This window comes from Momordica charantia, assembly GCF_013281855.1.
Source record: "Momordica charantia cultivar OHB3-1 chromosome 7 unlocalized genomic scaffold, Mcharantia_2.0 BLBB01000007.1, whole genome shotgun sequence".
In the NCBI taxonomy this organism is placed as follows: domain Eukaryota; kingdom Viridiplantae; phylum Streptophyta; class Magnoliopsida; order Cucurbitales; family Cucurbitaceae; genus Momordica; species Momordica charantia.
In genome coordinates this window covers 14,713,965-14,785,749 of record NW_028275165.1, presented here as the reverse complement: position 1 = coordinate 14,785,749, position 71,785 = coordinate 14,713,965, and the positions used below count along the sequence as shown (strand labels likewise).

Genomic DNA, 71,785 nt, shown 5'->3' with positions numbered 1-71,785 from the left:
CCGATCACTTTTTGACTGATTTAAAACAATGCTATTTGGAAAGCAAATTAAAAAATAATATAGGATGCATTGGGGTTTTTTTTTTAATTTTAACGTTTTAAGATATGTGTTTGCTAGTATATTTAAATTTTGTCGTTCAAAGTATTTAGTTGTATATTCATAAACTAGTTAGTTACTAACTAAATATTTAATTATTATTTTACAATGTTGTATATTTATAATATATATATATATATATATATATATAAAATGTTTTACCTTTTTTAGTTTAAAAAAAAAATGAAATAGATTTATAACATGATAAAATATATTTATTAAAGTTATAATTTTATGTTTTAAAATTTCAAATTTAGAATCAGAAAACACTGAAAACCTAAAAATGTTGCTTTCAAAATTTGTATGGTTTAAATCACGGAATTTAAAAACAGTTTTAAAGATAAATCTGCATTTTCACTCCATTCGTTCAGTAAATGTGAAAAAAAAAAAAAGAAAACTTTTGAAATTGTGCACCTTGTCCTCAATTTAGAAATTGCCACGTCATATTGAAAAATGTATACATAAATTATATATATTTACGCGCTTTCACTCCCCAATGTTTGTGATTACATTTCAAATCACTGTAGTCTCTTTTTGAAATACATCATTGTAAAAAAAAAAAAAAAATCCATCACTTTCTGTCTTTTCTCTGTTTTTCAAGTCAATTATAAAAATAATACAAAAGTAAACATGTATTTATATATATATTATTAGTTTTAAAATTCTTCAAAAATAACATATATTGTATTTAGACTGACAAGCCCAATAAGAGCGCACAAATTTTTAAATAATTACAAGCAAGGTTCGAAATGTCAATGTCGATGAAAACATCGAGTCGAGATTTTGATTTTATGGACATATCGATGTTGACGGATATTTCGAGAAAAATCGCGAAAATTGTGGATACTAAAGCAAAATTTTTAAATTAGTAAACAATATTTTAATTGTGTCTTAATTACAGTCTAATTTATCAATTTTAATCATCATATCTAAATATATAAGTAATATACTTATGAAAATGTTGTTGCGATGAAAATTTGAAAACAAAATCATGTATACCTACATGAAAATTATTTGAATTAGTATATTAAAATTTAATGTGACTTGTTTTAGTGATAATTTCTAATTCAATCTAGTCTTGGTGACATAACTGAACAACATAGGTGAAATATAGATTTATATAAATGATGAAATAATCTCAAAAGAGACGACATTTTTTGACATGTTGAATTAGATGGTTTAAATTTTGTGAGGTGTTGTACTAGAAGTTCCTAGTTTTCAAAAATTGTGCAGCTCACCCTTTGACAACCTTCTTATTTTTTGATTTTGAAAACTTCTCAATGGATCTCTAGATCTCCGCTTCTTTTTCCTCTTCCATCAATTCTTTGATCATCATTTTTACCGTTGACTTTCCCCATTTATCATCATTTTCGATCTCAATTTTCCACACTTTCCTGTTCTAAGTAGCATTGATGATTTGGTCACCGTAAATCTGTCAGCACATCATTGGTACTCCTGCCACAATGCTCTCCATTGTGTATTGAAAGTTAAAAATGTCGATTAAAAATGATTTAAAATTAATTAATTTGTGGATTTAACTACTTTTGGAAAAAATGATGGGGTGATAATTTAAAATAAAATAAATCTTCATGGAAATTGAATCTATACTTATGGGGTGATAATTTATTATAGACTAATTCAAATTGTGTAGATGTAGATAAGTCCTTCGGTTTTGTCACTTATTAAACCAATATCTTTGGTCTACTGACAACCTCAATCTCAGCAAACTTTCCTTATTTATTATGTCAAAATGTCTATTGTCATTCAAAAATGAAACATACTTGCAAATCTCAGCAAACTTTCTATGCAAATCTTTCCTTATTTTTGTCAAAAAGTCTGCTGTCATTAAAATTGGGAAATATCCTTGCAAATCTTCACAAACTTTCTTCATTCATGTCAGCATGTCTCCTGTAATTTAAAGGCTGATTTTTTGAATGATCCCAAGTAAATTCATAGCTTAATTCTTCCCAAGTACTTTACCTTAATAGGTCAACTAAACTTAGAAAAAAATTGGTAAGAGTCCATTTCATTCTCCTTAAATTCAATCAACATCTCTTTACATTTGATGTCATAGCTACAAAGTACAGGTAAATTGAGAGAAGGATGATGAGAAACCACCATTTCCTTCTCGTATGTTTCCCTGTTTTAGGCCACATAAACCCTTCTCTTCAACTTGCCCACAGACTCATATCCCTCGGTGCCCACGTCACCTTCGCCACCACCATCGTTGCCAATCGTCGTTACCACAAAACCCACCACGATTTTACCACACCAGGTATTAAACATGATTAAAAACGATCCATAAATCCAATGAGTTATAGTAAATTTAATTCATACATAAGATATTTGACACTCCTCTCGTATTTAACACCAGGCTTGTCTTTCGCCACTTTCTCCGATGGCTTCGACGACGAAACCCTCAAGCTGAGCGCCGACTTTGCCCACTACCTTTCCGAGCTAACCCGTTGCGGCTCCCACTCTCTCATCAATCTCATCACCTCCTCGGCAAACCACGGTCGTCCGATTACTTTTCTCATATACAGCCTCATGTTCAATTGGGCAGCCGATGTTGCTTCCATATTTGACATCCCCTCCGCTCTCTTCTTCGTTCAGCCTGCCACGCTTCTAGCTTTGTACTATTACTACTTCGTGGATGGCTATGAAGATACCATCTCCACCAAATTACTCCAACAAGACCCCTCCTTTTCTCTACAATTATCGGGTTTGCCATTGCTCGCTAGTCGGGATATGCCTTCTTTATTATCTCCTTCCAACCCCAACGCTTTTCTTATCCCTCCAATGAGACAGCAGTTTGAGTTTCTTAGGCGACAGATTCGGCCGAAGGTGCTGGTGAACACGTTCTACGCATTGGAAAGAGAGGCCTTGGGAGCCATTGATGATAAGTTGAAAATGGTGCCAATTGGACCCTTGATTCCATATGATGATCTTTGTCGTTCTCCAATCTCGTCGGAGGATTATTATATCCAATGGTTGAACTCCAAGGCAAATTCGTCGGTGATTTACATATCTTTTGGGTCTATTTGCGTGTTGTCTGATACGCAAGAGGAAGAGATTGTTGGTGCTTTGTTGGAGAGTGGGCACACATTCTTGTGGGTAATAAGATCAATGGATGATGAGGAGGAGAGGATGAAGAAATTGGGGGGGAGAGGGAAGATTGTGAGGTGGTGTGATCAAGTTCAGGTCTTGAGCCACCCTTCGTTGGGTTGTTTTGTGACGCATTGCGGTTGGAATTCGACGATAGAAAGCTTGGTTTATGGGGTGCCAGTGGTTGGTTTTCCGCTGCAGATAGAACAAGCCACGAATGTGAAGCTTGTGGAGGATGTGTGGAGGACGGGAGTAAGGGTGAAGGCCAATGCAGAAGGGATTGTGGAGAGGGGAGAAATTAGGCGTTGTTTGGATATTGTGATGGGGGATACAGATGTAAAAAAGAGAGAAGAAATAAAGGGAAATGTCAAAAAGTGGAAAGAATTGGCTAGGGAGGCTATTGGGGAAGGTGGGTCTTCATATTTGAATCTTGAGTCTTTTGTTAGGGAGATTGATGAAGATAGCTATTAATTGTGTGTTGAGAAAAGCAAATGCAAATGTTTCCACATTTTAAGACTTGTGTTTGGGTGTTAATTTTCAAAGTTAGTAGTTAATAAAGTAGCGAAAGAGTGGAAGTTAAAGGAGAGATTGTAGAGTTTTTGGCTTAATGGATTAGTGGTGTTGATTAGAGATAATTTAAAGGGTGATGGTCTAATTAGTGAGTCAGTGGTCTGAATAAACAGTTATAAACATGTTTCATTACAGTTGAATAAAAGTTCTTCGTACAATTTCACTCTTACTTCTATTCTATTGTATTCAAGGTCTCAAATCACCGAAGCTATCCCTCTTGGGGACAAAAAAAAAAGAATTATCAATTTTCAACAGTGGTGAGGATAAGATTTGATCATCACCGTTAAGGAGTCAAGTAATATTGGTAGTGTTAAAACTAGGTACGATGATTATTATTATTGTTATTATTAAATTCAACTGTTTAGGGATAAATTTCAGTCAATCACAAATTACACATCATTATTTTAAATTAAATAACAAAATTACAATTAGGATCAATTATTAATTGGCATGTATTTTCAAATTAAATTAAAAAATATGAAAATTGACAGATCAAATAAAATCACCTGTCATAAACTGGTCTTATCTTCTTATGCCAAAAAAAAAAAGTGGGCCAAATTAGAGTAAAGTCCAAATTTTAGTAAAGACTACAAATAACGGTCAAAGACTGGATCAACTTTTAAAAATTTAGGATTTAAAATTTTCAATATAATCATATTTACCAAAATTTAGATTTTAAATCTATAAATTTCAAAATCTAGATGAACACATTTTTAATAATTTTTTTAAAAATCTATTTTCAAAATTTGATTTTAAAATATAGGGTATCAATTTTAAAATAGATTTAATATATTTAAATTTAGATATAGTTGATTCCACACATTAAAGACCTCTTGTTTTTTATATTCGTTATAAATTTTAGATGTCTAGGATCAAACATACATACCTAATTGGTTACAAGAGAACTAAGGGTATACTTGTCTAAAAATTAATTCAGTATTTAAAAGAAAAATGTCACTTATCATCCTTGCAATATCTAATATATTTGGTCATTTTTTAAAACGTATTATTTATTTTGACGATTGATGTCGTTGTCCTTAAATTTAATTCATTTTAGTTTATGTACTTTTGAAATATTCATTTTGATCACTATACAAGGTAATTATTTTGCTCCTTATTTTAAAATTTTTTTAATAGAAATTCTTTAATATAAAGTTATAGTTATATTTCCGTGGGTTGAAATTATGATAAGGAAAAATAAAATTAAAGGATTGCTGCTGTCTCCACATGTACTGAATTTTAAATAATGTCATCAGAATTGTTCTGGATCCGAAGCTATTTCGCATATAAAAGAGAAATTAGATCACTTTTCTTGATTCAATTGAAATATTATATTTCCAAAAAGAAAATATATTTAATAATTACAGTGTGGGCCCTGCACATTAAATACCCAATTGTCCATTGTATCACTATCATATTTTTGAAATTTAAGGCTCCAAGACTTTTCTACCTCATTTAGATAAGTCCTTCGTGGTTTTTCTTTATTCCCTCATTTTTCCAAAAAGTGAATTGACAAGAAGAGTCCCTTTTCTCCTTAAATTCTATGAATCTCTCTTTTACATTTCATTTCATAGCTACAAACCTTGTTAAACAAACAGAGGGAAAAAAATCCAATTTAGAGGATGATGAGAAACAAAAACCACCATTTCCTTCTCATATGTTTCCCTTCTCAAGGCTACATAAACCCTTCCCTCCAACTCGCCATCCGCCTCGCAAACCTTGGCGTCGCCGTCACTTTTGCCACCACCGTCACCGCCAGTCGTCGTATGAACAAAACCGAACCGCCACCGTCGCCTTCACCACGTCTCTCCTTTGCCACTTTCTCCGACGGCTTCGACGACGAAACCCTCAAACCCAACGCCAACGACCTCGCCCACTACTTCTCCGAGCTCAACCGGTGCGGTTCCCAATCTATGACCGACCTCATCACCTCCTCCGCACACAACGGTCGTCCGATCACTTTCGTCATCTACAGCCTCCTCCTCAGTTGGGCGGCTGATGTTGCTTCCACGTTCGGAATCGCCTCCTCTCTTTTCTTCGCTCAACCCGCCACAGTTCTAGCTTTGTATTACTATTACTTCCACGGCCATGGTGATGCCATCTCCACACAATTGCTCCAGAAAGACCCCTCCTTTTCCATACAACTACCGGGTCTGCCATCGCTCACTGCTCGGGACTTCCCCTCTTTCTTCTCCCCTTCTGGGCCACTCGCTTTTTTCATCCCTCTAATGAGAGAGCAGCTAGAGTTTCTTGGACGACAGGGTCGGGCAAGAGTACTGGTGAACACGTTCCACACGTTGGAAGGAGAGGCCTTGGGAGCGATCGGTGAGTTGAAAATGGTGGCGGTGGGGCCGTTGATCCAGCGTGGTTCGATCCGGGGTGATCTTTTTCAGGTCACGTCTGAAGATTATATAGAATGGTTGAGCTCTAAGGCGGAGTCGTCGGTGATTTACATATCTTTTGGGTCTATTTGCGTGTTGTCTGATCAACAAGAGGAAGAAATTGTTGGTGCTTTGTTTGAGTGTGGGTACACGTTCTTGTGGGTTATAAGATCCAAGGAGAATGAAGATCAAGAGGAGGAGGATGAGAGGATTATGAAGAAATTTGGAGGGAAAGGGAAGATTGTGAGGTGGTGCGATCAAGTTCAAGTCTTGAGCCACCCTTCTTTGGGTTGTTTTGTGACGCACTGTGGTTGGAATTCGACTTTAGAAAGCTTGGTTTATGGAGTGCTGATGGTTGGTTTTCCACAGCAGGTGGATCAGGCCACGAATGCAAAGCTTGTGGAGGATGTATGGAGGACAGGGGTGAGGGTGAAGCCCAATGCAAAAGGGATTGTGGAGAGGGGAGAAATTAGGCGTTGTTTGGATATTGTTATGGGGGATACAAGTTTGGAAAAGAGAGGAGAGATGGAGAGAAATGTCAAAAAGTGGAAAGAATTGGCTAGAGAAGCTATTGGTGAAGGTGGGTCCTCGGATGTGAATCTTGAGTCTTTTGTTATGGAGATTGATGGAGATGGTTGCATTTAGAAACAATATAAAAAACAATAAAGAAGAAAGAGTTTGTGTAACTAAATTTGTAATAAATTTTAATTTCATATTTTAGATGGTTTGCTTTTAATGTTCATCTGGATAGAAACGTCGAGGTCTCAATTTAATAAAAATATCGATAAAATGTTGATGTTGATGGATATTTCTGGAAAAGTTATAAAATTAAAAATAAAAGTTAAATATTAAATTAATAAATAAATATTTCACCATTTCTAGATAAGTTAAAGATGATTAATATTAATAGTTTACCTATATTAATGACATTTTGTTGATATCTTTTTATATTTTGTCGATTCTTTAATATTATGGAAATGTCAATTTTACACTTCGTGTCAATGTCGAACCCATGGATAGAAATGTCGATGAATATTTAATACCATGGTTTTGAAAAATAAAATAGAATTGAGTTTTTGTTTAAAGAGGGGTGTCTAATCTTTTTCTAAACTTTAAAAACTACCGACAAATTTCTAAACTTTTAATTTTGTGTTTAATAGCTTCTTGAACTTTCAGTTTTGTGTCTATTCGCTTATTTAACTTTAAATTAGGTGTCTCATAGGTTGATCTCTATTGCCTACTCTATTATGGGTGGAATTTTTGTATGAGATTCACCAAAAGTAATACCAAAAGTCTGTAAGTGCACACGCCTCGGCTCCTCGAGGCTTAGAGGGATTCTCTCGGCATTTACGGGCCGAACCGCTTCAGACAGTACTGCCAAGTCTGTCCTCTTCTTAGAGGAAGGGTCAGGCTTCTTCTGAGCACAAAGGAAAGAGGTCTGACGAGGCTTCTTCCCGATCCCTAACTAAACCGATCAACATCCCATCCGAGGACAAGGCTCAACTTGCAATAGTTCTAAATATGGACTTCATGTACCCTTTCAACCTCCGAGGACAAGGCTCAACCTGCGACGGTTCCAAACGGAATCAGCTTTGAAGGCATACAAAAGCAGCTCAGCTCGAATTCTGAGGAGGAACGAAGGAGCTTTCCTTGAAAAGCCCGGAGACTACGTCTAGAGCCTGATCGACCAACTGGTTCAGCTCCACTTCACAGCGTGCCACACAGGGACGATTGTCAGCTAAGAGCTGACAACTAGGAAGGTCAGCTTTACACGGGAGCGTAAGGCAACAAAAACCATCAAAGAGTTGAGGGTTGAACTAGCAAAGGCCCACACTAATATCAAGGAACTTACAAAATCGACCTTTTCACTAGAAAACTTTATGAGCCAAGCTAGGCTTGACGTAAGGGCTGTTGAGCTAAGGGCCAAGGAGGCCGAGGAAAGCTGGCCAAAGAGATCAAATAGTGCGTTGCTGAAAAGTCTACATCATAAGCTAAGTGTGTCAGCTATAATGAGCTCGAATCAGTTATCAAAGAGCTTCCTGAGTTTGACGACCTGGTCAGGGACTTGGCTGACCAAGGGTTTTGACATCATTGTGGCAGTGGTGAAGAAAATACCGCCTAACTTGGAGCTTTCCTCGATCTACCAAGCCTTCGATACTAAAATGGAGGAGGAAGAGCAGACTCCAACTGAGTTAGCTACTACCCAAGCTGACCAGAATGAAGCCCATCAGAATGCTTGAAAAAAAATTCATGCGCTTCGACCCCCTACTCTTATAGCTTTCGCCTGAGTCCACACATTTCCCCATTCTTCTTTTTTTTTTTTTTTTGGTTAGGAATGAAATAGCTTGCTTTTTTGGAATTCCGTATACTTGTACTTTTATCGTTTCAAATTGACCTCGATATCTTTGTGTGTTCAATTACTTTTTAACACTCGATTTATGGGGGGGGGGGAATTGATCCGAGTTGAGCTACGCATTAGCATCACCAAAGGCAACCGCATGCTCGGCTCTAATATTGTTCCTCGACCCCATTTGATTGTAGCTCAACCATTTAAGGTAGACTCGAATATCGAAAAAGAGGTCATTTATTGGAAACCCAAAGGTGTTTAAGGCAAGCAAACTTGCCCAACTAAGTTAGATCTCAAGGCCAACAAGAGACTAACGATTAAAACTAACGTATAGCAGAGCCTAAGAGACTTGATTCAAGCCAACGATGACAAAAGGGTATGGGGGCTATGTTGCGTGTCCACAATCGATGTGAATGTAAGTGCAAGTGTTCACTATTCTAGCCGATTGTAGTATAAACAAGGTCGTATCCACAAGGACTAAGGATGTTACTCTAAGCATGTTTTTAAGGATACCAAAAATGCAAATAAAGAATAATGGGTATTTGTATAACTAAACTAAGTAAAATGCTACAAAAATGCATAAATGAAATCCAAGAGAGAAATACTGTAATAACAGATGATGGGGTAAAGAAATGCTTTAGCATCGAATGAGAATGAGGGGTTAACAGATGTGAGGAAATTAGGGAGATTCCTTATGCTTTCACTAAATCCCAACCTCTACTCTAGCATGTAATCGACTGCTATTGCTCAACTCGATGTGGTTCCCTTTTGAGATACCCAAACATGAATATCCACAACTTCCGTTGCTAGATACCCAAGCAATGAAAACGAGTTCTAAGCATGATTAGGGGACCCCATTCCTAAATATTGTTGTCTACGGATTATGCTACAAATTTTTCTATGTGTAAGTATACACAATCATCGCAGCAAGAAATAAAAAGTTTGAATCCACAGAGACTAAATGCCCAAACACCCAATATTCACTTAGGAAATCAATGCAATAAACTAAGTAATTTTTCTTCTGAATAATGGCTAAAATGCATCGAAATAAAAGCTGTTTAAATATATATATTATATCAACCACACGTAAAGTTTTTGCTAGAGTTAACAAACATCTCGCTCGCTAAGTAAGTTCTTATGAAAATAAGAGCGCAAGGGGGAGAGGACGTCGACTCTTTCTGGGCCAGCTTAACTATGCTGCAGCATTAATGGAGTGAATGCAGTGGTCAAACAAACAATATGTTCTTCCAAACACCCCAGATTTTCTACCATTAAAGTTCATAGACAAACAATAATAGCATACATGCACAGTTTTCATGACCAAGTTAGGTGATGCTTATCCCTAAGTCACCACACTCTAAACTCAAGTAGACTCTAGCTCGAGATGAAGTTTTTCGTTCCCTAATACATTTTTCCAAAGGTTGTCAAAGAGATATTTCAACATGGTGATCAAGCACATCGAAAATAGAGTGATACATTAACTTCAACTCAAAACATACTATCATTAATGCAAAACAACAAGGTTACAACCCAAAAAATTAGTGCACAACATCTCCCCCTTACACAAGGTGTTTAGCTAGATAAAGCCATAAGGAGGTTAAAAAATGTAGGAATAAAAACAATACAAAGTTGCTAAAAATGAAGAGAGGGAGCTGAAGATCAGCTCCCAATAAGAGTTCTCGGCCTCTTCTCAGCTGCTGATAACTGTCTTCTTCTCCTCTTGACTTTCTCTAACGGTTGGAGATGTTTTCTTAGAGTGAGGGTTGATTCCTTCAAAAATGAACAATAGAATTGTATTGATGTGTGTGGAGGCTTATCCTCTTGTTGGCATTTATACCTCCTTCCGATTTTAGGGCAACAAAACAAGTCATGTGGGACTCAGCTTTCACTCTCAGGCAAACCTCCAGTTATTGGGGTAAATGACGTTGAGAAGACTTTTCACTGCTAGTTTGCTGCTTTTTGTATCTTTCTGGAACCGATGTTGTAGCATCATTAAAGCTGCAGCAAAATGCTCAAAATCAGATCATTTATACGAGCGCTAACATTACATAGGAGAACATTGATTTATCTTCTAAATTAGGCACACTTATCGAATAAAGGGGCTAGATGAGACTATCTTTAGCTATTTTATGCAACTTTTAGACACAATTAACTCTCTTTAGGAGAGTTATCACACCCCCAAACTTAGCCTATTGCTTGTCCCCAAGCAATACTAACTCTTATCTTCTAAAAGCTAGGAGTTGTTAGCCAAGCGCCCAAACTATTCTCCTTTATGCCTCAAATTCATTACTGTAGTAAGTGTTTCTTAGATTGCTCATGCATTAGCTCACAAAGGAACCAACCAGCTCTTGCACTGGAACTAAGGTGCTTTATTCATATTTGACAATCTTGGCTCACCTTCTCCTTTGACTACTTTCGAAAAATCCCCTCAACCCCCTTTCAAAAGTACCGACTTCCTTCCTACACTGCTGGTCAACTAAAGTCCTCTAAGACAGCTATGGGCTACTAGCCATTCCAAACCTTGCAGCTCTTTGGATACCCTTTTTTTTAAGCTGAAATACAAGGCCAAAAACTTTTCATAGCTTTAAAAGATAGTCTTAGCACAAGGACTACACTGTACATGCTACTGTTACAAATGAAAATCTCTCACCCCCAAACTTAAAAAGAAGCGTCCTCAATGCTTAATTAGAAAATAAGAAAAAGGATCCTCAAAACTTAGATTGAACATAGGAAAGATGAAAATGGCAATTTGAAGAATTTCCTAGTATAAGCGATTCTACAAGGGAGAAATAGGTGCTTGTTTTCTAAGGACACTGGTTAGCTAGCATTGTGCTGGAAAGGATACTCAACATTGAAAATCGGCTTTGGTTAAGATCCTAGAGTGGCCAAGGGATATTTATCAAGGCAATGCCACCAAATACTACTAAAAAAGACACCTTTGAGACAGGGCAACCACTAGAATATCCTTTGATGGGCAGCAAAAGCAATCATCCTATAAATTTCCACAGACCAGCCATTTAGACAGAAAAATCGAAGTAGTTAGATATGCGAGAACTAAACAGCTCCAGCCTCCTATCATTTTCATTCCTTTTCTAAATTCAACAGGCTGACAACCATCTAAATAAAACTGACTGATGGGGAAAAAAAAAGAAAACTAGAACTAAGTTCTAAAACTGCATTAATGAAAACATGGAACATGCAGACAACAGAAAGCAACTACTGAATTGAAAAAAACAGAAAATTAAAATTGACAGGCAAACATGAAATTTTATCAAGAGCCGCCCGCGGCATGAGATGCTCCGACTTCCTCTTCTTCTTCTTCTTTAATAGCTAATTTGTCCTCTAGCAATTTTGAGAAAGGCAGGAAGGGGCAAGAGAAATTATGCATAAGGACTTGAATAACGATGTCTCTCTCTTTGGCATAGCGCAAATAGGCCTGCTGCCTTCACTCTATAGCTGCTACTACTCCTATAATGGAGCTGAGCTGCTGCAACAAGCTTGCCTGCATATTAGAGACTTCCTTGAGCGCAAAGACTATATTTCTTCCTCGCTTGTTGTGATTGACGACCTTTAACCTTTCAATTGCCACCTCGTTGATCACTCCCTTGTCTTTTAGCGTTTGGTCTGTGTCTTCCATCTTGACCCCAAAAGGATACAAATCTCGGTGATCAAATTAGGGAAATATAAGTTGCCCTGCTTCCTCTTTTCAACCCTGCAATCTCTCTCTCAATGAGCTGCCCCACGTCGATGCTAAGCCCTTCCATAATGTAGAGCAGGAGGAGCACCCTTTCCTTCGTGATGGAGGTTGTGTTGTGAGCATTAGATTACTTTTCACCAGGTGATACTAGACATTGGCCTCAGGCTTTAGGTAGGCTGGAAGAAAAGTGCGTGCTCCTCTGGCTGATAGCTGCCATCTTGAGCCCTCTACGCCAATGCATTTGATAGCCATGTTTAGTTGCTCCTCAGATGGACCAGCCATCATCTCATTAAAGGTAGCATGAGAGTAGTTGGGGAGATTGTATACCTCGTCGATCGCTTCTACGATCCAACAGACTTTCTTACCCTTACCATCACCTTGGAAGAGTCACTCGGGTTGAGGTTGGCATAGAATTCTTGGACAATTTGGATGACCGTAGGCTTGGGCTGCGCGCAAAAGGTTTGCCACTCATACTTGTTGATGGTGGCGGAGACAAACAGGGACATGGATGAGTCAGTCGAGAATCCCCTTTCTCCTAGCAGATTGCGCTCCTTGAGGCTTTCAAATCTTTATAATGCTGCAACATCAACAAATAGTAGAAACTCTAAGGGCCCTGCAGCAACCTTTTCTTTTCCTTTTTTCTTGGCTTACATGTCAATCTTTTGTTTTGGCCTCTTCCCTTTGTCAAGCTCAGCGATTGGATAGGGCTTCCTCTTTTTCTGCGATTTTCTTTGGGCACAGGAGCTACTTCTTCCTCTTTGTCCCTTTCTGCCTCGTTTTGCTCTTCTTCAACCAGAACTTCACCTTCACCGTCTTTTTCCTTGTTTGCATCGCCTTCCCCCAAATTATCCTTATCACTGCCCACTTGCTCATTGCGACTGTCGGCTTGGGAAAGCTCTTTCATAAAATCAGCCACCCTGCGCTGGTTTTAGACGAAAGCTCTGGGTCTCCTTCTGCCTCTATAACTGCGGACGGTACTTCTTCGTGCTCAGAATTCTGGCTAGCTGCAGTGGCTTCGCTTTCCTGGACCAGTTGATCTGCCTCGTCTGTTCGAACTGGCAGCTTCTTACTTTTCGCGACTTTCCTTCCTCTTTCGGCTTCCGGCTTCTTTTTAGGCGGGGAAGGGATTTCTTTTTTCTGGGGCGGTGTTTTCAGTAAACGAGTTGGGTTGGGGGGGACTTCTCTAGAACTGGCTCTCGTGACTTTTCCGGCGAAGGGGACGGTGTCAGCTCTTTGGGGGAATGGTTTTCTTACCTTTCTTTGCTTTTGCTTTAACCCGAGGCATGCTGGGCTGGCGCTGCTGACGGATTGTCGATGCTGCAGGGGACCTAGGGCTGAGATAAAGGTAAAGGACAGAGTGACAGGAAGGAACAGGGAGGGAAGGGAAAGAGTGCTATCACAAACTTGGGGTTTCAATCTTGCTGGTGATAGTAATGCTTTTCTCCCAAATTCAACATTCTTAAATAAACGCAGCACAAATCTCCTCATTAATGCTCAGATAAGGCCCAACTACTCCTTTATTCACCTTTCCTTCTTTTTCTTTAAAATTTTGAAACTCCCACCCTTTTTTGCCTTACCTAAGAAACGTCGAAGGAAATCATGTCTTAAAAATAATTCAGTTTTAAAACCTCTAACCCACGATTTTTTTTTCTGACAAATATACTGCTGTGGGCAATGATTGATTTTCTCTTTCCTCCAACTACTCTTCCTCTTTTAATTTCCAACTTTATTTTTCGTAACCCTTGATTTATGCTCCAACATCGACGAGGTTGATCATATTTTTTTTCTTAACTTTATCCATTATGCTCTTGTATTTTTAGCGACTAAATAGTAGAATCTTTCCTCTGCCTTAAACAAAAATCAAACAAAAATTACCTCAAGTCAAACATTCCTACTGCTACTAAGAAATTTTACACCTACTTAATAAGAATTAAACTAAAAGGGAGGGGAGAAACAAATAGTCAAAAATTCTCCCCCTTTTATTATGTTTTGAGAACCCTTTATATTGAGCTCAGCCGGTGGGAATCCATCTTCCTCACCACTTCTCCTCCCCAATAGTGCTGCAATATTTGCCCATTCACTGTGAGTTTCCTTTCTGTGTCTTCTTCTTTGACAGTTACAGCTCCATAAGGGTATACCTTCACCACTGTAAACAGACCTGACCACCTTGATTTTTTAACTTTCCAGGAAACAACTTCAACCTTGAGTTGAATAACAACACCTTCTGTCCTTCCTCAAATGTTCTTTGTTTTATCCTTCTGTCATGCCAAACTTTGGTCTTCTCTTTATTAAGCCTTTGCGTTCTCGTAGGCCTCTCTTCTAAATTCATCCAATTCTAGCAGTTGAAACTTCCTTATTTCCCCAGCTGCTGATAAATCCATATTCAACCTTTTTACAACCGAAAATGCCTTCTGTTCCAATTCAAGTGGAAGATGTCATGCTTTCCCAAGACTAGTTTATATGGAGATGTTCTTATTGGAGTCTTGTAGGTTGTCCTGTATGCCCATAATTGGTAATGGTTGTCGAAACCCTCCAAAATAATTACTGATTTTACTAAATCTAAATTGTAAAAGTTGTGAGATTAGGTCGAATCCCAAGGGAACCAAAAGTGTAATTTTCATCCAATTGTAATCTTGATCATAGGCTTTATACAAAATTGATTTCTTGATTCAAGAACTTAGTCTACTTACTCGGAATAGCCGTGGTAACTTTTAATTCTCCTAATTTAATTAATTCAAGAAAAGTGGATTGGAGCTAGAGTTCCTCGTAAGGCTGGCCATGGTCGAGCTTAGATCATGGCGTCGCACGGTTGAAAAATGTACGACCGTGACACGGGGCAGGAATCCTCTTGCTCGCACTAGGTGGTGAGCGATTCGAGTATGCTCTGCGATTCAACTTTCGGACTTTGAATAATGAGGCCGAGTACAAAGCACTCCTGGCAGGCCTGCGCGTTGGCAAAGAACTGGGGGCCAACCACATTAAGGTCTTTAGTGACTCTCAACTAATTGTAAATCAGATTAAGGAGGAGTACCAAACGAAGGACCCCCGAGTGGAAAAATATCTAAGCAAGGTCAGATCGCACCTCGCCCACTTCGAGACTTACGAGGTGAGTCAAGTTCCAAGATCTGAAAACTCCAATGCGGATGCCTTAGCCAAATTGGCATCAGCATATGAGATCGACCTGGCTAGATCGGTCCCGGTCGAGATCTTGGACAGTCCTTCAATCTTGGAGCCAGACGTGATGTTGGTTGACACTTCATCACCCTCTTGGATGGACCCAATCGTGGAGTTCATCAAAGGAAATCCACCGCGAGAACCGAAGGAGCAAAAGAAGATGGCACGGAGAGCAGCTCGGTTCACACTCCGATAAGGAACGTTGTACTAACGTGGCTTCTCCCTGCCTCTGCTTAAGTGTATTACTCCCGAAGAAGGCCTTTACATTCTTAGAGAAATCCATGAAGGAGTGTGTGGAAACCACTCAGGTGCCAGGTCGTTGTCGGCCAAGGTGGTTCGACAAGGGTACTATTGGCCCACTGTCGAGCAGGATGCAAAGCAATTTGTGAAAACCTGTAACAACTGCCAGCGCTTCGCAAATATTATCCACCAACCTCCCGAACTGCTCACCCCCATCTCGACCGCGTGGCTATTCGCGCAACGGAGAGTAGATATCATAGGTCCTTTTCCTCTAGGAAAAGAGTAAACCAAATTCGTCGTTTTCGCTGTGGACTACTTCACCAAGTGGGCCGAGGCCGAGGCATTGTCCCACATTATCAAGTCCAGAGTCACATCTTTCATATGGTCAAACATCGTATGTCGTTCCGGTATACCAAACACTATTGTGACAGACAACGGAAAGCAGTTCGATAATGCAAAGTTCAAGGACTTTTTGCAGAAAGTTGGGCATAAGCCACCTCAGTTCGTCCCCTGTGCATCCAAAGTCAAATGGGCAGGTAGAGGCGATAAACAAAATCATAAAACGAGGCCTCAAGCTAAGACTGGATTCCAGAAAGGGAAAGTGGGCCGAGGAGCTACCCGAAGTATTATGGTCATATCGGACCACCCCAAGTGAGTCAATTGGTGAAACTCCGTTCTCGCTAGCCTTTGGCTTCGAAGCTGTTGTACCAGTCGAGATCGGCATACTAACAGACAGGGTAGAGCAATACGAGCCAGCGAAGAACGAAGAAGAGCTACTCCTTAACCTAGACTTATTGGAAGAAAGGAGAGAAATGGCTCAGCTACGCTTAGCAGAGTATCATAACAGAATGGCCAGACATTACAATGCCCGAGTTCGACCTCGAAGCTTCCAAGTTGGACATTTGGTCTTAAGGAAAATTCAAAGTCATGTGGGCACCCTTGACCCAAGTTGGGAGGGACCGTTCGAGGTCAAAGGCATAGTCCGACCTGGAACTTATATGCTGGCCGACCTGGAAAGAAGAGTGCTTGCGCATCCATGGAACGCGGAGCACTTGAAGCGCTATTGCCCCTGAAATGTCAAAATAGTCCTAGAAGGGGCTTGTAAAAATTTTCAAGGGGTGGAACTTTTAATAAATGGAGTGATTTAATTTCATAACTCCGAGTTCGATTAGAAATTAAATGGGGGCCACGGACTCCCATAAGAATTAAAATCGGCAAGGGCAAAAATTGATTAGATTCGATCCTCAAAACCCACGGGTTCGAGGTGAACCCACGGGTTCGAGGTGCGATGTCAAAATCAATTAGAACCAAAAATTCAACCCTTTAAACGTTCAAGTTAAAGGTGCGATGTTGAAGGTTCAGGAAATTCGGTCCTCTAAACCTACGGGTTCGAGGTGCGATGCGAATATTAATTATGAACCAAAAATTCAACCCTTTAAACGTTCAAGTTAAAGATACGATGTTGAAGGTTCAGGAAATTGTTGCTTAGTATAATCTTCTGGACTTCTGAGTTCGAGGAGAAATATTAAAGACCAATTAAAGAAACTCAGATTCAAACCTTAAGGGTGCAATGTGAAAAAGTATCTCACGCTCAATCCTTCAAACTTACGAGTTAAGAGGTGCGAGATGGAAATTATTCATAAATCAGTTCCAGCTTACAAAAGCAAGTTTAAAAAGATTAAGGGAAAAGCAGTAAAAGAACAAACAGAAGTGGAGAAAGGCAATTTCATTAATTAAAAAGACAAGAGCCAAGGTTTATATACCTTGCAGCTCTGCCCAAAAAACTTACAAAAGAAATAAAAGAAAAGAGAAGGACAGAAAGCCTTAGCTACTTCCGAGGTGGGAGGACAGCTCGCCCTGGGAGCTCAGAAGGTTGATCTCCTGGGGCCGCCCAGCTGTGAAGGAGCCTCCTCTTGGGTCGTGCCGACCTTAGTAGGCTCCTGACTAGGGGCATCCTCTTCCTCCATGTCGGAGTAGTCAGAGTCCAGCTCCCTAACGTACTTGTCCACCAGGGATTGGGGGCCAGGAGTACCGTTAGGCCCAGAAGCCCAGTTCTCAGAATACCTCTTCTTGAGATCGCTGAGATCGATCTGAAGATGAGGCATGTCGGCAGCAATGCCCTTCATCAGAAACTTGAAGCCAGCATCACTGAAGTCTTTGGCGAACCCGTCGAAGTTTGGGTGTTGCCTGAACGACTCCTCCAGCAGGGCTCCATCTGTAAGGCGCTCCTTCAGGTCTTTGAGCTCAGTCGTAAGGCGCCCAATTGAGGCGTCCTTTTTCTCAAGGACTTGAGCAAGGTCGTCCTTCTCCTTCAAGAGCTGGAATTTCTCCTTCTCCAGCCCCTTGGTGATAGCATGGGCTGCTCGGAGGTGGGCCTTGTGTTTCTCACCTTCCTTCTTCAAGAGATCGGTCTTGGCATCCACCTCGGCCCTTAAAATATCCACCTCACCTTGAGCCTTTAGTAGCTCGCCCTTCAGCGTAGTGGCAGCCTCTAAGGTAGTAGAGGGGTTCTCTCTCTCCTTTGCTGTCAAAGCCTCTCTTCCATCCAGTTCGGCTTTGACCATAACCGCTGAATGAATGGAAGCGATAAACGCCTGCGGAAGTCAAAGAACACGATGGTTAGATCAAGCTGAAAATTGAGAGTAAAAAATGACACAAGAGTAGGTCTTACCTCGGCAGCGTTGTCAATGGTCCTCTGCAGTACGGACCCAGGATCACTCACGAACCTGGATGCTCTCCTCAGACAGCGGTCCAAGCACGTGGCCGAGATGCGGGACACCTGGTCCTTCACCCCGGAGCTCGACGATTCCATCCTGAACCGCATTCTCACATCGAATGTTCCCCCATCCGAGCTTCGGGGTCACCCACCAAATTAGCATGGCTCGTAGGCAGAGTCCCACGAGCCCCAGCCTCCGAGGAGGAGGAAGTCTTCTTCTTCTTTCTTCTTCTCCTCAAAGGAGATTCTCCCCTAACCTCGTTCAGGGGAGATATGTCAAGCGCCTCAGACTCCTCCCTTGGACGCTTCTCACCAGATCGACCCCCAGACAAGTCTAGCTCGATCACGGGGGTGGGGACTGCAGAGGATGGCCCAGAGTTACCCTGAGCCTCAGTCCGTGGCACCGTAGGCGTCACCGGTTCAGTACCCACCACGGTCTTGAGGGCGTGAGCACGGCCCTTGGACTTACGCTACACACTTCCAGTGAACTCGCACACCATTGCTGCAAAATAAACAAGCATAAAGTTAGAGATCAAAGGAAAGTTAATACTGAAGTCGAGACCGAACACGGCTTACCGAGCTTAGAGTTTGGCCTTGAAGCTTCAATTGGTCGGACAAGAGGGTTGTAGTCTAGTAGCCCCGACTCCAAGAGTAGCTTGTCGGTGACCAAGGTTCCGATCTTCCGACCCCTGGGGAAGTGATCCTTGTAGTATTTAAGGGTATCGAAGGTGGCTTGAGCAAGTTCGGGAATCGGTTTGATTGACACTGCATAAGAAAAAAAAAGATTCAAGTTAGACATGAAAAAGGAAGAATAGAAAAATTCAAAGAGGAAAAACGCAACGGCCTCATACCTAGGTTCCCAAACCTAACAGGCACGTCAAAGAAGGGACGACCTGACTCGTCCTTTGCCAGCCATTCACCTGAGGCAAAGAGCAACTTACCTACCCATCCTTTGATGGAGGTTGGCCCCTTGACTATACCACCAGCGCCCTTCCTCGTGCACATATAATACCAACCTGGTTTTTTAGCTATCCTCTTGGCCTCAAAACACCCAAGAAGTTGGTCAACGCTTAGTAGCTCGGCCTCATCCTCGTCCCGAGCTCGCAACCAAAAAAGAATGGAGAAAGCAAAAATGACACCCCACCCATTGGGGGCCAGTTGAGCAGGAGCCAGTCCAGTTCGGTTTAAGAACTCTTGGGCAAAAGGATGAAGGGGAAGTCTGAGGCCGTACTCAAACATCTTTAAATAAAGAGTGACCCATCCCTCTCGAGGATTGTCAGCTCTTTCCCCTTCCTCTGGAATCTTAAGAGGGATATCATTCGGAATTTTAAACCCCCTACGGAGGGGTCCGAGATAGTGTTCGGGCATCTTTGAAGGGTACTCCAGACCCTGGCCCGAAGTGGAGGTATCACTATCCTCTCCATCATCTGAGAACCTAAAGTTCTCAATTTTTTCTAGCTCGGACTCTAACCTACGAGCTAAGACCTCCCCAGAATCGCTTGGTTTGGGGGGTGAACTACTTATAGTCCGACCTACACTACACAGGCTATCACTACTGGAAGGGGAAGACAAGAAAACTACCATGTTTGAAAGAATAGTAAGAGCAAGGAAAAGTGACTGACCTACAGAAAGGGTTCGAGCTGGTTTCAGATCGAACTCTAGAAATTCAGGAAACGTAAGGTTTGACCTGAAGTTTCGGGACCATTTATAACTAATCGGAAAAACCTCTGCGCCGTACACGTGTAATCAACGAGCGGCTAGGATCTTCTCGAGATCTGCAACGACGGAATACTCGAGTGCTCCGACAACCTGGCAGATCGAAACGTCTTCCGCAACGGTCATATTCCCTCTACAAATGAAAAGTCGCCACGTGTCCAGAATGGATTCGAATGAACTTCTCTGTCAGGTCGAGATCGAACCTAACAGAGAGGGGGCCAATGTTTAGGGGTAATACATACCCGGGACATGTGGAGGACCCTTATTGGTGTTTGAAGAAACTGAATAAGAGGGATTGCCAAGGTCTACCTCGGCCCTACCGAGGAGACCGGGTTCGCCCATTATGAAAGAATTGGGTGTCAAGGTTTGACCTGGCTGGGGTCCGACCTGCTCGGAACCCGACAGGTCCGATATGAGAAAAGACATATAACCGCCGGTCGTGCGTAACCATCACCTATAAATAGAGGGCTTCATTTCATGCTCAGGTATCGAATCTCACCTCGAACTAAATACAGAGTCCGATCTATACTGACTTGAGCGTCAGAGTGCTTACCCTCTTATGCAGGTCCACCCTAGTGCTCAGGTCGGAACCGGAGACCGGGTTCGAGCTTGATTCGTGAAGAACCGTTGTGCAAACCCTTGTATAAACAGGGTTCATCCACAGAAGAAATACTGACAGCCAACGAATAATGGGACTGGGAGAATCTGGAATAAGACACATGATTGTGAATCGGATGCCTGGTGAACCATGTAGGCAAGTCATCCCCATTCAAAGAGCACAATGATAGTCTTTGAGATAGGAAGGGGGCTTTGAAGCTCGAATAGATCTTCGTAAATGTGGCTGGCTGGTAGTAGAGCCGGTTGGAATGGATATAGATTGCTCCTATGTAAGAGACTCAGGTACTGATGTTGATGTATTGATAAGCTCAGCAGAAATATCACCATGACTAATATCACCAGCAGTAGGGCCATTAGAAGTATCAACTTTTTGATCACAAGATGGACCAACAGTTGTTGGAGCAATAAGAATATTGTTAATTGTATCATTATGACCATTCATATAAGTATCAGGTCTATCACTTGGGCTGCCATGAGATGCAGCAGTAGTGTTGTTAGTAGTATGAGCAACATCTGTATCAGTCAAAAAATCAGTAGTTAGAGGAAGAACCACATGGGGAAAAGGATCAATTGGTTGAGAAACAAAGGCATCATGAAAGGGAAAACGATTCTCATGAAAGACCACATCACGAGATACATAAAAGCTCTTAGTCTGCAAATCATAAAGCTGATATCCCTTCATTCCAGCCGGATAACCAACAAAGACAGCAGCGGATGAGCGTGGTTCAAACTTTGTTCGATGTGCAGACAATGTAGAAGCAAAACACAATGAACCAAAAACCCGAAGCATTGAATAGTCAGGATCACGGCCATACAAACACTTAAAAGGAGTATGCCAGTGTAAAGTAGGTGAGGGGGTCGAGTTGATTAAAAACACTGCTGTTAAAACACAATCCTCCCAGAAACTAATAGGCACTCTAGACTGAAAATAGAGGGCTCGAGCAACATTAAGAATGTGTTGATGTTACGTTCGACTACGGAATTTTGTTCGGGCCGACCAACACAGGAGAATTGATGAATAACTCCATTGATGAATAACTCCCTTACTCTTAAAAAAAATCTATGAACAAAAGTTCAGGAGCGTTGTCAGAACGAAAGACTTTGATTCGGGTGTTAAATTGGGTCTCAACATATGTGAAAAAGTGAGGCACAATAGAGGCCACATCAGACTTATTGCGCAACAAAAATATCCAAGTAAAACGACTGCAGTCATCTACAATGGTAAGGAAATAACGACAGCCAGTATATGTAGGGTCTAAGGAAATAACGACAGCCAGTATATGTAGGATGAGTATACGGACCCCAGATATCAACATGAATCAAAGCAAAAGGTGCATCAGCCATATTATTATGAGAATCAAAGGATAATCATTTCTGTTTTGCAAGAGGACAGATGGAACATAAATGACTCTTTGCACTAACATCATCAAAAAACAAAGAATGTCACAAAGCATGAATGCGTTTAAAAGATGGATGGCCAAAACGACTATGCCAAACATCAAAAGAAGGTTTATGCACACTGAAAGAAACATGACAATCATGAGAAACAGAATTCACATCACCAGTAGTTGTTCCAAGAAAATATAGCCTATTGCTCATATTACCCTTGCCAATCAGCCTCGAAGTGGACTTGTCTTGAATAAGACAAGAATCATTAGAGAAGATTGCACATAAATGAGGTAAATCCCTGGTCAAAACACTGATCGACAGTAAGCTGTAGCTGAACTGTGGTACGTAAAAAACATTATGTAGAAGAAGATCATCTGATATAGAAACAGAACCACTGAATTCCACTAAAAATCTTAACTGATTCGGTAGACTCACAAACACAGGAGAAATTCGTGATATCGATGTAAACATTGACCGAGTGCAAAATATATGAGCAGAGGCACCCGAGTCAAGAATCCAATTCTTTTGGAAAGGCAGAAAACAATGTAACGTACCGCCATGTAAGAAGTAGATGGATCAACAGCAGTAGCGGACGAAGTCGGCTTAGAGGCGGCCATTTGAGATTGTAACGAACTTATAATTTGTTGATACTGAGTGGTGATATCTGAAGACGGCGAAGTAACCGCTAAAGCTGAGGAATCAATGGATTTTGTCTGTGGACTAGCAGAAGATGACGGCGGCGATCGCTGATTAGAAAATTTATATTCTAGCGGATAGCCGTGTAATTTATAACAGCGTTCAATAGTGTGGCCTCTGTGCAGAATGGCGCTCCTTCCGCATTTTGCTAGAATTCGATGATTTTGTGGTTGATTTACCAGAGCTCGATGGCTGGGGCACAACTAGGGCAAAATTTTGAGTATTCGTATAAGAAGAGCCACCAATGGATCGTTGTTGCTCCTCTTGATTAACCAAAGAGAAAGCTCGGTTAATGGATGGAGGAGGATCCATGAGAAGTAATTGAGCACGAGTATTGGCATAAGACTCATTTAAGCCCATCAAGAAGTTCATAAGATACTCGTATTGCAGAAATTCCGCTACAGATTTAGTGCCACCACATGTACAGCAAGTGCAAACTAGCCTATATTGTTGAAGTTCATCCCAAACAGACTTGAGTTTGGTGAAGTAGTGACTTACAGAATTCTGCTCTTGAGAAATCGTTGCAAGTTGACGCTTCAATTGGAAGATTCGAGGTCCATTACTCTTCAAATGTCTCGAGCCGATTTCGAAAAAAGGATGCTAGCAGAGATCTCCTTAGAGACGGAATTAAGGATCCACGCAATGACAACATTATTATTGGGAATCCATGCACTGAGAAGATCACCAGAAGGTCGAGTAATCGATCCATCAATAAAACCCAACTTGTTCTTGACGGATAGTGCGATTTTCATCGAATGGCTCCAGGACGTATAATTTTCTTCGGTAAGAAGTTGATTAACAAGAACAAGGCCGGTATTATCCGTATGATGCAGATAATAAGGGCTGAAAACAGAATCCGTACCAGGCAGTGAAGCAGATTGCAACATCGATGATGAAGATAATGGTGGAGTAATCGGTGGATCAATCAGTGATGAATCAATCGGAGGATCGTCGACGGGCAAATCATCATTTGGCGGCATGGTGAAAATCAAGAAAGAGTTTCGTACGGAAAAAGTTTTACATCTGATACCATAATAAGACTAAACGTGGACAAATTCTGTTCTCATTGATTTCAAAATGAAACAGTTGCCATATAAATAATACAGATGTCACTTAATTAACGTGACACAAATATCACTAACTACCCAACTATACAACTAACTGATATAATGAACATATTACTTTAATACAACTCAAACTTTTGAAGAATGACCAAGTTCAAAATATAGGAAGATATCTTCTCATTTTAAATACCAAATTACTCCTCCCTAAAATGATTTTAAAATGAAATCCTACCAAATTATTTTTCTTTTTATTTGATAGGAGAGTCGTAACCATATTTTTCTCCCTCGTATTTATAGGATAATTATAATATTTTGCCAACCTATTTTTTAGGATTTTTATACTTCAAAAAATATAGATAAACAATATTCGTTAATTTAAAATCTAAAATAATTATTGAAACCTGGCTAATACAAAATATAATTATAAATAGAGAAATGAACAAATACGATGAACAAACCCTCAAACCCTATAGATAGGAAAATCAAATGTTTGAAATTTATTTTGAGAGAAAAAATAGATGATAGAAGACTAAATTTCTATTTCAAATTAATAATACATTTAAGAAAAAAAAGTGAAGCAAATCTGTATTTTTAAAAGATGAAAAAAGATGAAATTTGTTTTGAGAGAAAAAAAATAGAAGATTGAACGACTAACTTTTTAATCAAAATTAATAATACATTAAAAAAATAGGCAAATTGAACCACTTCCTTCATCGCACATCGTTGCCTAGACAGTCCTTTCATCGGCATCTCTCTCAACCTCCGCTAATACCCACTGTCACGTCTCCCTGGCTCAATTTGTCTCCTTGGCTCAATTTTAATCTCCTCCCTACTTTGATCGTGTCTCCTTGGTGCATCGTTCCTTGTGTAAGTTCTGTTTATATATGTATATATATTTTCAAACAAGTGAGATAGTTACAAAAATCTATGTGATAAAATATAACAACAAAATATGAGAGATAACGGAGTAAAAAAGATAATTTTTTTTTTGAATTTAAGAGAGAGTATAATATTTTGATTTTAAAAATAATAACAAAAGAAGCAGTTGAAACAAATATTTATTTCCGTTGAAACAGTTAAAAGGGTAAAAATTTGTCCAAATAAAATTGTAAAAAAAGATAAAAATGGTAAAATTGTCAAAATCAAACCTATGAAATGAAAAAATACAAATGGATATTTTTTTATTAATAAAAAATCATTCGGCCATTCTTCACAAGGTATAAAACAAGGACCATAAAACTCATAAGTGTGATGGTTGGAAGTTGGGCAAATCCGGCCCAAACTCAAATGACGTCTTATAAAGCATGTCGAACTTGGGCTTGGGCCAAGGTTAGCCTGCTTTTCATGCTTGGGCCGGCCCAATAATGAAGCATCATTCCCATCAATTTCCTGCCATAAACACAAACCAGCGCGGTTTCCCCTTGAGCTTCCCGCCATCTCTCTTTCCCTCTCTTACTCTCATAGACTGTCATCGCCATCGATTCTGTGTTCCCTCAGAAGAATCATCCATGGAATCAGAGCTCGGAGCCAAGACTTCCAAACGCTGCTCCGCCATTAATCAACCTCAAGCTCTACAATCTGGATTTCTCCTCTCACCCCGCAAAAGGCCTAGGAGGCAGCCGCAGCCGTATGAATTTCCTTCCAAAGATGGGGATGGAGTTTCGCGCTTTGTAGCAAAGGATCTACGTATCAAGCGAGTCTTCTCCCGGAATTTACCCGATGGGAGTGGCTCATCGGGAGAGCAGATTAGCGATAAAGAAGGGCTGATAATCGCCAATGGAAGTTGTCCGAATGAAGATGAAGGAGTAGGAAAGATCTCCGAGACTCCCGAGGTACGGAATCTGGATGTTTGCAATTCCAGTGGGTTTGTTGAGCAGAGATTTGACGGGAAGAGTGAGGAATTAGGGCATTCTACTCCTCCTGATGCCGAGATTTTGGCGGTGGCTTCTTCAGATGGATGTCCTCGGTCAAGTAATACTTATGCGAAAGTTGACACTAGAATGTACTCTGTTACTAGAACCGGATCGGTAATTATCTCGATCAAATTGACTTTGATTTCTTGCAAGCTTTCCTGTTGGTTCAGTCTACGATCTCTTAGGATTAGTATCATAAATGAATGGTTGAAGAAAACAAAACTATATATATACTCATGGCGACTGATATGCTTATAGATATTCTCTGTTTTTAGCTGATCTAATTTGGGTCTCGAATTGATGAATTAGGTGCTCAAACCATGCCTTAAACGGAAGCTATTCAAAGCACCTGGCTCCCTTGCCTACAAAAGATTGCTACCATTTTTGCTGGATAGCGATAACTGTAACTTCTATAACTGCTATGTTGTTTACTATTTATCCAGGTTTCTTTTTAGCTCTAACTTAAGTTATATTGTTCGTATACTACAGACACCGTACAAGGCGATCCGTACCCGAAACGCGAGAGCAATTTGGAGAAGAAGCCTAACATTGAATCTAATCTGCCTAATCATGACAAGGAGTTGTGTTTTGTTGATTCAGATACTTGTGTAAAGAAATCGGTTTTTATCTCTGGCATGTCATGTAAGGCTACGAAGCCAAATTTAGCACCTCCAGATAATAGGGATACTAAAAGTTTTCAGAATGGCAATCCTTCTGGAAATCAAAAGTGCAGTGATTCAAACAATGAGCTGAATTTAGTGAAAGGGGATTCTGGTTTGAAAAAGGATGATGCGGTCTGTGCCTCTTCTCATGACAAAGTGCTGACAGAGAATGGAGGGCTCACAAAGCATCACATAGAGCATGTTTCTTATAATGAGCAATCTAAAACCTCCAGATTGGAGAGGATTGATGGTGGGAATTCTTTTATATCTTCAAATGTTTCATCAGAAGTAGAAAACTCCAAGTTAGATGATTCAAAGAAGTTGAGTAACAACGTTTCTGAGGATATAGAAAAAGAGGATTATGTGAACAAAGAACTCCAGATGTCATCATTGGATGCCAACATCTCTTGTTACCCAATTATGGAAGAAAGGAGAGATGAAAAAGTGGAATGTACTCGAGGTGCAGATCAAACTCTTGGTGGTTCTACTATTGGTGAAAATCATAGCAACATGGCCTTAGAGAGTGACAAGGAACATGGTTCCCTAGTTAGAAACAAATCGGTAAGATACATGAAATGATTTTCTTGTGTGCTTTCTGCTACCTCCCTCAAAGAATCTTGCATAATTTGTTATTTAATTTTCTGCAGTTCTGGAGAGTTGCATCCCAATTTGATCGTCAAACTATTATTATTGTTGGGTTTTTGTTTTCTATATTACTAATATGATTAACGATTCATTAGGTTCGCAACCCACTTGTACAACTGAAGCAATTTGCTGGCCAAGTTTCAGTTAGCTATCGAAGGATGCTTCCATTCCTTGAGGATCTTTTCAAAGATAATTCGGAGAACTGTATGCATCCGCTCCCGCATTGATAATCTTCCATAAAAAGATGTGTTTTTGATAATGTTAATGTGTAATTTTTATAATTTATTTTACTTTTTTTCAGGTGTCTTGGAAAACATCGACTGTCCCAGACCAGATAACGAATTGGCAACTATGCATCTGCAACAACCGAGTTCAGATTCTCACAATTCCCTGGATAAATCAGAAGGGTTGGTATCTTGCAACAAGCCATGCGATGGAAATTCAGATACTTTGTCGAAGAATATGAACGAAACGGTTTGTGAAACAGAAAAAATTTTGACGCCCGCTGAAGTTAATGATGAACTTCTATCACCATCAAAATTACAGATGCATCAGCTGCACTCTGAACAGATGTTGGATGAAGGTAAAATGGAAATGGACCCTCAATTACATGGTGCAGCAGTTTCAAATGATCAAGCAGTCTCATCATCGAATCCTTCTGGCAGTTATGAGCCTCTGACTGGAGAAGACTGCACAAGTTTAACAGATAATGTTTCGGATGGTGCTAAACTCTCCGATGGAAACAGCTTAGGACCTAATTCTTCAGGCGCAGGAGCATGTATTCTGCCAGAAAATTGCATCAATGTTAAAAAGGGAATTCTTAAACGAAACCCACGAGGATGCAGAGGAATCTGCACTTGTTTGAACTGTTCCTCTTTTCGTCTCCACGCCGAGAGAGCATTCGAATTTTCCAGAAATCAACTGCAAGATGCTGAAGAAGTCGCTTCAGATTTGATGAAAGAGTTATCATTTCTCCGTGATGTCCTAGAAAGATTTTCTGATGGTGTAAAAGGAGATGCAGGATATCATTCAACTAAGGTAAGTTCTTAAATTAGAATTATATATTGAGCTTTGATATATTTCTTGTTTTACATGTTAATGGAATGACAGTCATTTTATTCCAAAACTTCAGTATTTCATTAGGACATTAGAGTGCTACTGTAACACACACATTACACTGGTAAATCTCATTATCTTTAGAGAATAATGGATTCATATAACAGGAAGAAAGTAATTACTTTGCTTAATTTCTAATGGCGGGATTTAGCATGACACAAACCCGAGGCTGACGGAATTTCCTACATACTACTCGTGTAACGACCTTGACCCTGAAATATCTGAGTTCTCTTCCTACTTTTACAGGTGAAAGAAGCTTGCAGGAAAGCAGCTGAAGCAGAGTTAATTGCAAAAGATCGCTTTCTACAAATGAACTATGAACTTGACATTCATTGCAGAATCACAGTAATGTCTCCATATATTAGCAATATTTGTTTCTTCCATTTAACAGTCAAATTTTCCTCCATCCAATGTCAAGCCTTTGAAGATTATCTTTGCTTAATCATTGAAATCTCATTGTCTTTGACAGTGCTCCCAACGACCAAGTGTTAGATTTTCTTGTGACATTGAGAAAAAGAGAGAATGAAGATGTCAAACAGAACCAAATGACAGAAGATTGCCTTTTGACAGAAGAGTGGATTGAGGCCTCCACTCTGGCCATTTGCTGGTGAAAGGATTGCCTTTTGACAGAGAAATTAAAAGGTTTCATTCTTGTAGACCCTTAGATTGTGGAATATATCATATAGTTTTTAAAATTCTGAAATTTAAAGTGTCAATAAAATTTATCTCTTTTTTTTTGTTCTTCCCCTTTGAGAAGAGAGAGTATTATAGTAGTAGTATAGTGGATTCTTTATGTAGTTTATTGGTAGCTTTGGTAAGGGTGTATAATAACTTCATTTATTTGGATCTTCTCTTCTGATAATTAAAATATCTTACCTAAACTGCCCACTAGTTTTTGTTAGAACCCGAACACTAGTTGTATATTGAAATATAAAAGATAGAATAATTACCATATCTTCAAATAATTCGAGGTACTTGGACCCTCCCCTCTCTCGAGTATTCTTACTCAAGCCCAAGACATACTCACTAATTGCCTACTTTCATCTTTACCCCCTCACAGTATGTATAACCAAACCCCTAACTTAATTACTAATATACACTTGTACCTTAATAATATCCCGACCCTATCCTAATACCAATCTAACCAAACATGGATACGTTTTTTCTTTCCACTGAACCACTAAAAATCCCAATATCATCTTTGTTCTTGTTTCTTGTTCTAAGTTCAATCTTTCATTTCTGCAACTTCTTGAGGCTGCTATGTTTGTTTTGAACGTTAGTTTTCCTTGGGAATGAACTTGCAGAAATGATGAGATGCCCTATCATTCAAAGCTCACATCTCAGATATGTTTCTTTTGAACGTTATGTGTTTTTTTTTTTTTTTTGGTATCTAAATTCTGGAACTTAGGTGGAGCCATAATTCTCAGAAGAAGCTGCGCAACACAATCCAAAATATTCCTGTGCCTGCGCAGAAATTTGGGTCTTTCGTTCTAAAATTTAGGTTAAATTTAGTCCAGGAACTTTTAAGATTTTCACGGTTGTGTCTAATGCCTCTGAATTTAAAATTTTATCATGTTCCTATAAATTTGAAAATGCCTACTATGTTCATGAACTTTGTCTAATTAGTCCTGGTTATATTTTATGTATATTTTATATTTTATAAAGTTCAGGAATCTATTAAACACAAAATTGAATTCTGTCTTAAATTATGACCTTTCAATTTTATGTTAATGAGTTCGTGAATTTTTATAAAGTTCAAATATGACAATGATCTATTAAACATAAAATTAAAAGTTTAGGAACCTATTAGATAGTTTCTAAAATTTATGAACTTATTAGAAACAAAATTAAAAGTTCAAGAACTTATTTAGACATTTTTAAAAAAAATTCAATCATCTATTAGACACAATCCTGAAATCAGAGGGTCCATTTGATAATAATTATGTTTTTGGTTTTTAGTTTTGTCTTTTATGTTTTTAGTTTTCTGGTTTTTAAAAATATATATTAATTATTTATTTAAAAAATAGAATCGGGAATGGGACATGATGAGAAATACATTATCTATGCTTAAGCAAGGACTCGACCTTCGAGAATATTTGTCATCTCTAATGTAGAGATATGAAAATAAAAGAAACTTTAGAGAGATAAAGAAAAGTTAGAAAAAAATTTAGTGAGAGAAAAGTTAGATATATTTCTTAGAAAAAAATAGATTAGAAAGGGAAATAAAAGTTATAAAAGGTGAAATTTGAGGATGAAAAACGTTGGGGACATATTAAATTTTTAAATATATAAAAAAGAGAGTAATATATTAGAACAAAAACGAAAAAATATAAAATTTTAAAGAGAAATAATAGTAAACATTTTACTGATGAAAAATTTTAAGAGAGAGATAAATGTTTTAGAGAGGAATTTAGGCGGACAATATTTTAAAATGAAAAAATATATATATTAGAGAAAAATATGTCGAAAGAAAAAAAAATTGAACATTAGGGAAAAAAAAGAGATTTTGAAAACGGAAATTTGTTTTTAAAATCTTTTTTTATTTACTAAGAATTTCAAAATCGATTTTAAAAAACCAAAAACATAGAATTGAAATTGTTATTAAACAAATATGTTTTTTTAAAATTAAAAAACTAAAAACCACAAAAACATAAAACATTAGGGTTATCAAAAGGGTTAGAAGACCTGTGAGACAATTTTTTAAAATTCATATATCTATTAAATACAATTCTAAAAAGTGTATTTTTCAAAATTAAAAAACTAAAAATCAAAAACAGAAAAAGTGAAGGATTATTAAAAGGACTTGTAAATTTATAGATTATAGTTTAATTAAAATAGTATCTCAATATCCGTGCTTTATTTAAGGGGTATTATACTTTAAGGGCATTGAGATCAGAAATTATAATTTCTCAAGAAAATAAGTATAATGAATTAATCAAAAATCAATTATGTTGATACGTGATTTGGATCTAGGTTCAATACACTAAGTCAAACAATAGGATAAATTGAGGGTTGCAAAAAATCAGATGGTCTAACGTTTTTTTTTTTTAATTTCAAGTATAAGAATTAGAGATCAGGATTCCAACTCACGACTTTTCCTTTAATGTTAGTTTGATTAATGAACAAAATTGACCATTAAACAAGAGATATCAACAAAAGTATTAGCTAAGGCTGATCATCAGTCGGTCAACCGACCCCGTTGATTTCCAGATTTGGAAACCAACGGTTTCCGTTTAATGCTGAGCCGATAAACCGACAACCTTTTTTCTTTTAATTCGTTTCCTTTTTTTGTCGGTTTGTCGGCGAGGGAGATGAGAGTAGAGAGGGAGGGGACGGGCGACGCGGCGAGGGAGATGAGAACAGATGGTGGGGGCGGGCAGAGCGGCAAAGAGAGTAAAAGAGGAAGGAAAATGTGAAATGAGAGAGGGAAGGGTTGGTAAACCTGATTTGATAGTTTCAAATTTATTTTATAATCTTTAAAAACTAAAATTTAAAAATAAAAAAACAAACAAATTAACTATACTCGGTCGGTCGGTATCGACTTTCGATCGATTTCAGTCGGTCGGCTCGATTTTTCGGGTTCTCATGCTCACCACGTTGTTTTTGTTTGAAGAATAGCGCTTCTGCCAAGACAGTACTATTTTTTACCCAGTTTTTTCAAAACTTTTCTAATGTTTATTCAGATTTCTCCCTCTTATTCCCTTCCTCTTTTTTCAGAATCTTTTTTCTTTTTTTTCAGATTTTTTTCTTTCATTTTCCATTAATTCATTCTTTCTCTTCCTTTTTCCTTCTCTTTTTTCATTCTTCTTTTTTTTCTCTCTTCTAAAATTCTCTTTTTTCTTTTTTTTTTTTAACCAGCAGGAGAGAGGGGAGAGGGAGCAGGAGGGAGAGAGAGAGGAAGGGAACTAGAGGAAGAGAAGAGGAAGGAGAGAGATTTATTTTCTATTTTAAGTAATTAGTTCAAATAATCAAGGAAAAGAAAAAAATTCTTAAACAAATTTGCATTAAATTTCAAATTTGAATGGGGAGCGATTGAGATTTTATTTTCTTAATTCTAATTTTCAGAATTTTTAATTCAACAAATCTTTAATCTCTAAATCATTTGTTAATCAATTTGAATTTGAATTTAACCGATTGATTTATTTACTTTGTTCTACACTTCATTTAAATTAATCAAATTTTATTATTATTACTATTATTATTTAGATAAACAACATTTTATTTTAAAATATTTGAATTTATTCATTTTATAAAATGGATGAATGTTGGTTCCAAATTAAATTAATAATTTAGGAATTTTATTCATTTTATTAATAGATTTTTAAGAAATTAAATTATTTAAAATTTAATCTAAATTTGTTTAAGATTTTTTTATTTCTTTAATTATTTGAACTAATCACGAAACAAATCTCTCAATCTCTCTCTTCCTCTCGATCTCATTCTCTTCCTCCCGTTCTCTCTCTTCCTCTCGATCTCATTCTCTTCCTCCCGTTCTCTCTCTCCCTCTCGTTATCTTTTCCTCTCGCTCCCTCTCTCCCCTCTCCCTCTCGTTATCTTTTCCTCTCACTCCCTCTCTCCTCTCTCGCGTCTTCCTCTCGCTCTCTCTCCTCTTCCACTAGTTAAAAAGAAAAAAAGAGAAGAAGGAAAAGAGAAACCTAAAGGAAAAAAAATTAAGAAAAATACTCATAGTGTTGCGAGAAAAAGAGAATAATAAGAATAATGAAAAAGAGAAGAAAAGAAGGAAAAGAAAGAATGATTTAATGAAAAATGAGAGAGGAAAAAAAACCTGGAAAAGAGGGAAAAAATTCTGGAAAAGGAGAGTGGGAATAAGAGAGAGAAATCTAAAAAAAATGAGTGAATGGATAATGAAAATAAATTGCTATCGATGTAAACAAAGATTAGAAAATATGGGTTTTGAAAAAAAATGAATAAAAACAATATTTCGTGTTGAAAGGCTATTCAGCCCAAAATATTCATTTTAAATTTTAAAATGAATATTGCGACACTTATCTAATTACTTAAATTAGATGAAATTTGATGAAATCAAAAGTTTACGGTAAAAATTCATACACAAAAACAAGTTCAAAGTTAAAAATTCATCCTTTTAAAAAATAAAATGATAAACATATATTATCACAAAAATCCAAATCCCACTTTCCAACTCTTACATGGAAGAAGGCCAATTGTGTGGTTGTTTCAAATTCAGCCTTTGTCTAATGCTTAATTGGCAATGATTCTTCCTTACTTGTCTTGCACATTTCACTTTAAAGCTGCTTCTATGCCCAAACAACAGCTTGTAAAGTCCCTTTCCCCCCAAAAAAACAAATCACAATGTCTTATTTTTAGCAACTCATCAAGTAGGACCGTTCGATAATGTTTCCGTTTCTTATTTCCTTTTCCTCGTTTTTAGTAAAGAAAAATAGGACTGTGAGACCCCAATACTCATGATTTAATAATGATAAAATAATATTTTATTTATGTTTTAGAACAAATTGGAAATAGAAACAAGAAACTTTTTTTTAGTATAAGATGTGGGGTGGGAAATCGAACTCACAACCTCTTATTTTGAGATATATGTCAATTACTACTGAGTTAAGTTTATAAAAATAAAAATATAATAAATAAAATAAAATCTTAGGTTTAAATAAGAAACAAGAAACCGGCACATTACTAAACGACCCTTTAGATACCTCTCATTTTCCATATCAATATGAACCAAAAGAGAATCCTATGTCAAAAGTTGTCTCAATCATAGTTAGATTATAAAGTTTAGTAATGAACTTTCCTATTAGGTTTTATGTATTTTAAATAGTTTCTAATAAATTTTTGAACATAAAATTTTAAAAATTTCTAATAACTCTTTGAACTTTCAATTTTGTGTCTAACAAATTTTGGTTTAATTTTGTTAGCTAAATGTTTGCACCACTAAATATTTTGTCTGCTTGAAATTAGCTCACCGTACAATCCTTAAATAAGATAAGCAATGTGATATGTCAATGTTAAACCAATACAAAATTAAAATTGAAAGACTTATTTTAAAAAATAAAAAATAAATCAAAGCATAGAGACCAAATGGACCTAACTTTTAAAGTTTAGAGACATGTTATATTTATTTCGTACCGATACTTGCATAAAATTTAATTCATCATAAAAATTAAAATACAATGATAAACATAAAATAATATAATTTTTTTCAATTACGTCTCTTTTAACTATTTTAAATTATGTGACGAAAAGAATCAAACTTGAACCCAAGACCTTAAGGGATCGTTTGTTTTTTGGGAATGCAAATGTCCGGCATCTTCAGATGCCTGGAATTTCAGATGTCCGCCATTTTCAGATGGCCACGTTTATTTCGTAAGAAAATAAATAAAGATGTTCGGGAATAACTGGATAGCCACGTTTTTTTTTTTTTGCAGGATTTATTCATGGGAATGTTCTAAATTTATATAATGTTCCAAAAATGCACTTACAAATATTCATATAATTTATACATTAATCTAATATAATTTGTATTTATATAATAGATTTTTTAAAAAAATTAATTTAATATTTTAGATATTTTTATATTAATTACGTATATTTATTAATTTTTGTATGTTATTAGGTAGAATTCATATTAATATAAGACTTTTTAAAAGTAATATGAATATAAATTTAATGTTCAACTTTAATATTTAAAAAAATATATATATAATTATATAATTAATGTTATAGGGAGTAAAATTCATTTATTATATTATCAAATTATATTCTTTTAAGAAGAAAAATACCAAAGATAAGTTGCTCGTTAAAAATGTGTTGCTTTAAAATTATGTATTTAAGATAATAGATATTATTCATAATAATTCGTTCCAAATATTAAAAATAAATAGAGATATTATATAATTTAATTAAAGTTTAATTTATACGTACAATGTAATACATACATATAATTAATCGCTTATTAGTCAATGAATATATTAATTTATTTAAACTATAAAATTACAAATAAAATCAAAGAAAATTGATAAAAGAAAATATATGAAAAAATAATGAAGGGATAAAAATGTCAACATAGGATTCCCTCCGCATGGGAATCATGGAATCCCATGTTTCAAAAGGCATCCAAATCAACTCGGATGCCTTCCAAATAAGTATCCTAGAATACCCGGGCATCTCGAGATATCCGGATATCTTACATCACCACTTGGGAATACAGATGTCCGTCTCACGGGAATCTTGGATTCCCACAAAACAAACGGTCCCTAAGGATATTCCTTAAGTCTCAAGCCACCCAAGCTATCCCCTTGAGACGTAAATTATCTCTGTTACTATCTATCAGGTGTGACTATTTTATTTTTTTCATTCATTCTTTATTTTTTTGTATTTAAAATTGGTTTAAACGTTTCGATCTACTTTTCTCCTCTATTTTCGTGGGTACATCTCTCTTCCTTTAAAGTAAATTTGTTTTTAATTTTTATAATTAGATACACTACACCAAATAACAATTTTTTTTATAGCTTTTGTTTATAACATTAAATTCCGATTGAAAAAAAAAACCTCAAAATTGTAATACTCTCACCTTTTGCCCCTTTTTTTTACATTTAGGTCTCCCAAAATCGTTCGTTCTCCCTCTCTAATCTCCCAAAATCGACTTTGCCTTCTTCCTCAATGTTAATTTATCTTCATAGTCTGGTATTAGTACACCCAAAATCGATATCTCATCTTCTTCCTCATTGTGAACCCCTTGTCCTAATCGCGATATTCATCCCGATCTTATGCTGATGGGTGGCTTTCTCGAAGGGCGTTTCTGCTTAAATCTTGCTTAAAATTGATGAATCGATAAATCCATTAAAAAGATAGATCGATCCCTCAACATTTCATATTTAAATAATAGTGTCCTAACTCCGTGGTTATTTCATTTTGGTCACTAAATACATGTTCACATTATTAATTTTTTTAAAATCAAATAAATGTAAGGACCAAAATTATTGTTATTATTTTAAAATTCAAAGAACAATATAAAATAGACAAAAATGGAACAAATTTAAAAGTTTAAGAATCAAAATATAAAAATCTTAAAAATTCTAAAACCAAAATGAGATTTATATCGATTTATTTTAAATGATCAAAAGTTATCTTAGTTCTTGCTAATAATTTTGTCACAATTATTTATTCAATAGAAACCTGATAAGGGAGTGTTTGAAGCCACAATACAAATGAAATTGGTCTTTTAAATGATTACTCAAAAGTTAATGGTAAGGATTAAATTGGGTTTTTTTTAGTGCAAAATTTAGAGACAAAAAACAAAACAATTAAGGGTTGAGGAACTATATATATTTTTTTAAGTTTGAAAACCAAAACTAGAAGCACTTAAACCACTTTTTATTTTATGTAATATTATTGCTTTGCTCCATTACTTTTTTATTATTCCGTAGGATGTAGAATTCTAACCTCCAAACGATACGAGTCGACCTATGAAGAGTGAAGGTCACGAGGGAAGACTCTAGTAAGAAAATAGACACTTCGAAGCTTAAGTCAATACAAATCCAATCTATAGCTTTCAATTTGAAGAATCAGAATTACATACCTGCATATGAAATGAATCTAGTTATTCATAGATGGTGGTCGATGGGACCCACTTACCCGACGGTTAGAACTATTTGTAGAAGACTGTTGGTGGGTTGTTGTGGTATAACTCAGCTAGAAAGATGATAGTCCAGCTATATACTTGGCTGAGCTAAATCTTTGGACGAGCTATTAATTAATGTTGAGGTATTGCTTGGCCAAGCTATGGTCATACCTTAAGTTATGGTAAGCTCTTTTGATTGGTCCACGTGTCACATCGTTTTTCACCACTCTAGCATATTTATGGATCTCTCTTCAAATGCAAGATTTGAGATGTTGATGACGAGATAAATGTCGATGTCTTAATTATATAGAAATGTAAATGAAAACATTGATATAATGTCGATGGATATTTCTAAAAAATTCTAAAAATAAAAAATTTGTATAATAAAAATGTTAATTAACACAAGCATTTCACACTTTAAATAAATTAAAAATTATTAATATAATTGATATTATGTCTATGATATTATATTTATATATTTTTTTTTTATATTGTGTTGATTCTTTGCAGTACTATGAAAACATCAATTGACATAAAAAAAAATATTGATGGAAATGTCAATATGTCCATGGAATTTTAAGCAGCTGATTGTAGTTTGTTTGGAAGATTTTTGTGTCCATTTGGGTTATGAATTTTAAAATCTCTCTGATTTTAAATTTTGTTGTCATTATAATTTTTCTTTTATCTTTCTAATTTCACTTTCTTTCACTTAACCTGTGTGTGTTTTGCTCTCAAGTTTATTCTTTTTTCTCTTTAAATTTTCTCTCGCTAATTTTTTTTTAATCTAACTTTTATTTCTCTAAACTTTTTTCTTTATCTCTATAAATTTATTCTCTCTTGAATTTTTCTCGAGAAAGTTTCTTTTTATCTCTAAACTCTTATTTTTATGTCACCACATTGGGATGACAAAAATCTCCCTATGGTCGGCCCTCGCTCCAATAATAAAGAATGCATTTCCATCTTGCCTTGACTCGTCACCTATTCTATTTTTAAATGATTAGTATATATTTTATTAACTAATTTGCTAAATTATGAATAAAATATTTAATTTTTTAACAACTAATTTTGTTTACGAATAAAATTAATTCTTTATACTAGTAAATAATTACTTTTAAATAGATATAACTTATATATTTCTTGCTAGGGGTGGAATAAAGCAAGACCAAGAATACGAATTGAAACGATCAAACTCCAACGAGCCAAGCTCGGATATCAAGCGGTCACCCAAGAACAACTCAGAGGCTGAGATCTAAGAACCAACTTGGCCCAAGGACCAAGGCCCACAGGCAACCAGCCCATGGGCGGTTGGTCGGCTCGACCAAGTCACAAGGCCGATCAGCGCCTTAGTCAAGCTGGTCGACTCGGTCGATTACATGGCTGACCGACCTTGGTTGGCTCGACCAACTTCACATGGTCAGCTTGTCATTGTGATGATCATCCCTTGGTTAGCCATGGGGCCAAACTAATTAGCCTAGGTTAGAATGGGTCATCCATTGGTTGTCTTATCTCGATAGCCTCCTTGTGCATTACATATATAATAGACCCGTCGGTGTAGAAGATCTCGAGATACGTGACTTAAGCATCAGATTTTTTGTTTTTTTTTGGAAGACGAAGGGGCAATTGCTCAGAAAGAAACCTACACAATAGCTAAACGGTCAGATTTTTTGTTGCTGGCACCACACCAGTGTGTAATATTTTCTATTTTGCAGGTTTTATCGAATTCTTTCTCTTATAGAAGATTGGTGGCAATCTGGTAATTCTAATAGGTCAAATTTATGCATCAACATATTTAATTTATTACTCTTTTTTTTTTTAAATTCTAAAAATAATAATAATTCATTACTAAATCTGATACGCTAGCCACTTGAATCCAATGGTATTGTTGGTTCAACCCAACATGGAAATGTTAGAGATGGATTACCTTTTGTAGTTAAAACTACGAGCAAAAAGAATACTCAATATGCCAATTTGCTAATAAGCAAGGGAAATTATTCCTTCATTCTAAATTGATAAAAAAAAAAGAAAAACAAATTAAGGAAACTAAAAACGAAATATATTCCTTAAATGAGATGGAGTGCGACAGCAAGACAAATTGGCACCAAGGGATCAGGGCGCGTGCGGGTGGCATGGGCGTGGGGCGTGAGATGTGCACAGACGGCGTAGGTGGCACGGGCTCTAGGGGTGTGCAGGCGTGCATGGGCTTTGGGGGTGAGCGGCAAGGGCAGTATGGGCGATAGAGGCTAGAAGGCGGCAGGGCGTGGGTGCATGGTGATGCACGCAGCTGGGGCCGACATGGCATGCGAAGTGCATGACAATGGGCGAGCGGTAGGACGCGTTGGCGCTAACGCTGCAAACCTGGTGGGCACGTGATGTGGTTGTTGGTGCGCAAGATCGTGCGCACTGTTGGGTTTATAAGGTGATTGCAAACAAAGTCCACGGAATGATCATGGGTATATAAGGGAGGACAATTATTTTCATTGGCATGAGGCCTTTTGTGTGAACCAAAAGCAAATCTGTGAAGGTTATGCCCAAAGCGGACAATATCATACCATGTTAACAGCATAGGGCTCATGACCATTAACAAATACCAAGAAGGGAATATATTAAGAAGATTATTAATAATTATACTACTTTATTCGAATACAACAATATTTAGAAGTCGGAGTTCAAATGCACGAGCTTTTTGATCTCCTCTCCCGTTGGGTGAGGTGCCCCGGTCCATGAATCCTCATGATCCAGTAACGACGGATCGATGGGCCCAACAACAGTCACACGGGTTAGGATTGTTCTGATTTTATCGGTATTCGATCCCGTGATTATCGAGCTTGGTGTACATTTAACGAAAACTAAGGAGACCAAACCAATTGAAACTAGATTCAGGTTAACTTAATAAGTATAGTATTCAACAAGAGTAATGATGCAGATGTGGTCATATAAAGTATGATCATGATGCCCTAAAATATAGGAGACATGAAAATCTTATCGACATGATTGAAACATGTCCAAGTGAATCGACTAATCCATCTCTAAGCATGATTGCTATTTCATCATATGCTTATGCTATACATGTTTTATACGAAATTCAATTTCAATTAATGGTAGTTGCATTTATTAATTGGTAGGGCAATAGGACACATTCGTAATTACAAGCTCGTGATAATAAGTATGATCAAATAAAAGGTAATTTGCCTCGTGAAAAACATCTTTTTAATCTTATAGTTTGTGTACGAGTGAAATCCCAATAAACAAAATGTTGTTTGTTCGGGCTTATTTTTCAGTTTAAATATTATTTTGATCTCTATAATTTCGGTTTTGGTTTAGTGTTGTCTTTGTACTTTATAACCTTCTATTTTGATCTTTCTACTTCTAACTTTTATCCCTGTTTTAGTCTCCGTACTTCCAAAATGTCTATTTAGTCCATCTAGTTAAAAACGTAACAATTTTGGTCCCTTCATATTAATTTTTATCTCATTTCTTTAGTTCCTAATTTTAGCATGAGGACACTTTACTTACTAAATTTCTTGAAATTTAGCTATAAATATGTATTAAAAGATTTTCATTATGTATACAAATTGGTCACTGTTATACTAAGCATAGTTCAAATGGTTAAGGTATCTATCTCTAACCAACATGATTCTTCTCTGGTAGATAATGATTGAGGAACTTAATTTTTCTAACAAAAAAATTAATTACTTATTATTTTATCATGAAATTTTTTTACTTTGGTAAATTTGATTAAGGAGACTTATAGCTAGTTTTAAATGTTAAACTATAAACCTCAGTGACTTTGTTGTGTGAGATTAGCAACATTACTCTAATACAAATATAATAAAATAGTTCTCAATTTCAAGTTAAACAATACACATGATCAAAATGACTTAATGTTTGTACATGTTCAGAACATTCAAGGATATTGAAATAAAATCAAGAAAATTTGTTCACAATGAGTGTTGTGTTGTTACATAACTTATGTAAAGAGTTACTCAAATTTTGGAGTCTCCTATCTCTAGTCGGGAAATTTTCTAGTACTACATTAGTATGGATATTGCTTCCAATAATTGCCAACCAACGTTATTTAAGAATGACGTGGGGCACTATAGAAATATGAAAGAAAAAAAATAAAGCACACTTTAATTTATATAAAGTAAAGCTAAAATATTCAACAAAATAATTCTCAAAACGTTAAATTAAAACTTAAAAGTAAAGAGACCTACTAGACACCACATTAACAGTTTAGGGACTTTTTAGACATTTTTTAACTTTACCACTCCACCACCATAAAATAAGAACACCTCGATAGGACTACTAGTTGCTTCATGAAAGCCCTAGTTTTATTGTGAGCCAAAAACCTCAACACATCCTATAAAGAGAAAGTCCCTCTCGAAAATTACACCCAACTTCCGAGATCAGAGGTTTAAATCTCCATCGTACTAATCCAATTATCGTTTAAGTAAAAAAAATTAATAAGAAGACTAATGTAGCGATTAGGGCTTTCTTGGGGGTTGCTTTCCATTTGCTTACATAGCTGTAACGTTAGCCCTTTTCTCTCATTACCGTTGCCAAATAAAATGAAATAAAAAAAACAAAAAACAAAAAACTCCATTGCTAAACCCCACAATTCCTTGCTTCCAAGTCATTCAACGCATATCATTCCATTTCTCCACCTCTCAATTCTCACAATCTTCGATTCTTTGTTCAACAATTCCAGAGAAATTTTCAGCTTCAGCTTCATCTTCAATTCAATTATGCTCGACATGGATGGTTCCTCCAAGACCCCACAGATCTCCGAGATGTTTCAGAAATTCGCCCTCGCTTTCAAGACCAAAACCTTCGAATTCTTCGCCGACGACGACGACGCTGCTGAAGAATCCGACGGCTTTTCGCTCTTGGACTCCGCCGAGGAGGTCATTACGGACCAGAAGGTCGTCGTGATTAAGCCGGATTCCGCCTCCCATGAGGTGGGGGAGCGTACAGGAATCGGGAAGAGGCGGAATCCAATCGGTTGTACGGAGACGATTCAGACTCTGGTTTCGTCGATTTTCGCTACGATTTCTTCGTTTGAAGCTTCTTACATTCAATTGCAGACCGCTCATGTTCCGTTTGTTGAAGACAAAGTGACGGCGGCTGATAGAGTGTTGGTCTCGCACCTGCAGAAGCTTTCCGATTCCAAACAGTTCTATAAAGATTATCTTAGAAATCCGGATGTGAGTACTTTGGTTCCGGCTGGTTCTTGCTTGGAGGCGCAGGTGCAGGAGAATCAGAGTAAGCTTCGAACACTCGGCACCGTCTCGGACCGGGCGCAGTCGGAGATTGATCGGAAGGACTCTGAGGTATTGGCTCTCAGGAAAAAACTAGGGGATTTGCAGAAGTCTAATTCCAGGTTATCGAAGAAATTATCTGTCAATTTGAATTCGTCTTGTGATGTTTTATTGTCTGTTAGAGTTTTCGATTCAATATTACACGACGCCTGTAGAGCAACATACAATTTTACCAAAGTTTTGATGGAATTGATGAGAAAGGCTTCGTGGGATATGGATTTAGCTGCCAATTCAGTTCACCGCGAGATTGCATATGCGAAGAAAGCGCATAACCGGTATGCACTCTTATCATATGTTTGTTTAGCGATGTTTCGAAGTTTTGATTCGGAAGTATTTGGTGTGGGTGAGACTGAGAGTGACAGAAATAACATTTTCCTTAAGCAATTACTCGAGCATGTTTCGAGCAATCCAATGGAACTGCTAAGTGCAAATCCTCAATGTGCGTTTTCGAAATTTTGTGAGAAGAAATATCAAGAACTTGTCCATCCTACCATGGAATCATCAATTTTCAGTAATTTGGATAGGAAAGAAGCCATTCTGAATTCATGGCGGTCGGTTAGTGTATTCTATAAGTCATTTGTTAAAATGGCTAGCTCAGTGTGGATGTTGCATAAGTTGGCCTTCTCTTTCGATCCCGTTGTCGAAATTTTTCAAGTTGAAAGGGGTGCAGAGTTCTCAATGGTATACATGGAAGATGTCACGAGAAGACACATTCCGCCCTTTAAATCCAGGGCGAGAATCGGGTTTACTGTGGTTCCTGGTTTTAAAATTGGAAAGACAGTAATCCAGTCCCAGGTCTATCTAGAAAAACACTCTACTCTTGGTAAAAGTTGAGAAACAAAAGCTTCCAATGAGATTTTTTTTCGAGGAAAATGACTTCGCCTCTCATGTTATTGTTTCGAAATCCATGGAGGTCGGAATTTGCGAAGTTGGATGCACCACCCAAGCGTAAGCTTAAGCTCATCACTGCTGGACATGGATAAACAAACTGCAACCTCGGCAGCCACCTTGTAAATCTCTCTCTCTTGCTCTCTTTCCCTTACTGTGAGTATTGTGCAGGATCAATTCTATAGAGCTTTTTCTCCTTTCAAGTTTATCACTTACTAATATACATAACCAAATTGTGTATCTATAACAACTGATTACAGTCATCATATCATGATTGCTTAATATTCTGTTTCCTTCAACTTGTCTTCTTGAATCCTGTTGGGAGAGATTCCTTTGCTGCTTTGCAACTTGTATACATTAGCAATGGAAATAGCTCATTTGTTGAAATTTGTTAGTTAATGCTATGGAACATGTTCACATTAGCAATAGAATTAACTCATTTGTTAAGACTTGTTAGTCAATGCTGATGCACAATCTCTGATTATACCAACTTCATCTTCCTTTATTTTATAGTTCAACCACTAGATGTTGTTTGGGAATGGTTAAAAAACTGTTCTTGACTTTTTAGAACAAATATTTTGTTCTTTACTGCAGAAAGTAGGTTTGGATAGCGACGTTTTGAAAGTCGTTTTTGTTTTTGGTTGAGATGTTATCAGATTATAAACCTAAACTTGAGAACAACTTTGATGTGTTTGTAAGAACCAACCCATGAACACAGTTTTACTACTCACAGCTACAACTTCAACAATGGCCCTCATTGCATGTTCCATTTTCTACTGGCTCACATGCCAACACGAGTTTAACTCAGTGGTAATTATTACTTATCCATGACCTTGGTCATGGGTTCAAATCCCTGTCCTCACCTGTTGTACTAAAAAGAAATAATTTTCTACTCTGCGAATTTGTTGCTTGTTTTTTTTCCAGGAAAAGAAAATAGCAGCCAGTTTGTTCCTGTTATCATTAGAGTTGGATTCATCCCAGATTTATTAGAATGTGCTTGAGCTTGACAGCAATTTTTGTGGTGTTTCACTTGGTTCTTTCACTGCTTGTTCTGCTGCTCTTTGTTTCTTCAGGGTAATAGATTGCATAAGGAAATAAAGACTTTTACTACATTTGTTCTTGGTTGAATTCAAATCATGTTAGGTAATTTGGGGCTCGTTTGGTAGGAAATCCGAATTTTGTTTCTTGTTTTCAGATTATTCTATGAATATCTATTTGACTGATTTATTTTTTAAAACTGTTTCTGGATCGGGTGATTCAAATGGTAGAAAATTCGGAAAACAACATTTTTATGTTTCCTGTGTTTTCGTTTTTTTTATTTGAAACTTTTAAATGCAAAATTACATCTAAAAAAAGATTAAAAAAATGATATATATACTATTTCATGTTTTAACTTATTTAATTTGTTTTAAAAAAATTAAAATATATATAATATATTATAAAATATATAATATATAAAGTTAAATGATCATGAGAAATATAATCAGAATAACACAACTCACGGATCAGAATTTCAAAGAGATTTTTATAAGAAAACTAGAAATGACACCATGAAAACTTCATTCTAATCCAAGATTCTACGCCCTTGAATTTTCAAGAGTTCCATCTCAAGAATATAGTCTGAAGAAAGGTTTCAATTCGGTCATGTGTTTAAAAAAGTGACGTAAATTGTATATTTATTATTTTCAAACTATATGATAATTTTTTTTCTATTTTTATCTCTCTTTCTCTCTCTCCCGACACTCCCGGCGCCGATTCATCCTCTCTTATTTCTCTTCCTCCTCTGGCCACCGTGACCAGCGATGCTTGAAGAATGAAAATTACAAGAAAGAGTATACGATGCCGATGCGGTGGGAGTGTCGTGTTGGAAAATTAATGATCCCGTATCAAAAATATCTCCGGAGATCCCAACAAAAGCCCCCTATCTTCTAACACAATTAATACTTAGTAACAGAAATGAAAAACTCACCAATATAATCAAGATACTGTCACAAAACCTGTTGCCAAAAATCTCAATTTGGCTGTCCCTAAAATTCTAACGGCTACTCCCCACAAAACATAAAAACTCATATATATATATATATATATATGTGAGTAGGTGAAACCTAAAAATAAATGTTTGGATTTTTTTTTTTTGCCCATTATTTATTTCCACTCATTTCTTTTTATTTATTTATTTTATTTTATATCCAAAAAATCCCAACGCAATGGATCTCGATGGCGCTAAAATGTCCACCGCAGCCGAAGAAGAAAAGCGGAGTAATGAGAGAGAGGAAGGAGATGACCATTTGAGCCCCTTGATCTTGAGGCTCTGTTTTCTGTTCCTTCCAGAAGGGAAGATTGTGTTTAGCTTTGATTTTTCTCTTTAATTTTGAGTTATTTGTTGGAGTTTTTCAGGAATTTGGTAGTTTGGTTAGCTTGTTCAACAAAATTTTGTTTTATAATTTAAAAATAATAAATATACAATTTACCATACTACGTCAGTATTCCGTTAGTTACACGAACGGAATTTAACTCTAGCGACCTTTTATAACTATTTCTCGAAGGTCAGAGACCATAGGAACCAAATAGAAACATACGTTCAAACTTAGAGACTAAAAATTTATTTTACCCCTAATTTATTTCATCGATTTTCTTTATTTTAAATTATATAATTTAAATAAATTAATGTACTCATGGACTAATAAACAATTTTATGTAATTAAGTAAATTTATATATTGTATTTAAATATAAAATAAAGTCCAATTAAATTATATAATATCTCCATTTATTTTTAATATTTTGAATAAATTATTATTAATAATTTTTATTGTCTTAAAATAAAATCTTTTTAACTAACCACGAACAAAATTTGATATTTTAAAATATATATATATATATATATAATTTGATAATATAATAAATAAATTTCAAAATATTAAAGTTTGAAAATGAAATTTATAGTTGACATTAATTCTTTTAAAAAACTCTTATAATTAATTTGCTCTACTAAATAACATGCAAGAATAAATCATGTAAATTAAGGCGTATAAAGAAATGCTAGACATCTAGGCATCTGAACATGTCATGCATACTACACTACAGGAAAATTGTTGTTCAGCGATCAACGCAAGAAAAGCGACGAAAATGATTATTGTCACTTCGAAAGCGACGAAAGAGTAATTGCATCGATCAGTAAGCAACGAAAAGTTAATTCATCGCTACGCGCTCCAACCGAGCAACGAAAATGTTTCGTCACCCGCTTTTGGGCGCTTAACAAAAAGTTGCGATAATAGTGAAAATGTTTCGTCACTCCCACCTTCTAGGCGATAATAACGACATGTCTTCGACGACAAAAATTGCAACGTTCCGCTTTTCGTCGCTCATCTCAATCAACGACGAAAATACTACTTCAGCAATGAAATATTTTTGTCGTTGAATGTCATTTTTTTAGTCGTATTTACATTCAAAAAAAACAAACCGTCCCTGAAAGTTAAAAATTATATGCATTGATTTAAAAAGATAAAAGATTCGAAGCAAAGCTATAAATTTTCGAGAGAGAAACAAGATTATACCTTTTAATCTTTTAATTTTAAAATTTTTGAGCGATAAATTAGAGAGAAATCTTTCCTTCTTTATTGTGCATGGTGAGAATAAGGAGCACGAGGGTTCTAAGATCCAAAATGCTCACTATTTTGTAATCTAAACATGCATTCAAAAAAATTTACTAGAGAGAAGTTTTAGAATCGCAAATTATGTGTTCTCAAACAAAATATTTATGCAAATTAAATGGGGTTAAAAACAAAAATTATTTAGACTTTGAGAATTCATTATTTAAAGATTACATGACGGGTTGATTTTGGCTACATTCAAGGGTCTGGTGGGGTAAATATTAAATTGATTGACTTAACAACAAAAATTAATTAGACATAAAATTAAAAGTTTAGGGCTCGTTTGGTAATTTTGAAGAAAAATGAATTGCATGGCTCCAGCATCCAATAATTCAAGTACGGTAAGACAATCTTTTTATTTATGTTTTGGAACAAATTGAAAATGAGAACGAGAATGAAGAAATTTGTTTTGGTTGTTTCCAAAATTTCTATACAATTTTGAGAATGTTAAAAAAAAATGAGAAACAAGAAACATAGTTGTAAAATGCTTAAATTTCTTAAGAAAATTGGAAGCGATAAACAAAAAACGGAAACGTTATTAAAGCTCTTAGAATTCTATTGAAATCTTTTTAAAGTATAATTACTAAATAAACACAAGCTTACCCATTTAGAGAACCTATTAGAACCTTTTGAAGTACAAGATTTAAATAAACACATTTGTGATCAATAGTAACTGATAATTGAAGTAATTATTAGTAAGCTAAAGGAAAAGAAGGAATAAGCTAAGGCTAAATATACGTTTTAGCTCCAAATGTTTGGATTTTTTTCAATCTCTTATATGTTTTAATAATTTTAAATTGTATCTATTATGTCAATGGACGTTAAAATTGGTTGATGATAAACTTACCTAATTTGATACTCAGTAAATTGACATAAATTTAGAAGAGAATTAATTAGGCCACGTAGCAAGCAAATTTTTTTAATTCAATCCTCCTTAAAAATTCTAAAATGTTGATACAAAATCTCATTTTTCTTCTTTTATGTAATCTAGTCTCTTCTCTAAATTTCTATCGGATATCAGGTAAGTTTATTATCAATAAATTTTAACATTGTAAAATTATAAAATACTTAAAAATAAGGGTTTAAATTGAAAATTTTCAAACCAAAAGAACTAAATTGAGAGGAAAAAAAAAACATAATTATCAAGACCAGAACATATACTCAACCAAATAAAAAGTAAGGAAAACTAAAGAGGAATGTGATAGGAAAAAGTTTTAAACATCAATATCGATAAAAGTACGTATCTTAATTTTATGAAAATATTATAAATATTGATAAAATATCGATGAGTATTTTTTAGAACTTATAAAATATCGACATATCGACAAAAATTGAATCGATAGTGACATTTGAATTGAGGTGAAATTAATGTGACAGAAATTCGTGGATTGGGTTTGGATTTGGGGAGAGGAAGAGGCAAAATTCATTAAATTTTAGCAATAAAATCAAGCCGCATATCTGGTCCAACTCGTTCAATCAGATACGCAAACCTTAATTATTATGTACTCTCTCACACTCCAATTTTTTTCTCGTATTGTTCTTTTCTTTCTTTCAAAAAAGTTGAATTATTTCTGAGAATTGTGTATAATTTTTCAAATGTCTAGTATATCTAATTAAATATAATCTTAAGTCTTAATGTCGCTGTCATAACGTCGATCATGTTTACTAAGAATATCAATCCAATAAACTATGGTAAGAGAATCGATAAATTAACTACCGCTAACGGTATGAAAAGTACCGACAATGTCGAGATAAAAGATTAATCAAAGAAGTGGGCGATTAGAGGTGGATATAAGAAATCTTTTGACTAATATTTCAATAATGTTTTTAAGGTTAGGAATTAACATTGAGAGGTAATAAATGAGATGTGATTGTTTAACCAATACCTACCACAAGAATGGGAGTGCCATCAATGGTAGTCATTATAATATAGAATGTACAAAAATATTTTAAAAGATAAAAGAATTAATAAAAAAAAAAAGGTCAATTGACACGTGAGAGCCTATGAAATTTAAAATCCAAACAGAAGTAGGTGTAATTACTCAAGATTTTGTGGATCGAAATTTATTTATCATGGAACGAGTAGATGTTGTTTGTTGATCGTATATATTAAATGTTGTAGTATTGCACTATAAGATATTGGTGCAGTGGTAAGAGGCTTGAGTGTTGACATCGAACATTTAAATTGAAGTCGTACTGTATCTGAAAAAAAAAAATGTTCTAATATTAGATTGGGGTGATTTAGTTATTAGCACAATTTTGCAAGTTATAATTGAAACTTAAAAGAGATTTTTATGACAATTTATTTAGCGATTTTGAATATTGAGTCTCCTAATGTAGTGAAATAGTGGTAGGATTCAACGGATGGAATAACATTACAATGTTGAATTTTCTCTTATAAATTTTAGAATGGAAACTCATATATATATGGCAAAACAAGCTCCCATAATTACAAATATAACAATATTATTCTTTTATATATATATATATATAAAAATTTAAACCTGTTCAAAAAAAAGACTAAAATAACTTTAAAATATCGACTAATCTATTAGTGATAGACCATATTAGTAATAGAAGTCTACTATTGATAAGCTATATCAATGTTAGGAATCTTCACTGATAGATTATATTATTGATAGATGTCTATTACTAATATAGTCTATCGATGATATAATTTATCATTCATATAGATTAATAGACGTTAATGATTGGTATAATTGAATTGAAGTTTATTTTATATGTAAATGTAATGTATAAATATACTTAAACTGCATAGAGTTCTTTACTAGTTGTAAATTTATGATCTAAGGAACAAATTCAGAAATAAGTTTTTTGTGAAATTGTGTTTTTCTAATTATTAATCGAAGATACTTACATGTGTTTTTTTAGTTCAATGCTTGTGGAGTAGAACTTGAATCATGACTTTTTTATTGGTGTATTAACAATGGATTATAAGATATTTAATCAAATGTACAAACATTTATTGTTTTGATATTTTTTTTTGACAGATGATACAAAAAAATTGTGTTATTAATATTATGTAACCGTGATATTTCAAATTCACAAATGTTAATTAAAATTTTAAAAAATCTTTAAATTAATTTTTAATTATAAATAATAAATTCTAAATATTAGTCCGACATAATTTATGAAACAAAATATTATTAATAAATTTCATTTGACTATATGTAATTAATTAAGTTAAAAAAAATAGATAAAATTCTAATTCATCCTAAAATTTTAAGATTGTATTTATTAAATACCTATATTTTAATGTTTTAGAATATTATGGAATAAATTCAAATAATGAGTGGCGTAGGTAACAATGTTGACAACGTGACATTATTAACCTAGTTTAGAATTTAATAATCTATTAAAATCAATATGACTAAATAATTTTCAAATTGTAGAGACTGGATAACTACATCACTAAAAAAGTTTAATTATTAAATTTATAATTTAACTAATTTAAAAACTATAAAGACTCCATTGCTATTTTAGTTTTTTTTTATTTTTAAAAATTAAGCTTATAAACACAGAGGTACCTATATATTTCTTTGTATTTAAAATATTTTCAAAATCTAAAGATTTGAGGACATAGAAACTAATTTTTAAAATATTGCTTTTGTTATTAAAATTTGGTTAAAAATCAAATATATTTTATTGAAAAACAAAAATCATAACAAAAGAAACATAATTTTTTAAAATGAAATAGCTATCAACCCATAAAATTAAGTCATACTTTAGACTCTAAATTTCATGTTTATTTAGTTTTTAATTATCCACATTCATATTTTTTTTTATTATAATAAGGAGGGAGGGGAATCTAATATCTCAACAAACATTTTTTTTAGTTTATTTATCATTTAGATTTTAATAAGCTTTTATCAATTGAAATATGCTAAATTGTAATATCTCAACAAATAATTTATGGATGTTGAGTTCGCAAACAAATTCTATTTTTTTAAACACTTCCATTTATAGGTTTTTTTTAATTTCTAGTTTTTGAAAGCAAAAACGTTTAATAATTGTTTATATTTCTAACTTCTCAATATTAAATAATGTTTCAAGTTGGAAATAACAAAATACGTTCCTACTCATGGTTTTAATTTTTTTTTTCAAAACATAAATAAAATCATTATTTTTGTCATTCTTGACTTATAATATGCATACTAAATATTAAAAGCAAATATAAAGATGGAAAAAAATTAAATATTTAATTATATAAAAAATATTTTTTACAATTTTAAAATTTTAAAAAATGGTTTAATAAATATGTATGCTTTAAAAAAAAAACAAATATAACAGAAAAAAATTACCGAATGAGCCCAATAAAACCCCCGACTTTTCTTTTCCATATTTGGAAACACCAAAACAGTCGAAAAGTTGAATATTTAAGATTAAACACACAATATAATAATTAGCACAGTCCTCGAGAAAGTTACCAACCATTGATTATACCACATCACCTCCTGGCAAAATCCCCACCGTTGACGTTAGAAAAATTATATAATTCATGAAAAAAAAACATAATACTGCCTCTTTCATTTTGAATTTCCAAGAACCACCGTCATTTTTTTTAATTCCCTTTAAAAAAAGAAAAAAAAAACACTGAACAATTTGTAAATTTTGATCAGAATCCACAATGCCCCCCCCCCCTCCCCCGTTCCCCTTCCCCTCTCTATCAACAAAATTTGGGAGATTTCAAAATCTTCATATATCCCCAAAATGCCATCAACGAAACCACAAAATGCCACCCATGTCCCTAGAAATTACAAATATCCCCCTCCCCCCCCTCCCATCCGAAAATAAATTAGAAAAAAAAAGAGAAAATTCAATAGAGTGGGGCCCGCTGCGGGGTACCTTTTCTCCGGCTCATCAAATTCGCAGACGTCTCGGAAATCGTCGCCGGCCGGCACGCTGACCGATACTCCGCCGCCGCCGACAAACTGCTCCTCCTTTTCTTCACAAACTCGGTCGTGGCGGTCGAGGCGAGATTCCCAACATCTCCTCCGCCGCCACCAGAACCCGATGAAGCTCTACTCGAACCGGCCGGCTCGAGGACCGAGTCAGGCGTCATAATGAAAGGTTGGCGGTCGTCGCCGCCGTCGTCGTCCCATCCCGTTTCGAAATCGCAGTCCAAAAAATGCCCGGAAACCCCGCCCTGCGTGTTGGCCAAATGCTCAATCTGCGAAAGGCAAGATTAATTTTTAAAAAAACGAATGTAAAGGGACAAGAAACGGAGAAATGGGAAATGGGACCTTGCAGGAGAGGGAGCAGAAGAGATAGGGGTCCTGGAGGGATCTGCGGCAGGTGGTGCAGAGAGTGGCGGAGCCTCGGAAGTTTCGGGAGAGAGGGCGCTGGTTGAGGAAGACGACTTTGGCGCTGTTGGTGGTGTAGGATTGGACGGAGGCGCAGTCGATGAGCTTGGAGGCGTCGTGGAGGCGGACGACGTCGTGGTAGACGTAGCGGCGGATCTGGAGGAGGGGGTGGCGGCGGCGGCGGTGGGAGGGCACGCAGTGGGGGCATATCCCCACCCCGCACTCGAAGCAGAATATGTTCTTCTCGTTCTTCTTCGCCTCCTCGTGGACCACGCACGCGTTGAAGAATTTCTCCCTCAGTAGCGCCTCAACCCACGCCGGGGCGCCGGACAACTGCCACACAACAACAACGCGATTCACGAATTTTGGAATTTCAGATCAATTCAATTCAAAGCAAAGAAACCAAACCAAACCAAACCCAACCCACCATTTCTTCTTCTTCGGGGTGCGATGGAGCCTTCCTCTTTGGGGGAGATATAAAAAGGAGGGAGCGGGAGCGAGAGCGAGAGCGAGAGGAGAGGAGAGGGGGTTAAGTTAATTAATGAAGAGGGTGGGAGGGGAAATCTAATGAAAATGAAGCAGGAAAAGAAATAAGGGAAGGGAAGGGCAGGGCATGTTCCGAAGATCCTGAAGAAACCCTAAGCCAATTGCATACCTACACGCACATTTGGTTTCTCTCTCTCCCCAAGTATGAGGTTCCACGTTAATAAAGTTTCGTTAAATTATTTTAATTTTTTTATTAAAATACTACGTTAACTTTGGTTCATTTTAATCACTTATTTTGAAAATAAATATTTATTTTGGTCTATATACTTTAAACTTCAATTTATTTTAGTTCATCTTTGTAAAATAAAAAAAAACAATGTCTATATTTTAAGAAATATATTGATTTTGGTGTTGTGTTAAAATTGTGATAAAAAAAAAAAATTAAGAGTGAAATTGAATTTATTTGATTGGATGTTGTGGAAAAGGAGAAGAAAATAAATTTTTTTATCTTTTGAGCCACAATGATTTGAAATGAATTAAATTGAATTTATTTGTTTGGATGTTTGTAGGATAGGAAAAGAAAATAAAAATTTTACTCGCTTTTAGTCTAGATCTGTTAATTAAAAATTAAAAGGTTAAAGAATGATTTATTTTTTGTAATTTATAATTAAATTTGATCCAATCCATCTACATATATAAGAAATTTAACCAAAAAAATTTCAAAATGGGGACTAAATCATTACATTCTAAATTCTATGAACTAAATTATTATTAATTTGAAAGTATGAAAATTAAATCTTAAAAATTGAAGAACTAAGTGGTTAGTTGAATTAAAGTATAGAAACCAAAAATGTTATTTAAACAAATTAAAATAGGATTAAGATTAAATAGTAATTTACTTTTAAATCCAACCATTTTGATCCAAATTTTTTTACATAAAAATAGAATTTTGAGATTTAAAATGATTCAAATAGATCTTTTAAGTGTAGGGCAAATGTGCTAAATGACAAGACGTGAAACAGTGACTTTTCTCTGATCTTTTCCTTCACACTGAAAAACGGTGGCATCGAAATCAAAATCAAAATCCCCATTTCCAATTCCAATTCCAAACTACTGTTTTACCCACTCCCACACGCTCCTTCTCTCTCACTCCTCTCACTTTCCCAATCTCTGTCTATATTTATGTATACTTTTTCCTTTTTATTTCTCAACCAAGTTAAATTCGTCACCTTTCAATTTAGTTTCTATAGTTAAAAATTTGAAATTAAAAAAGTTTATATATTTCTAATCTTTAAATTTTTAGAAAATAGTGGACTCCGAAGATAGATGCAAAAATAAAGTTGTCAAAATTTCACTGTTCTTACCGGTGAGGAGCTGAATTAATACTTACCCTATTGACTCACTTGCAAAATAGGATGAAATGGTCCTTCAACTAACAACTAACGTTTCTATTAGGTCTCTCACGAGAAAGATGATTGGACTGACATGACATATATGAGTTCGAAAAGTGTCCTTCGTTATTGGGATGTTTACCCTACAAACATTGGCCGTCAGGCTCCTCACGTAGAGCAATCGAATTAAATAAGTACGTTTTGCTAACATGTCCATGTATAATATAACTTAGCAATGCGATCATAAAACCTCCCCAACATATTCACATGGAAGATAAAGATTGTGTTAGTCACTCACACGAGCACTCTCGCAATTCTCCTTATAAAACACGATCATTAGCATTACTATGGTGCTAGCTAGTCATAAGACCACGGGTTAATGTTACCATATTGACACTTTTTTATGCGGTAATTAACTAATATTTTATATTTCATTAATTGTGTTACTCGACGATTAATATGAAATTTGCAAGGTTTCAACCAACCATAGAAATCAAAATTGGAATTGTGCCAAATCATAGATAATGAATTTGTAATTTGATCTCTATTTTATTTTAATTTCTAAACATTTAAACCTTTTGTTTTGGAATATAAATTTGTCGCAAGAAATGGTTCAAGCTAGTCTCAGTGTAGTATATAAACTTTCAAAAGAAAATGATAATCATTTTGGTTTTCTTTATTTATTTTACTAACTCAATTTTTTTTTAGTACGATACGTACCGGTGGGGATCAAACTCACAACCTCTTGAATGGAAGATATATGTCAATTATCTTAAGCTATGCTTGTTTTGCCATAGTTCAATTATTCAATGCTTTTGTTAACTAATTTATATGGCTCCAATACATCTTCGTGATGACATATTCTTCCAAAAAGTGAAAATTTTGAAAACATCTTACATTTTGAGTGTTTTTCAAATTTTGAATTAAAATTTTTAAAATGCAGAATCACATTAAAAAGGACACAAATTTTAATTTTGATAAATATATTATTTCATGTTATACTCATTTCATTTTTGTTTAAACTAAAATATGTAAAATATAATAAATAATAGTTCTATCGAATTAATAACAAAAATGTTAATAAATTAATTAATATTATTTTGTATCAACTAAATATTTAGCTGGTAACTACTACTAATTTACAAATATATTACTACGTACACCTTGAACAATTTTTTTAAAATTAAGATTAAATTTTCAAATATGTTATTAAATACATATTTGAAAACATTTACCATAAGAAATACAAATCCACGGATTATAATAAAGTTGACTTGCACCAACTTTGAGCAATGACATTGGGATACGACAAGTTTATGTCGTTGATTCGATAGATGAGTCAGTCGGTTCGAAAGTTGGTTCAGCAAATATTTACCGTTGATGGGGCAAATGGTCTGCAGATACTCGTTGAGCTCTTCATTACCTCAATCTTCCCTATAGGCTCCCTACTCTACCAACACGACAACTGTCAAAATCATTTGACGCTTCTTCTCACTAAGTAGTCCCTCGACTTACCCTTCAAATTTGGGGAGCTCCATCAACTACTTAGAAGAATGCTCTTTAGCTCATTCTAAAGCAATTCCTTTTATTTTTTAATTTGTGTTTTCCCATTATCAACTCAACTTAGCCTTAGAAATTTTGAAATTAAAATAAGATTTCAACTAAGAAAATGAAAGAAATGTGATGATAAGAGAGAGAAAGCAAAGCATAGTGTAAAATCAATACTGCTTATAATATAGAAATATATGCATACATAATAATTAAAAATAAAGTTCAACTTTGGACTATTTGTTCCCCTCAAAAAAAAAAAAGAAAAAAGAAAAAATCTTTGGACTATTTGTTTCAAGAAAGACTTTGGATTATTCAGTTTCAGTTTTGGTCTGCTCAAAAACACTATAACCAAAAAATAATAAATAAATAAATAAAAAGCTGTGAATTAAAAGAACTCACTGAGTCAATGTGTTATTTTTGGGCCTTTTTCAGTATTTCAGGCATCAATAAAATAAAATAAGCAGTGGGATGTGTATCAAAATAGAATCTTTATTTTTTCCTTCTACTATTTCAATTTGGGAAGTCAAAGGGCAGATATACTCAGCTGCCATTTCTGAATTTTGCAATGATTATTTCTTTTCTTTTCTTTTCTTTTTGATAACAATACATTTGGTTAAATTACAAGGATTTAAACCGTGGATGTAGTTAAAAATGGAGAGGTTGAATTTCGATGAAAATATCAATAAAATATTGTCGTCGATCTCGATAGATATTTTTGAAAAAGTTATAAAACTAAAAATTTGTAAAAACTATTTAAATTAACAAGCAAAAATTTTATCCTTTAAAATAATTAATATTAATATTATGTCCATATTAGTAAGATTTTGTTGACATTTTTCATATTTTGTAGATTTTTTGGTAATATTATGAAAACATCAATTTATCCTTCATGTCAATGTCGAACACATAGATATATGAAAATATTAATGGAAATGCCGACCTATATTTAATATCATGCTCATAATATCTAAATTTAAAAAATTGTACGATAGATTCTCAAACTTTTAATTTTGAGTCTGATAAGTCTTCAAGTCTTGAGTTAGTATTAGTAGATACAAAATTTAGATCTATGAATTTTTAAAAATATTGAATAGATAAAGAATTTATTAGACATAAAATTGAAAACTTAAGAATTTATTAGATATTTTTAAACTTCAAAAATTTATTAAAAATAAAATTAAATATTTATAACTTATTAAACACTTTTTAGAGATGATATTTTGATGGTACCTAATGATTATTACCTAAGCTTTATTTGCTTGTCTAAACTTCATATATGAATGGGAAGATATACCAAACATTTGCCTTTTTATTGTTCCAACACTTTCTTTTCTTTCTTTTTTTTGGTTTGCCCCTTTTAACTATATCTAAGAGAAAAAGGAAAAGAAAAAACAAAGAAATTAGTTAAATTTATTTAGGGTATGTTTGACATAGTTTTGAAAATAAGTGCTTTTTGAATATAAACATTTTTCCCACAAGCACTTTTGTAAAGATTACTAATTTAGACCAATGTGTTTGGCATGACTTTCTAAGGAATTATTTTACTCAAAGTGCTTTTGAGAAAATCTACTGTAAATAAATAATTATCTTGAAAAATAAGATTAGTTAAAAATAAATACATTGAATACTCACTTCAAAAATGATTATCTAAAAAAGTGATGGATACTTTTTTTTAGTCTAAGTAATTATGAGATGATTTGTGTACGGATAAGTGTTTAAATTAAAAGGTATTCTAAAGTTCAATATGAACATAGTTTAATGGATAAATGACCTATTACCCTCCTATGATTTGTTGAACTTAGAAAAAAAATGCCAAATTAACTAAAAATGCCAAATTCACCCTTAGTTAGTATATTGATTATATAAGCTATGAGTTGAATCGGGATGAAATTTTTTTATTCCCGATGGAATTGATTGGTGAGACTCATCTCAGATTTGAAAATCACTCCCCTAAAAGACAATAATCTCATTCTTCTCCTACAATCAATCGTTCATTCTATATTCGGTGTGTCTCACGTCTTTTCAATAATTATTTTACAATTCTTATTATTTCTCTCTAGTCTATTAAGAGACTTATAACTTTTAATTAATTGTTTTATAATTTTTATTGTTTATATTTACTACTTATAATTTTTTTCTTATAATAAAAAAATTATATAATATCATATGTGACTTTATTATAAAATATTATAAATTTCTATTTAACTAATCCATTATTTACTTTTGCTTTGTTATTATTAAATAATATCAATAAAAATGCTAAAATAGAATTCATTAATAATATTATAATAATAAAATTTATTAATATTTTACATCAATAGCGGTTGTTCTAATAAAAATTGTATTTAATCCTCTAGTTTTAATTAAACTCCACATTTAGCCTCTAATGTAAAAATGATATGTCTAATATTTTATTAAAAACATTAGTAGAATTCCAACAGAAGTTTGGGCACCAAATTTGAGATTTTAACGGTGGTTAAATTACAAACTCTGTATTTTAAGTTTTATAATTGAATCTTGTTTTGTGACGTAATAATAGTACCTTGCACTGGTGTAGTATTCGAAGCTTAAAGATAGTATTTAATCTAAATTGGTGTTGAACCGACCTTAATAGGAATTGTATTATATTGTATACATTTGTGAGGGATGGATCTCAACTTTTATAGGGGAGCTTTGGAAAGCGTTGCCCTATCATTTAAGCGCTCTGTACTTGATAGTCAGCGTATGTTACACTGGTGACATTCGGGTTTATAGGTCTCAAGTTGGACTTTCGTTGGGTCAATTAGTGGTAATCTTGTCTGGCCTGTCTCATTCTCTACTTGTCCGAGTTGGGGTCCGGACTAGTATTTGTTGGATGTTTAATATGTGAAAGAAATTGAGAAAACCGTTGAGTATACAAATTTAACATCTGAAAATTAAATTTGTATATTAAGAATTTGAAACTTATTTTACATTTGTAACAATTTCATTATTTATTTCATAAAGTTGTTTTTGTTTCAATTTTGTGTTATGTAACTTTATTTTGTTAAAGTTATATGTTGTTAAACTTGAAGTTATACTTCAAATGAGAAGCTTTTCTTCATGTTGTTAAAGTTGAACTTAATTCTTGTGTGAGGAATTTCATGTTTACACAGCTATATATATAGTTGTGATTTTCTTCATTTTGAAACATCCAAGCATATCAGAATTGGGTATTCTCCTTTTCCCACAAGAATTCTCTCTTCTTTTGAGTTGTTCTTCTTGTTTATGTTGAGAGCAAATATGTAAGAATTCTGCCAGATCCGAGTAGTTCGAGGTTGCAGTTCTACCGGAGTTAGTCGTTATATCCTGTTGAGACGATCGCTGTAGTCTACTAGCAACTTATGCAGAGCGAATAATTGTCTTTAGGTCAGCACTATTAAAGCGTACCTCGACTATTTTTATCAAGTTTTGGTGTTCATCAAGTTGTTCAAATTTATATCGTTTGTAGTTAGTTACGTTGTAATCTGTTTGTCAGTACTACACAGTTAATATATACAACATATTTTTACCCAACAGTATTTTTAAGTGAGAGGGTCACGTGGCAAGCTCTAATTCCACCTGGACCGTATGCCATTGGAACAGCCAGCCCAGTTGGCATTGTAGAATGCAAACAATGTGGTTAACAATCCGAGAGTAATGGTTAGGCCAAGGCCAAGAGAATCTTTTAGATATTGTAAGATGCGTTTTACACCCTAAAGATGTATAATGGGTAGTGAAAACGTGGATCAACTAACAAACTTGATCCACCACATATAAAAAAGGAGACAAGAGGAGTCCTAAAGAAGGAAGAGCCCGGGAACAAAAAGGTGCGCTAGCACACCCTTGCTCTAGTAGACCTTTTGAGCCAAGCCCCTTCATCATGATTAATTAACGATAAATTAGTACAATATGCGGCAATCGCATGACATGAGGAGAAGACTATCTAGTTGGATAAAATAAAAAGAATTAGACTGGAAAAAAAAAAGAAGCCAATATCTCATATTTAATGGGGAATCTTTATTGAGAAATGCAATAATAATGATGAAGAAAAGGAGTGAATTTTTTTCTCAGAAAAGAAAAAAGAAAGAAAATAGTGAATTCTATTTTTGGATAGCATAGGCATAGCATATATGATATATTATCTTCCTTTCAGATCAAGTTCTCTCCCCAAAACATGGTAATTGAAAAGAACTGAAGCAAGTAAAAAAGAAGGGCTAAATATGTACTTTTACCCCCTAATATTTGCTCTTTTTTCAATTTAGTCCCCAATCTTCTTCAAGTTTCATTATCTCTATTTTTTTTTTCAATAAAATCCTTATTACGAATACTAACCCATTGACAATTTTATAAAACTTTCTTTTCAAATTTTATTATATTGTATTTCATGCAACATTAAGGACTTAATTGAAAAAGTTCAATACATCAAGAGCGAAATTGAGAATTTTAAAACAATAGGGATCAAATTGAAAAAAATACTCAAATATTAGAGACTAAGTTATATATTTAGCTTGATTAAACTAAATATACAAAATGGTCCCATACAGGCATACTTACTTTTTCAACACTCTCAAATTTAATGTTAACGTATTCAATATGCTCAATTAAATTATTACGTAAAAAATTGGTTAAATTTTGTTCGCAAAATAAATGGATGCACCATTAAATCATTGTTTTATTAAATATTTGAATACATGTGTACAGCATCAACAAAATCTATTAGCACGTCCAAAGTTCGTTTATTCACATTATGATTCTGTCATTAAATTTTTTTTAAAATGTTAATGGAACCCATATTATTTTTTAATACCATACTAACGTGTCAGACAATGAATGAGAGACGTATCCCTACTCCTATAGCACCAAAAAATTTTCCGTCCAAATATCAGTTAACAAAACAAGGTTAAAAGATACGTTTGGTCCCTGTTAGTGAATTAGTCCCTAAATTTTAGTTTATAACGATTTAGTCAACGTACTCTCAAATTGGTAATAATTTAGTTCTTGAACTTTAGCATGTAACAATTTAGTCTACGTAGTTCAAAGTTTGTAACGATTTAGTCCATATTGTGAAAATTTTTGTTAAGATTCTTATATATGTAGTAACCCAATGTACTTATAAATTACAAATACTAGATTGCTATACGATAAAAAAAATCAACACACTTAATTTTTGTGACATTTTTCATGATAGAAATAAACTGCAGTGGCTAAATTGTTACATACTAAAATCTATAAACTATTCGATCAAAAATATGTATCAATTATTGTTGAGTTAAACTGATGTTTGACAATACAGAGATTAAATTATTTATATATAGAAACTAAATTATTATAAATTAAATTGTAAAGATTAAAATAAGACATGAAATTGGGGTAAGTAGATAAAGGGATAGGGGGGCAAAGTTGGAAGAGAGGGAAAAAGGGAATGGGAATCTGAAGGGGGCGCAGACAAAGAGGGATAAGGGGGGGAATGGCGTAAGGGGCCGTACGAAGCGTCGATGGTAGGCGCTGGCGGTGGCGCAGTGGCAGTGGCAGTGGAAGCAGACGCTTAAGCATTGGCTGTCTCAGACTGTTTCTGTTTCCTTTTCACTGTGCCCAACGCCGCACCACACCACCCACTTTGTCTCCTCTCCTTCTTCGTTTATATCATCACTATTCGTCGTTGTCGTCTCGACATTTTCATCGATATTAATATTTCTGTTATATTATAAAAAAATCGACAAAATATGAAGAATATCGACAAAATGTCACTAATACATACATAATATTAGTAGCAATCATTTTTAACTTATTTAGAAATAGAAAATGATTTCTTTGTTAATTTAAATATTTTTTACAATTTTTTAATTTCTCCAACTTCAAATATTCATTAACCACATTGACGTTTTATTGATATTTACATGAAAACAGGACATTGATATTTAAAACCTTCTATAATTCATTCTCTTCTTCCATTTTTATATCACTAGTATGCTACCAAATGCAAATGCACAAACTCATTTTAATTTGATTAATTTTATAATAATACAAATAAAAATGAAAAAATAAAATACCACTAATAGTAAAAAAACTAATAATAAACAAAGAATAAAATTAAGATGCATCGATCCAAACTTCTTTAGTATATATATTTAAATGTGTATTTAATGCTAAATATATCTACTCCTACTTGATAATGGCAAGACAAGCACCTAGCTTCAAGATTGAATTGTAGCATCTCAAATTTATAATTCATTAGATCGATTGATTCATGCATGATCTCTTAATATATCATACAACATCTTGAATTGCTTTAAAGGTGAAATATATTTACTTCTTAATTGAGATTACGTAGACTTGAAAAATGAAGAAAATGAGAGAGAACGAAATAGAACTTATATTGTTAGTGGAAAATGATGGAAAAATTGTTTTTTTTTTCATTTTTATATTAGGAGGAGGGGAGAATTATAAAACTTTTTAAAATTAAAATTAAAAACAATTAGAAAATAAATGGAAAAACTTTTCATATTCAAAATTTTTAGTTTAAATTCATAATTGAAACAAATTTTAAAGCAATAAATAAGTGTAAGTCTATATATACATATCTAACTATAATTCTTTTGAGATTTTAAAACTCTTGGTATTCTAAATTAAATATTAAATATTATTATATTCTTTTGAGATTTTAAAATTCTTGATATTTTAAGATTAATATAATATAATTAAAAAGTAACAATTATTAAATTAATTTAAATAAATAAACTTTTCATGTTCTAACTTAACATGGGCATGCACATGTTTTACTTTATTTTGTAATATAATAATAAAAATTAATAGGTACTTTAAATTTATAAAAAGTACATTAGTTGCTTATATATACAAATTGATAATTTATTTTATTATTTATAATTAGTGTAATTATGAAAATATAAATTAAAAATAATAATTATTAATAAAATAGGTTTAAAATGGAAAATATATGAAATCTTTATCTCATGCCACTTTTAATTAATGAATTTCAGGTTATATTTCTATTTTTAATATATTAATTTAAAAAAATGTATAAATATTTTAATAGCTTTATTTTGAAAAATGTTATTTTGGCTCCATTATTTTTTAAAATATTTTGTTATTAAAAATTATACAGATTTTTTAAAACTAACATTTTGATATATATTGAACTTTTGTCATAAAATTATTTTATTGATTTAATTATTTAATCTTCATACTTTTAGGTTACATTTCATTATTTTTAATATATTAATTAAAAAATGTATAAATATTTTTATATTTTCATTTTTAAAATATTATTTTATTCATTGTGCACTTTGTTTTTAAAATATGTTGTTTGTTTATTAAAAATTCTAAAGATTTTCCATCTAACATTACATCTTTTAAACTTCATATCAAATTATTTACTGATTTAATTTCATATTATAATTAAAATTATTCAAAAAAAATTTAAATTTATACTCCTGATAAATGAAATGACATTTTTTTTATTCAAACTTCTTAGATTCCATATAAATTGTTGTTGATAATTAATTTAATAATTTACCTATTTATAATTAATTAAAATATTTTGAAATATTAACTTACATGATTCTTTTTAAAACCATAAGACCACGAACTTGTAATTGATTAATTTTTTAAACAAACTTTCTATAGAAAAATGCTAAAAAAAAAATCTGAATAAAAAATAATACAGTAATTATAAACGAACAATGAAAAACAATAGTAACTAAAAAACCAACTCCTAGCTATAGACTAATATTTTAAAGTAGGGATGCTAACTCTGGACAATTACTTGACAAACACTATTATTCATGGTAACGTCACAAGCCTAGGATCCGAGATACACATTTGACACATGCATTTCTGGCAACTCGATGAATATATCATCGACATCTTGAAATGTTTTCATCATTAAATAATATTTGAGAGTGATGTTTTGAGAGAACAAAAAATAATAAAACAATGAAACTCTAAGTATCGTGGAAAAAATGGTGGGAGAAAAAATAATTTTATATTATAAGAAAACCATTTACTTCTTATATGTTTATTAGTACTAGTTAGCAACACGTGCAATGCACATGAAATTTTGTACTTCTACTTTAAAGTATAAAAATATATATAAAAAATAATATTGTTACAAATTATAATATAAATTATTTTTAAAAAAACTTAATCGATTTCATAAACTCAAATCATTGTACAAAATTAGTGAAAAAAATCATTTTATAGCAGTAGAAAATGAAAGAATTGCAAAACTCTTAAAATTTCAATATTTTTCATATTAAAAAATTAAATATAATCGAACCTTATAATTATTCAATTAATTTAAGTTACAACAATAACTTTTCATATTACTTTTTATGATTTAAATTAAATTAATATAATTTAATAATTATTGATAATTAATTGTGAGACATGTATTTATTAAATTTAAATCTTTTATAAAGAAATAAAATCATCCAAAAATATTTTTCAATAGATAATAGATGTTTTTAATCTATTTTTGATAGTTATAAATCTATAATTATTTTTTTAAAATAAATTGATAAAATATTTTTATATTTAAACTTTCACATTTTTATCGTTTCATTTTTTTTCCCGAGTTTCAGTTTAAAACTGGATGCATCTAATTATTCATTTTAATATATTTTTTATTTTTCTAAACAGTATTATTTAACCCATTATAACTTTTGAAATTTCATTATTAATAATATAATTAAAGATAAAGTCATTAATTATATAATTAATTTATATGAATAAATTGACAACAATTTTATTCAAAAAATTTTCCTTTTTTTCCTAATTCATTTTAATTTAATGAGTAGAAGTAAATGGTGGCCGAAACCATTTGGTCCTGTTTTGATACAGGTTTTCTCTCTCTGTGAGGGTGTCGTCTCGGGTTTCTCCGAGGGTTAGGATAGGTGTTTTGTTTTTAAGATTCTGGTCGGGTTTTCTGCGTTTGTTTTCGGTGGTATTGTGATGGAGGATCTTGCTTCGCGATGGGAAATTTCCGTTTAACGGAGGCGGAATCGCTTCCTGTTGTTGTCGACGCCCAGGTGTCGCTTTTTCCGACGGATGCGATTCAGTTGTGTGTGGTGGGGAAGCTCTTTCTTCATCGTAAGGTAAATCTTGAAGCTTTTCGGTCTGTCATGAAATCTCTCTGGCGGGTACATCAGGATCCCAGGTTCGAGGTGGTGCGCGAGAATGTGTTCGCGATACAATTTCGTTCTCCAAGGGAAAAGAATCGGGTTTTACGCTCTGGACCTTGGTCCTTTGATAAGGGGCTCATTGTGCTCGTCTCCCCCTCGGCGGCTGACAGGTTAGAGGATGTCGTATTTACGCACTGTTCCTTTTGGATTCAGATTCATAATGTTCCCTTTCACTTCTTAACTCGTGTGATGGCTGAACTGCTGGGGGGGGGGGGGGGGGGGGTGTGGGCTTGGTGGAGGAAGTTGCTGGTGCTGATACATTCTGTTGGATTGGTCCGTTCCTACGGGTTCGGGTGTGTTTGGATATTCGGCGACCCCTTCGGAGGGGGGTGCAGCTTCGCCTTCCAGAGAGTGAGGTGGTTTGGTGCCTGGTCCAATACGAACGGTTACCAGATTTTTGTTATGGTTGTGGTCGGCTAGGGCATTCGGTTCGAGAATGTGGTGATCCTTCTCCTATCGGGGTTCGGTCTAGTACGGGACAATACGGTGATTGGCTGCGGGCTCGGGGTCCTTTTCAAAGGGTGGTGCATGGGGATGTTGGCTCACAAATGCAACACGGCGACCCCGCTTCCCGGGGCCATGAGAAAAGGTACTGTCGGACGCTCAACAGTCCTCCGTTCGGCACCCGGCTCCCTCACCTCCGATCCTGTTAGAGAAGGGTACAGTTGAGGGCAGTCAGTTTGAGGCGACAATTTCGAAACAGTCAGATCATGGCGATCCCACTTCGCGTTTGGGACGTGTGGGGCTTGATTTAGTTTCATCGGGCTTATGTGGGCCGTTCAGGTCTCCCTGTGGATCCAACTGTGCAAGAATCTCCCCCTGATGGTGGCTTTGCTCCTATTGTCCAGGAATGCCTCTCTCCATCCCCATCGGCTACTGGGCGATTTAAATGGAAACGGTGGGCTCGGGGCCCGATTATGGATTTCTCCAATCAAATGGACGGTGTGATTAAAAAGCAAGGTAAACGGCCCATCTCTTCCCCACTGACATCCATCTCTCCCTCTGACAAGAAACAGAAGGTCACTGTAGACCCAGTCTTGAGAACGTCCACAGATGTGCTGGAAAATTCTTCTCTTTTATTATCATCGGCGGCGGCTGAGCATCAGCCTCGCCGGTCGCCATGACCATTCTATTTTGGAATGCTCGGGGTTTGGGGACCCCCGGGCAGTCCGGCGGTTGCACAAATTGGTGCTTCTTCAACGACCCTATATCCTATTCCTCTCGGAGACACGATCAGTCACTAGTCGAATGGAATCTTTAAGACTTCAGTTTCAGTGTGGATTGTGTGGGACGCAGTGGTGGCATTGCTTTACTGTGGTCTTCTGAGGTATCTTTTAGCCTTCTGTCTTTTTCCAAGAACCATATTGATGGATGGATTGATTGGGAAGGATTCCAGTGATGTTTTACAGGATTTATGGAACCAAGAGACGGACCTCAAGCACCTTTCCTGGTCTTTTTTGCGCCGCCTCCACGGTAGTGATATGGTTCCCTGGCTGATAGGGGGCGATTTTAATGAAATATTGAGTCAATCTGAAAAATGTGGGGGTTGTTTTCGAGCTGAACGTGATATATTTGCTTTTCGACAAGTGGTGGATGATTGTGGTTTACTCGACTTGGGTACAGTGGGCCCATGTGTACTTGGGTTAATCGCAGGCCGGGCCCAGGGGCTATCCAGGAACGCTTAGATCGCGTGTTTGGAAATTTCGCGTGGACTTATTTATTCCCCATACATCTGCGGCTCATTTAGATTTTTATAAATCTGACCATCATCCCCTTGATCTGGTTTTCTCACAGCAGGTTACCCTTGGCAGATCCCCTCGATCCCGAATTCGGCGGTTTGAAGATGTGTGGCTTAATCATGCCGATTGTGCCTCTGTGGTGGCTTAGGGATGGGCGAAATTTCCTGTACCGCCCGACCCTTCCGGTATAGCTCGACGTTCTCGGGAGTGCATGCAATCGTTATAGACGTGGGGTCGATCGAAAGTTGGGGGCTATACTCGAAAGATTCGAGAAGCCACCGCTCAAGTCCAGACGGAGATCGAGCATCTCCCAGCCCGACCGACCAGTGATGCTCTTTTTGCCACTGAAGCACATCTGGAGGAAATTCTTGTAGAAGAAGAGCAATTTTGGCGGCAACGCTCTCGCGATCAGTGGCTATAGTAGGGTGACCGTAACATGCGGTGGTTCCACTCTCGTGCTTCTTTCATTCGGAAAGCAAATTCAATCCCAGGTTTGTGGAATTCGGCCGGTAGCTGGGTTTCTGATCGAGATGGTGTGTCTGGCCTTATTTCTGATTATTTTGCATCTATATTTAGCACTTCCAATCCTTCTGATGATGTGTTTCTACATGCCCTGAGTGATGTGGATTGTCGGGTGGATGAAACTATGAATCGTGATTTGACTAAGCCTTTCAAAGAGGAGGAAATTTTGATTGCTTTAAAACAAATTCACCCAAATAAAGCCCCAGGCCCGGATGGGTTTCTGGATCTTTTTTAAGGAATCATTGGACGATTGTTGGTCCTGATATAGTACGTTGTTGTCTTGCGGTGCTAAATGAGGGGGTCTCCCCGGGTCGTCTCAATGAGACCCTTCTGGTTCTTATTCCGAAGGTTCGCCAGCCTCAGGAAGTCTCTAACTATCGTCCTATTTCTCTCTGTAATGTTGCTTATAAATTGATATCAAAGGTGTCGGTCAACAGGATGAAACGGGTACTAAATTCTATTATATCTCCCAATCAGAGTGCTTTCATCCCGAGACGGTGTGTGGTTGATAATGCCATTCTTGGTTACAAATGCCTTCATGCGCTTAAAAACCGACGGTCTGGAAAGATGGGCTGGACTGCTTTAAAATTTGACATGAGTAAGGCATATGACCGTGTCGAATGGTCCTATCTGGAATGCGTAATGTTAAAATTGGGGTTCTCCACTAGTTGGGTTCAAGTGATAATGTCCTGCGTTCGCTCTGTGACCTTTTCATTTAATCTAAATGGTGAACGTATGGGTCATATTACCCCGAGTTGGGGTCTCCGTCAGGGGGATCCCCTTTCGCCTTACCTGTTTTTGATGTGTGCTGAGGGGTTATCCTGTCTCCTTCATGGTGCTGAGGCTCGACGGGATCTCTCTGGCTTAGCTATTGCGTCGGCGAGTCCAGTTATTACCCATGTATTTTTTGCAGATGACAGCCTTCTCTTTTTTAAGGCTCGGGAGTCGGAAGGTCGGACTGTTCATGCGCTTCTTCGCCTTTACGAACGGGCTTCCGGTCAAACGATTAATTTTGCCAAATCCGTGATCTCCTTTAGCCCAAATACACGGCCAGATGTGTAACAGTCCCTGGGCGATTTGTTTGGTATTCGATATACTCAGTACCATGATTTTTATCTAGGCCTTCCTTCATTCATGCCCCGGAATCGCCGGAGTTCTTTGGGTTTCATAAAAGACCGTGTTTGGAAACATCTGCAAGACTGGAAGCGACGACTGTTTTCGGTGGGGGTAAGGAAATTTTGATTAAAGTTGTTGTTCAGTCCATACCCTGCTAAACTATGAATTGTTTTCGCCTCCCAAAGAGCTTGATTCAAGAACTCCATCAGCTAATGGCTCGATTTTGGTGGGGTGGTTCGGCGACTGATTGTTGTATTCATTGGGTAAGCTGGTCATCTCTATGCCGGTCCAAATGTCTGGGGGGTCTCGGTTTTCGAGATCTCGAGAGTTTCAACCAAGCTCTTTTGGCTAAACAAGGGTGGCGCTTGCTGCGTGATCCTTCATCCCTGCTTGCTCGTTTTTTACAGGGGCGCTATTTTCCCACTGGTTCTTTTATGGCTGCCCAGCTTGGCTGGAATCCGTCATTCATCTGGCGTAGTCTGCTTTGGGGCCGTTCGCTTTTGCTGTCTGGTTGTCGGTGGCGTGTGGGGGATGGCACATCGATAACCGTCTACTCTGCCAACTGGATTCCTCGGGATTCTGCTCTCCAGGTACGTTCTCCACCTCGGCTCTCGGGTTTGTGATCTATTCTCCACGTCGGGTGGTTGGGATGAACCTTTAATTTGTCATTCTTTCGATGCTGAGGAGGCCCAAATTATCCTGTCCATTCCGCTTCCCCCTCGGGGCGGGCCGGATCAACTTATCTGGCATTTTGACAAAACTAGGATCTTTTCTGTTAAAAGTGGTTATATTGCTGCACGGCGTCTTACTACCCAGGCCCACCCCTCGTCCTCTTCTATGAAGTTTCTGATGCGGTGGTGGAAGGGCGTGTGGTCTTTACGGATTCCTAGCAAGGTTAAAATTTTCATTCGGCGTTTGTTTCTTGATCGCCTTCCAAATTGTAGTGCGCTCAAGCGTCGTGGGGTTGATATTATGGATGCGTGCTCCCTGTGTGGATGCCCAGGGGAGGATAGTTTTCATGTTTTCTAGTTTTGTGAGGTGACACGGGTGTTCTGGTCACAGTCGAACTTTGCCCAGCTGTTACAGCATAGACCGGTTCCCAGTTTGTTCTTCTTATTATCCTCATTTCAGGAATCTTTATCCCGGGCAGCTTTTGAGGAATTGTCGGTATTTTTATGGGCGGTTTGGAATTTTCGTAATGGTGTTCAGAATTTCGGGGCACGCCCTCCGGGTTCTCTTGGCTTATGGGCGTCGGATTATGTTCGTGCCTATCGGGTGGCCAATTCCCGACGTTTGTTGGTTGCGGCTTCACAGGGGGATCGGCTTCATGTTCGATGGTCTCCTCCTCCGGACGGCTTTTTCAAAACTAATACAGATGCTGGTTTCCTTGCTGGCCCGAGTCGGGGTGGTTTAGGAATAATTATTCGCAATGCTAGGGGTGAGGTTTTTCTTGCTGCTGCTACCTCTCTCCTGCGGTGTGCTTCGGTGGATCAAGCAGAGGCTTTGGCTTTACACCGGGGGATTTCGCTTGCTATTGACGCCGGCCTCTTCCCTTTGCAACTTGAGTCAGACTCACTATGGTGCTTCCGCAGGCTTGACCAGATGGTAGAGGATTTGTCGGAAGTGGGGTCTATTCTTGCTGATATTAGGTCCCTCTACTCCCTTATCGGTGGTGTTCTGTTTAGCTTCACGCCTCGTACAGGAAATTCGGCGGCTTACAAGCTGGCGGCTTTGGCACTTTCTCGCTCTTTGGACTGTGTGTGTCTGGAGGATTGTCCTCCAGCTTTAGATAGAATTGTTCTCAGTGAGAAACCTTGGAGAAAGGAAAGTGAGTAGAATTTGAGAGAGGGAGGTGAAATGACAAATTTGTAATTAAAATAAGGGTAAAAATCACCTTTAGTCTCTGTACTTTAATTAAAAAGTAATGATTTAGTCCCTATTGTCGCAACGTCATCGCGACGCGGAGCGGCCGACGTCATCCCTTGAAGGGTCTCTTTCGAGATAAGGATTTGGAGTCGCCACCAATCATCTACGAGGTGTGATTGATCACCTATTTTAAAAACTTGGTCTACGAAAAACAGATTTTGGTTCAGGAGTCGACTGAGCGTAGGGAAGGTGTTAGCACCCTATGATACCCGTTCAAAAACGGTACCATAAAAAAAATAATAACAAAAAAATTCTATTTTAAGGCACATTTAGACTTGAGCTCATGACTTAATCGTTGACATTTAAACATCTCACCAATGTGCTAACACATTGAAATATAAGCTATGACCCATTTTAAAATACAAAGTTTGTATTTTTGAATTTTGTTTAAAAAAAAACTCTAAACGAAATCTTTATTTAAAATAATTATTTAGTAGAGACAATGATTAAAAAAAAAATAAATAAAATAATTTTAATTTAAGGCATGTAAAAACTCAAACTTGGGGTCATATATATTATAATCCAAGCATCTTACCACTATGCCAATACCATAAAATGCAGAAATTATACACTTTTACAAAATCAAAGCTTTTAACTTATTTTTTAAAACTAAAAAAAAACTTACGAATTTTGTTTAAAAACAACTTTTTATTTATTTCGAAATTAAAGAGATTCTTTACAAGAAAAAAAATATTTCAAAATAAAGTCAAATTTACTTTAAACAAAATTTATTTGCTAAAAGTGATATTTTTGTTAAGATTCTTTTTCAAAGGATAACCATTTATAAAAACTAAAAGATCGTCTTGAAATCCTATTTTTTATTTCCTCTCTTTAAATCTTGCAGAAGATAATTAAAAAGAAACTCGATGTCAGGAGAAAAAGAAAAAGTCAGACTTGAGAAAGAGAGAAAAAAAAATTTACTTTTACACTTTTTAAAAAAATTATTTAAAAGGAAAACTTGTCTTTCCAAGCTTTCTTTATTTACCTTAAAAAAATCATTAATTTTAAAATAAATTCTATTTATTTAAAACTTTGATTTTGAAAGGTTTATTCTCTTTAAAACTAGAGCTATTAAACACAGTCTTTTTATTTTAATTATAAAACTTAAAAAAACATAAACGGTAAATTAAATTCAAAATCTACCAATTTAAAAAAGAACAAAAGAAAAATCTACCAATTTTAAATAAAAACTGCCAAAAAATCTATACTCAAAATATGGAATTTTTAACAAAATACAACCCCTAAATTAGCTCCAAAAACTGCCATTTATAACAAAACACATATCATAAACCTTCAAAAATCAACAATGAAAAACAACCTTAAATAAGGGGAAAAAAGGTTCCAAAAGCAATTGAAATCACAATGAAAGCAGTGATTATAAAAACACAATCACAATTTACTCACCTTGCTTACCAACGTAGGAGAAAATGATGATTTCTAGAGAGAGAATAAGTGAAAAAGAAAGGGAGAGGCATAGGGATGACTGAAAAAAAAAAAAAAAAACTCTTTTGTTCTGCTCTTTTTCTGCACTCCTCTATGCTTACTCTCTATATCCCCGATGGTCCCTCTATATCCTTGCGTGTCCTCACTCTACAACTTCCCTCCCTCTTAAATAAGAAAAAGTTTGTAACGATAACATTTGGGAAAGTTAAAGTAAAATTAAAGAAAAACAAGGAGTAAAATAAGGAGGGAGAATAGAGAGTTTGACAAAATAATTCAAACCGTTAAAACAAATAAAGAAAAAACAAAATCTTTTAGTTAAAATAACTTTTTTCTATTTCTTATCTAAATTTAAGTAAATAAATCTGTAGTTATTTTCTTTTTCTTTTAAAATGAATAATTAAAAAAACAAATAAAAACTAAAATAAACATTTTTTAATAAATAAAAAAATATATAAAATAAAGTGAAAAATA

General features: G+C 35.3%; 6 protein-coding genes across 9 annotated transcripts; 4 read left to right on the top strand and 2 right to left on the bottom strand.

The window, feature by feature from the left end:
• The first annotated feature begins 2,084 nt into the window (after positions 1-2,084).
• Positions 2,085-3,929, top strand: LOC111016194 (mogroside I-E synthase-like). Its single transcript, XM_022291491.2, has 2 exons — positions 2,085-2,371; positions 2,471-3,929. Exons 1-2 carry the CDS (start codon positions 2,200-2,202, stop codon positions 3,670-3,672), a joined length of 1,374 nt encoding a protein of 457 aa, XP_022147183.2. The 5' UTR covers positions 2,085-2,199; the 3' UTR covers positions 3,673-3,929.
• A 1,359-nt stretch (positions 3,930-5,288) lies between these two features.
• LOC111016176 (mogroside I-E synthase) lies at positions 5,289-6,872 on the top strand. Its single transcript, XM_022291474.2, has one exon. It carries the CDS (start codon positions 5,394-5,396, stop codon positions 6,795-6,797), a length of 1,404 nt encoding a protein of 467 aa, XP_022147166.1. The 5' UTR covers positions 5,289-5,393; the 3' UTR covers positions 6,798-6,872.
• A 10,145-nt stretch (positions 6,873-17,017) lies between these two features.
• LOC111016193 (uncharacterized) lies at positions 17,018-22,850 on the bottom strand. Its single transcript, XM_022291490.2, has 3 exons — positions 18,903-22,850; positions 18,282-18,828; positions 17,018-18,204 (listed from the first exon to the last, which is right to left on the bottom strand). Exons 2-3 carry the CDS (start codon positions 18,432-18,434, stop codon positions 17,476-17,478), a joined length of 882 nt encoding a protein of 293 aa, XP_022147182.1. The 5' UTR covers positions 18,435-18,828; positions 18,903-22,850; the 3' UTR covers positions 17,018-17,475.
• A 2,375-nt stretch (positions 22,851-25,225) lies between these two features.
• LOC111016232 (uncharacterized) lies at positions 25,226-29,771 on the top strand. Of its 3 annotated transcripts, none has more exons than XR_015792135.1 (8): positions 25,226-25,836; positions 26,032-26,125; positions 26,212-26,945; positions 27,125-27,233; positions 27,331-28,067; positions 28,392-28,490; positions 28,615-28,787; positions 29,450-29,771. XR_015792135.1 is itself a non-coding variant. In XM_022291542.2 (7 exons), the coding sequence occupies exons 1-7, from the start codon at positions 25,318-25,320 to the stop codon at positions 28,669-28,671; spliced, it is 2,349 nt and encodes a 782-aa protein (XP_022147234.1). In that variant the 5' UTR covers positions 25,226-25,317; the 3' UTR covers positions 28,672-29,026. The 3 variants fall into 3 exon arrangements, 1 of the variants encoding a protein (XP_022147234.1); XR_015792134.1 differs by having other exon boundaries at positions 29,554-29,770; XM_022291542.2 differs by lacking the exon at positions 29,450-29,771 and having other exon boundaries at positions 28,615-29,026.
• Positions 29,772-41,310: 11,539 nt separating this feature from the next.
• Positions 41,311-43,264, top strand: LOC111016170 (DUF641 family protein (DUF641)). Of its 2 annotated transcripts, XM_088126340.1 has the most exons (2): positions 41,311-42,089; positions 42,200-42,381. In XM_088126340.1, the coding sequence occupies exons 1-2, from the start codon at positions 41,505-41,507 to the stop codon at positions 42,230-42,232; spliced, it is 618 nt and encodes a 205-aa protein (XP_087982466.1). In that variant the 5' UTR covers positions 41,311-41,504; the 3' UTR covers positions 42,233-42,381. The 2 variants fall into 2 exon arrangements, with proteins under 2 accessions (XP_087982466.1, XP_022147157.1); XM_022291465.2 differs by having other exon boundaries at positions 41,318-43,264.
• Positions 43,265-51,144: 7,880 nt separating this feature from the next.
• On the bottom strand, positions 51,145-52,612 carry LOC148210430 (protein RGF1 INDUCIBLE TRANSCRIPTION FACTOR 1-like). Its single transcript, XM_088126649.1, has 3 exons — positions 52,368-52,612; positions 51,881-52,273; positions 51,145-51,807 (listed from the first exon to the last, which is right to left on the bottom strand). Exons 1-3 carry the CDS (start codon positions 52,368-52,370, stop codon positions 51,454-51,456), a joined length of 750 nt encoding a protein of 249 aa, XP_087982775.1. The 5' UTR covers positions 52,371-52,612; the 3' UTR covers positions 51,145-51,453.
• Positions 52,613-71,785: the final 19,173 nt, after the last annotated feature.

Coding starts and splice junctions, on each gene's coding strand:
- LOC111016232 (XM_022291542.2), top strand. CDS start 25,318: ATGGAATCAGAGCTCGGAGCCAAGACTTCCAAACGCTGCTCCGCCATT. Junction 25,837..26,031: donor CTGTTACTAGAACCGGATCG/GTAATTATCTCG, acceptor TTGATGAATTAG/GTGCTCAAACCATGCCTTAA. Junction 27,234..27,330: donor CAAAGATAATTCGGAGAACT/GTATGCATCCGC, acceptor ACTTTTTTTCAG/GTGTCTTGGAAAACATCGAC.
- LOC111016170 (XM_022291465.2), top strand. CDS start 41,505: ATGCTCGACATGGATGGTTCCTCCAAGACCCCACAGATCTCCGAGATG.
- LOC111016194 (XM_022291491.2), top strand. CDS start 2,200: ATGATGAGAAACCACCATTTCCTTCTCGTATGTTTCCCTGTTTTAGGC. Junction 2,372..2,470: donor CCACGATTTTACCACACCAG/GTATTAAACATG, acceptor ATTTAACACCAG/GCTTGTCTTTCGCCACTTTC.
- LOC111016193 (XM_022291490.2), bottom strand. CDS start 18,434: ATGCGGTTCAGGATGGAATCGTCGAGCTCCGGGGTGAAGGACCAGGTG. Junction 18,205..18,281: donor CCATTGACAACGCTGCCGAG/GTAAGACCTACT, acceptor TGACTTCCGCAG/GCGTTTATCGCTTCCATTCA.
- LOC148210430 (XM_088126649.1), bottom strand. Junction 51,808..51,880: donor TCTGCTCCCTCTCCTGCAAG/GTCCCATTTCCC, acceptor TGCCTTTCGCAG/ATTGAGCATTTGGCCAACAC.
- LOC111016176 (XM_022291474.2), top strand. CDS start 5,394: ATGATGAGAAACAAAAACCACCATTTCCTTCTCATATGTTTCCCTTCT.